Source organism: Tursiops truncatus, chromosome 2 (genome assembly GCF_011762595.2).
Source record: "Tursiops truncatus isolate mTurTru1 chromosome 2, mTurTru1.mat.Y, whole genome shotgun sequence".
In the NCBI taxonomy this organism is placed as follows: Eukaryota; Metazoa; Chordata; class Mammalia; order Artiodactyla; family Delphinidae; genus Tursiops; species Tursiops truncatus.
In genome coordinates this window covers 9,165,327-9,231,741 of record NC_047035.1, presented here as the reverse complement: position 1 = coordinate 9,231,741, position 66,415 = coordinate 9,165,327, and the positions used below count along the sequence as shown (strand labels likewise).

At 47.5% G+C, this 66,415-nt stretch overlaps 1 long non-coding RNA gene across 8 annotated transcripts; it reads left to right on the top strand.

Moving 5' to 3' along the window:
- The first annotated feature begins 6,434 nt into the window (after positions 1 to 6,434).
- Positions 6,435 to 49,618, top strand: LOC109547140 (uncharacterized). 8 transcript variants are annotated; one of them, XR_012329846.1, is made up of 8 exons: positions 6,435 to 6,536; positions 6,783 to 6,848; positions 22,372 to 22,491; positions 22,630 to 22,733; positions 24,511 to 24,778; positions 42,439 to 43,919; positions 48,366 to 48,529; positions 48,771 to 49,618. It is a non-coding gene; the product is annotated as an uncharacterized lncRNA (long non-coding RNA). The 8 variants fall into 8 exon arrangements; XR_012329847.1 differs by having other exon boundaries at positions 22,353 to 22,491; XR_012329848.1 differs by having other exon boundaries at positions 6,463 to 6,536; positions 6,758 to 6,848; positions 22,353 to 22,491.
- Positions 49,619 to 66,415: the final 16,797 nt, after the last annotated feature.

The window sequence follows — 66,415 nt, the reverse complement described above, 5'->3', positions numbered from 1 at the left end:
TTTCTTCAAATATTCAATACAGGGCTTCCCTGGTGGCGCAGTGGTTGAGAGTCCGCCTGCCGATACAGGGGACACGGGTTCGTGCCCCGGTCCGGGAAGATCCCATGTGCCGCGGAGCGGCTGGGCCCGTGAGCCATGGCCGCTGAGCCTGCGCTTCCGGAGCCTGTGCTCCACAGCGGGAGAGGCCACAGCAGTGAGAGGCCCACGTACCGCAAAAAAAAAAAAAAAAAAAATATATATATATATATACAATACAGTATTATTAACTATAGTCACCATGCTATATATTACATCCCCATGACTTATTTACTTTATAACTGGAAGTTTTTACTTTTTGAATTCCTTTACCCATTCTCCCACCCACCCCTGGCAACCACGGATATATTGTCGGTATCTATAAACTTGGTTTTGTCATCGTTGTTGTTTTTGAATTCCACTTATAAGTGAGATCATATGGTACTTGTCTTTTTCTGTCTGACTTACTTTACTTAGCATAATGCCCCCAAGGTCCATCTATCTTGTCCCCAGACGGCAAGATTTCATTTTGTTTTACGGCTGAACCATATTCCATTTTATATAAAATTTGCCATTTTGACCATTTTTAGGTGTATATTCCAGTGGCGTTAAGTACATTCACATTTTTGTGCACCCATGACCATCATTTATCTCCAAAAAGTTTTCATCTTCTCAAACTGAAATTCTGTACCCATTAAACATTAACTCCCCATTTCCACCCCCTCCAGCCCCTGGCAACCACCATTCTATTTTCTGTGTCCATAAATTTGACTATTCTAGGTTCCTCCTATAATATTTGTCCTTTTGTGTCCAACTCATTTCACTTAGCACAATGTCTTCAAGGTTTATCCATGTTGTAGCATGTGTCAGAATCTCCTACCTTTTTAAAAAATTAATTAATTAATTAATTTATGACTGTGCTGGGTCTTCGTTGCAGTGCGTGGGCTTCTCATTGTCATGGCTTCTCTTGTTGCTGAGCACGGGCTTTAGGCGCGCAGCCTTCAGTGGTTGTGGCTCGTGGGCTCAGTAGCTGTGGCTTGCAGGCTCTAGAGCTCAGGCTCAGTAGTTGTGGTGCACGGGCTTAGTTGCTCCGTGGCATGTGGGATCTTCCCAGGCAAGGGCTCGAACCCGTGTCCCCTGCATTGGCAGGCGGATTCTTAACCACTGCATCACCAGGGAAGCCCCGAATGTCCTACCTTTTTTTTTTTTTTTTTTTTTGCGGTACACGGGCCTCTAACTGTTGTGGCCTCTCCAGTTGCGGAGCACAGGCTCCGGACGCGCAGGCTCAGTGGCCATGGCTCACGGGCCCAGCCGCTCCGTGGCACGTGGGATCTTCCCGGACCGGGGCACGAACCCGTGTCCCCTGCATCAGCAGGCGGACTCTCAACCACTGCGCCACCAGGGAAGCCCTGTCCTACCTTTTTAAAGTAGGATCATCTTCCATTGTATAGATATACCACACTTTATCCATTCATCTGTCGATGGACCTTGGATTGCTTACACATTTTTGGCTATTGTGAATAAGGCTGCCCCGAACACAGGGGTACTAATGTCTGTTGGAGTCCCTGCTTTCAGTTCTTTGGGGTATATACCCAGAAGTGGAATTGCTGGGTCCTATGGTAATTCTATGTTTAACTTTTTGAAGCACCGCCATACTGTTTTCCACAGCAGTTGCCTCATGGTACATTCCCACTGGCAATGCACAGGGTTCCAATTTCCTGGGAGGTCTTTTTCGTTACCCCAGCCACACCCAGGGTCTGATGCCACCCCTCTGGGCCCCAGAGCACCCCTCTTACCTCCCATATTATTCACCACATGGCATAGCTGTTGAGCTGGTTCTGCATCATCACCGGGTGTTCTCATCAAGGGAGAGAACTTAGCTTCTTTATTAGCTGTTGCTTCTCCAGCCCCTGGCACAGCCCCCGCTCATAGAAAGCCCTCAGGCAATCCATGTTTAATGAGTGTTCAAACTCATGAATAAGTGGCACTTGTAAAAGTGCCTTTGGGTGCCTGCCACGTGTGCCCAGTGTCTTCGTGACACTACCTCGTGAATACCCACAACAAACAATGGCGGCAATGATGACCACTTCATTCACCCACAAGGACACTGAGGCTCAGAGATCTCGGGGACTTGACTACAGCTTCTTGGACCTTCAGTTTATGATGATGCTACACGTCCTTACCTTGTTTTGAGCCTTCTTTTTCCGATGAGGGCACTGAGGCCCAGGGAGAGCCCCAAGGTCATGCCGTCAACCTGCTCTCAGGCAGACTCATGTTGCGCATGGAACCAGGATGCTTTAGGGACGCCAAGACCTTTCTCTCTCTCCAGCTGGGCTTCTAGTGGGCGGGTCTTGCTAGTGATTGGCTCTCAGAAAACAAACGTTGGTCTGAGCCAATTTGCACTTGTTATACAGTTTGGTACAACACCACTAGACATGCCTATGGCAACTGTCCACTTTTACAAAGCACCCTTACTTTACTGTCTTGGCCCCGTGAGTTCGTCACCCTTGAATGTAATAAAGTCTAAGGCAATTGATGACAAAGCACCTGTGGGACTGTTTAAATGACCAGGATGCTCATCTATGTGTACAAAAGGAGAAGAAATTACTGACCTTGGGAATTCTATGTCCCCTTTTGTGATGGTTAATTTTACATGTCAACTTGACTAGGCTACAGAATGCCCAGATATTTGGTCACACACGATTCTGGGTGTGTCTGTGAGGGTATTTCTGGATGAGGTTCGCATTTGTATCTGTGGACTGAGTCAAGCAGATTTCCCTCTCCGATGTGGGTGGGCGTCAGTTAATCCACTGAGGACCTGAGAAGAATAAAAAGGCTGAGTAAGAGGAAACTCCTGCTTCCTGACTGCTTGAGCTGGGACTCTGTCTTCTCCTGCCTTCAGACTAGAACTAAATAACTGGTTCTTCTTGAGCCATGAGCCTGCCGGCTTTCAGACTGAACCACACATCGAATTGGTTCTACTCTGCAAAACCCTGACTAACACATCAGTATAAGGAGATGGTGACTCTCCAGCATCCACTAGGGGGACATATGCTTCCCAAGTGACAACTACCGCCCTATGCCCAGTGCTTGCTGCTTATAAAGTGCTTCCACAGACCTCCAGTTTAATTTCCACAAAAACCTTGGGAAGGAGGAACTGGTATTTTCCCATTTACAAATGGGAAAATTGAGGCCCCCAAAGGCTGTGATTTGCTCCTGACCCCACCAGTTTCCTGACTCCAGTTCCAGGGCTCTTCTAGTTTGGGGTTTGGCCAGGTTTGTTGGCCTTACTCAGGTGTGGAGAACAGAGCCAGATTGAGGCTCTTGGTTAGGAAGCCATCCCAAGACCTGGAACTTAGAAGCAGAGTTCTGGGCTTTATCCAATGGACCCAGATCAGCAGGATAGAAAGTTAGGAGGCTGGGACCAGACGGATATGGAATTGCTGGGTCCTATATGGGATTCAGGGGTTCAAGGGTTCTGGGTGACAACATAGTTCAGGATGTAGCTGAACTGGGATGCTGAGATGGACAGGAGTGAAGACCATGCAGATCGGCATGCATGATGCATAGACAGATGATTGCAGCAGGAAGGGAGAAGACATAGGGAGAGGTGGAGACTGTAGCAAATGACAGTGCTTAAAGCCCTTCACCTTCTGTTAGGAGCTGAATGTCTGTGTTCCCCCAAATTCCTACGTCCAAGCCCTAACCTCCAGTGTGGTTGTATCTGAGATGGGGCACTGAGGAAGGAATTAAAATCACATGAGTGGGGCTCTAATCTGATGGGAGTAGTGTCCTGGTAAGAAGAGACACCAGAAAGTTCTTTCTCTCCCCATTTGCCCCCTTCCCTCACTTTCCTCCGTGTGCACACAGAGGAAAGGCCATGTGAGCACACAGCAAGAAGGCAGCCATCTGCAAACCAGGAAGAGAGCCCTCACCAGGAGCTGACCGGGTTGGTACCTTGGTCTGGGACTTCAAGCCTCCAGAACTGTGAGGAGATAAATACCTGTTCTTTAAACCACCCAGTTTATGGTATTTGTTATGGATGAAAAATTGAGTATCACACATTCCTTCTTTAAAACAAACATATAAATGCGTACAGGCTGATTCAGCCTGTGGCCCCTCTCGTCTGCAATCTGTTAGTCAAAGTCATTCGTGGTGGAATTCAGGTGCCCAAATTCTCCATTAATAAAAGAATATCCAGGAGCTCGGGAGGTGGTTAGCAGGAGGGAAAGGCCATGGAACCAGGGAGCCTGAGGATGTGATTCTTAAAAAGGTTTGTATCTGAAGCTGGTCTAGAGGGGGCTGCGGGGACTAAGAAGGATGCTCAGCCTGTCTCTGATCGTGACGTGAGAGCAAGCAGCGTTCATTGGAGGGGCCTGTCAGGGAAATGGTACCTGGGGGAGAGCCTGGCCTCAGGGTGGGATGCAGAGCGTGGGCTGAGAGGTTCAGGGTAGATGGAAATTCTGTTCCACAGGAGGGGGTTCCAGAGAGCATGGGGAGAGGAATGGGGAGGAAAGGAGAGCAGAGGAAATTTGGGTCAGGGAGCAATATAGGGAGGTGGAGGGGTTTACAGGTGGGATGGTGGCCAAGAAGAGAGGGAAGGGAGAGGTTTGAAGGGCTCACCTACACCCAAGGGGGTTGATCCTGTACCCATGCATCAGAAACACCCCATGAGGGGCAACTTCTAGCCCATCTACTCCCAGAACAGTATCCAAAGCAGAAGGTCACTTTTAGGGCCTGGGGCAGGATGGAGGACGAGGTGGCAGAGGGATTGAACCCAGTGACAATGCAGGCATCAGACCCCATCTTTGCATCACCGATCAGACTCAGAAAGGCCCATGGTGGGGATAGGTCAGGGGTCTGGAGAAAGTGGCTCGATTCTAAGATGCCACCTACTCTGGGAGAAAGAGAGTGGGAGGAAGAGAGTGGGAGAAAAGCTGTCTCCACTGGGACCCCTGGGAGTAGGGGTGGGGCTGGATGCCCCAGCTAGGGGGTGGGGCAGGGGGCGGAGCCCTGCTGGACCAGAGGCTGAATGAACTCCAGCAGAGAGCTCTCATTTCATTCCTGCTGACAATGATTTCTGTTTTCATATTTTAATACTAAATTATGAAATATTTAAAACACCTATAAAAAAGTAAAGACAATGTCACAGCGTATTTTCTTTGAAGAAAAGTACTGCAGGTAGTACCAAACTTTCACCTCCCTCCTCCCAGAAGTTATCTCTGTATTGAAGTTCGCGTAAAGCCCTCCTGCCCATATTTTTACACTTTCACAATTTCAAGATAAATATCAAAACAATTTTTTTAACATCTTTATTGGGGTATAATTGCTTCAAAACAATTTCTAGTAGTATCTTGTATGTTTTTCAAATGTACACACATAGAATCATACTGCATATACTCTGTGGCAAGTTTTAAAAATACACACACACACACACACACACACACACACACACACACACACACACACACACACACCTGCCAGACCCAGGTGGTTTTTTGCTTTTTTTTTTCATTGAAAACATAGACTTTATTTTTTAGAACAGTTTTAGGTTCACAGGAAAATTGAGCAGAAAGTACAGAGTTTCCCTATGCTTCCTGCTGTGCTCTGCAACCCACTACCTCTCCCACTATGGACAGCAGCATCAGTCCTAGGACTAGCCCAGACTCCAAGAGCTGGACATGCGCTTGGACTCATCCGTCCTCAGCTATGTGGCCGGTCCAGTGGCCACCGCAGAAGGCATTCAATTGTTAGTTAACACCAGAGGCACGTACATCTGTTACAATTGCCGAACCAGGTGGTTTTAGAGGTGAATGTTTCCAATATTTAATGTATGCAAGGACTAGGGGTCCCTGGTATATAGGGTCCTACCAGCCTCGTCACTGTGGCATCAAGACCCCTTGCACACTCTGTCTCCTCTGACATTAGAGGAGCCCCAGTGACTGAAAAAGCAACACTCGAACCCTGTTCCAGAACGAATGCATTAGGTCACTATGGTTCCCAGCTTGGGGGTACTACAGATGCTATTTCCTCTCCCTGGAACAGCCTTCCTGCTGTCTGCATCTGGTGACCTTGCAAATTAAGGACCACGCCCCCTTCTCACAGATGTCCCCTTCACTGCCACCCTGTCTCATGAGCAGAACTGAGCCCTCCTGAGTATGGGGCACCTGGGATGAATGATAGAGAATGTTGCTTCCTGAGCCCTTGGCATTCTAAGGGCAGGCAGGGGGAGTTCCCTGGTGGTCCAGTGGTTAAGATTCCAGGCTTTCACTGACGGGGGGCGGGGGGGGCCCTGGTCTGATCCCTGGTAGGGGAACTAAGATCCTGCAAGCTCCGCGGCGTGGCCAAAAAAAAAAAAAAAAAAAAAAAAGGCAGGCGGGACTGTTTTCTGGAGACGGTCAAAGCCACTCCCTCTCAGGAAAATCTGGGCTGACTCCAGTCAGGCAACTGACTCTAATTCCTCCTGCCTTTGGACACTTTGCTGGGATAGCGTGGCCCCAGCAGGATGCCCGTGAAGCAAGGTGAGTGACATCTTCCTTTCTTGCTTACCTCCTCGAGCCTCTTCTTAACGGGAGCTGCAGACAGGAACTGACACCAGCTCCTTGACACCCTGTCAGACTCGCTGAATAAGTGTGGGACCGGCAGGCCCGGTGAAATAATGGTATTTTTAGACGCTGGCTTGTGGAAACTTTTCTTTCCCCTGGTTGTGATATGTTTCCGATAACCTCTGTTCACTCTAAAGGACTCAACTATGTCTATCTCTGTAGAAAAAGAGGATTTCAGAGTCCAAAGTTACCTTCAAGACCATCTTCTTCCAGACTCTGACATTTCAGGTGAGAGAGGTCCCCTGATGCCACCCTTGCCCTCCCCGCCCTCCCCCCCAACTCCCAGTCTCCTTTCCACGTAGTCAAGAATGATCTTTCGGGCTTACCCTGGTGGCGCAGTGGTTGAGAGTCCGCCTGCTGATGCAGGGGACATGGGTTCGTGCCCTGGTCCGGGAGCTGCTAGGCCCGTGAGCCATGGCCGCTGAGCCTGCGCGTCCGGAGCCTGTGCTCCACAATGGGAGAGGCTACAACAGTGAGAGACCCGCGTACCACACACACACACAAAAGAATGATCTTCCAAATTCTAAGCTGAATTCATTACACACCTGCTTAAAGTCCTTCAGAAGTTCCTCCTTGCCATTGGGATACAGTGACACCTCCTCTGTTGGTACCAAAGACCCTGCGTTACCTGGGCCCTGCAGGAGGCTTCTTCACTATAAGTGTGCTTACTGAAATTTTCCAAGCAGGATGTGTACCTCCAAGCCTCCTTGTGTTTGCTCTTTGCTGGTCCTCCTGCCAGCAACTCCATCACTGCACCTGTCCACTCGCCTTCTAGGCTAAGCTTGAAGGACGCCTCTTCCTGGAAGGGTTTTCTGACCCCTGCCCACCACCCCGGATGAAGCACATGCTCTCTCTCCACGTTCCTGTAGCATCCCACAGGGTCCCTGTGTGGTGCTGGGATTTGAAATGTGTGTTTCATACCTATCTTCCCCTTTCAACTCTGAGCTCCCTCAGGTCAAGGGTTTGGTTTTTCAACTCTAATATCCTTGTGCTTGGGGCATAATTAACACTCAGAAAAACCTTGTTCTTGTATAGGGAGCACAATAGCAGGATTCCCATGCCAGTGTGCATCCCACCACCTTGAATGCCTGATTCAAAATTGTGAAGACTCCACTGATAAAGTTAGGCCACTGCATCTGCCAGACTGGGGTTGCTCCAATACCTTCAAAATGCATAAATGGCTTTTTAGTCCTAACAAGGCTGTCTTACTGCCCCAGCCATGCCGGGAGCTCAGAGGTGGGGCTTGGGCAGCTTCAAATGAGACAGTTAAATAGGGCATGACTTAAAGCCACATGCCTGATAACATAAGCCACTCAGTACGGGTAAATCTTTACAAGACAGAAATCTCATTATCTTTAAGAGCTATAGAGCAGAGCTCCCTCTGTCGGTCGTTTCTGGAATCGCATAGGGTCACATTCATTTTCTGGTTCCCCGCCCTCTGCCAAGAGTGGAGGTAAATGGTGAATAAGAAAGACGTAGACCTCCGCCAGTGTGACAGGGAAAGCACTTCAACAATCTATTACAAGGGTGGTGGGTGTTCTTCTAAGTGGAAACTCAGGATGCTAAGAGAACAAGAGTGCAAAGACCTCACCCGAGCTGCGTGGTCAGGTGGGCTTGGGGAGGAGGGAAATGAAGTCGATTCAGTTCACCTAATATTCACCAATTGACTGTTATATGCCAGGCATTATCATAGTTCTGGGGATACAGAGGGAAGAGACAGAGCATCTTCTCTCAAGCAGTTCAGAGCCTAAAAGGGGAAGGAGGGCAGGAGACTTCAAAACTCTGATAACAGCAATGACAACAAAATAACGGCTATTAGACATTTTGCATGATAGCTGTAATCATTATAATAGTCTAAGATTACAATCACAATAGTCGTTCTCAGATGTGGAGCTACGTGATGTCGATATCATTATTTCTTTTGAAGTGTGAGGATTCGGGAGCCTCTTGGTTGACCCTGCAGCCCTGCTGTTTCCACTGCATCGTTCGTCTCTCCAACCTGATTAACTATAAAATACAGGAGTTTCTGGTGCACGCTCTTCACCACAACCCGGTGTGACCAGTATTCCTGTGACTCTCTTTCTACGGATAAGGGACCCAAGACCCGAATGGTCCTGAGCTTTGCCTCGGGTCCCACAGCTGTAAAGAGGGAGCTGCCCTAGAGCAAGGTGGTTTGGAAGGAGAACTTGGCAGTCAGACAACCTGCCGTGGGTGACCAGGCATGTGACCTTTGGCCCCATACCATTTTCTCAATTTCTCCATCATCTATCTCATGAGATTGTCTTGAGAAGTTAAGGTAGTAACACGTTCAGAGCCCGGTACATTAAGCAGTCAACGTATGTTATTAATTGTTATCATCATTATTCTCACCAACTCCTGGGGGGAACATTTTTTCCCCACTCCTTGTGTTTCCCTTGTGTTTCCCACTAAGGTGAGACTCTTGGTCTCTCCCCGTCACTCATTCATACCTCCTTAGGGAAGGGGGGCAACCTTTGCCCGACTGGGCGCCTGGGAGAGGGAACCGCGCGTGCTGGGCCCAGCCCTTTCCGGGTCCTCTTTGAGAGCTAGTTGCTGGGACGGCACAGTAGTCTAACTCAGAGGTACAATTATCCGGACGTCTCACCACTGAGCCCCTTGCCTCAACCTGACTTTTCTTAGCTGAGGTTTGAGGCTCCCCTGTCTGGCTCCTGTGTCTTTTCTCTGTGATGTGTTCTGAACTTGGTGTGGAAAACCAAAAAGAGTCTTATTTACCAACGTCTCCAAACCTCAACCTTAGGCAAAAGTGAAATCCAGTCCTTGTCCTGCAATTTCTCACTCTGCTTTTGCTGCCTCTATAGGATTTCTTCTCTTTCTGCCTAAAGATCTACAGAAGCCTGGACTTGCAACTTAGAGTCACCCCAGAACTCAGGAGCCTGGACAGGTCCTGGGAGGTAATCAGCCCAAGGCCATGACTCCTCAGGAGATGGGAATTGGGACTAGGGCGGGGCTGGGATCCCAGGAAGATAGCTGGTCAAGGATGGAGATGGACCCAACTCACAGACCCTGCCTGGGTCCTTTCCCCGATAGGAGCTGCCTCCGAGCACCTGGGTGGGTGGCAGGCTTTCCTAGGCTTAAGCTGGGGAATGACCTGCCTAGGTGTCAGGTATTCAATCAAGAGAATTAAATCATTAGGGATGAGGGGTGCTGGCGGCGAGAATGAATAAGGTGGGAGAAGGAGGTGCCGAGGCCCCCAGGGGGCCAGCCCCTCCAGCCCAGGCCCCGGTGTGCAGGTCAGCCCTGCCTGCTGGGAACAAGAGGAAGCAAGGTCTTCATGGCTATACTGGCCGCATTCCTCCAATCTCTCACAGTGAAACCCCTTTATAGAAAGTGAAATGAATCTCTGACTGATTTGAAGCTCTCAGCCCAGGCCTGCCTTGTGCCTCAGGGAGTATGAGGGCCGCACGGCTATTGTCCTGACAGCAGTCCTCGGAGGCTGACTCCCACCTACCCCTCGAGCTACACGCCTGGCCCCCTAGGCTCCCGTCCACTGCACAGCCGTCGTGGGCACTATCAGGACGCTGTGCCTTTGCTTCTGCTGTCCTCTCTGTCCATAGTGCCTTTCCTTCTGCTTGGCCTGGACAACTTATACTTAACCATCAAGGCTCAATGCAAGTCTCTTTCCGGTGAAAGGTGAAAGCATTCTCCAACCTTCCTTTCTCTGAGGTTCCTTTTTTTTTTTTTTTTTTTTTTGCGGTACGCGGGCCTCTCACTGTTGTGGCCTCTCCCGTTGCAGAGCACAGGCTCCAGACGCGCAGGCTCAGTGGCCATGGCTCACGGGCTCAGCTGCTCCGCGGCATGTGGGATCTTCCCAGACCGGGGCACGAACCCGCATCCCCTGTATCGGCAGGCGGACTCTCAACCACTGCGCCACCAGGGAAGCCCCTCTCTGAGGTTCTTTTGCCACAGACCCCACCACTGCCCTATTGCGTTACTTCCTGTCCCATAAATCCTTGCCCTGACCCTGAAGGCATTTGAGTTGCAACCCCTGCTGGAGTTCTGCCACAGTGAGCTCTTTGAAGGGGTGTGTTCAAAGATGTTTCCCTGTATTAGTCGGGGTTCTCCAGAGAAACAGAATCAGCACAATGTATACATAGAGAACGAGATTTATTATAAGGAATTGGCTCACATGATTATGGGAAATGACAAGTCCCAAGACCAACAGTCTGCACACCAGAAATCCAGGAGAACCAATGGTGTATTCTGGTCAGAATGTCAACAGGCTTGAGATCCAGGAAGAGCCAATATTTCAATTCAAGTCTGAAAGCAGGAAAAAAAAAAAAGGTTCCATCTCAAAGGCAGTCAGGCAGGAGGACTCCCCTTATTCATGGCAGGGACAGCCATTTTCTTCTACTCAGGCCTTCAACTGATTAGACGAAGCCCACCCACATTGGGGAGAGCAATGTACTTGACTCAGTCTACTAATTCAAATGATAATCTCATCCAGAAACACTCTCACACACATACCCAGAATCATGTGTGACCAAATATCTGGACACCCTGTGGCCCAGTCAAATTAACACATAAAATTAACCATCGCATTCTCCAAGATCCCCTTCTCCTGATTGTTTAATCAAACACACATCTAGGTATTGTTGTGAAGGGATTCTGCAGATATAATTGAGGTTGGGGATTTTAAAATAGACTATCCTGAATTGTCTGTGTGGTCTCAATCTATGCATATGAACCCTTAAAAGCAGAGAATTTTCTTTGGCTGGAGTCAGAGAGATGCAGCAGAAGGGGAAGTCAGAGAGAGTCCAAGTATGAGAAGGATTTGATAGGCTGTTGCTGATTCTGAGATATAGGAGGCCACATGCAAAGCCCAGGGAAGCCTCTAGGAGCGAAGAAGGCCCCCTGTTTATGGTCAACAAGGAAATGGGGACCTCAGTCCTACAAACACAAGGAATGAAATTTTGCCAATGACCTGAATAAATGCAAAAACGAATGCTTCCCCAGAGCCTCCATAAGAATGTGGTCCTGCTGACATTTGATTTTAGCCCAGCGCTGGATTTCTGACCTAAAGAAATTGTGAGATAATAAATGTATGCTGTTTTAAGCTGCTACGTTTGTGGTAATTTGTTATGAGAACAATGGATAATGAATGCAGGGGAGGTCCATGCCTTCCTCATTGCCATACACCCTGCACCTTAACATGGTGCCTGACACACGGTAGGTACTTGCTACATGTTTGTCAACTGGCTGGATTACAAGGCAATGCCCAAGTGACAAAACCTAGCCCTGCTCACCCTTGGAGGGAAGACGTTTTGATTCTATTTCTGCATGTGGGGCTCAGAATAGGAGAAGCTGGTTGACATCAAGTTGATGGACAGCCCAATTTAAATCTCTAGTCAGGAAAACTTGGGCGAATCATTGTTTTCTGCAGAAGATGACACCTCGGTACATGTGTTCCATAATTTGTGGAGATGGGTTCCAGCTTATTGCATTTCTCACGAGAGGAAAGAAAATTCATTTATCTTCACAAGGTCTTCTTTTTCTTTTCCTGATGATGACGAATGTCTGCAGCTCCATCAGAAGATGGCAGATGAAACATAAACTGTGGGTTGTTGTGGCAGAAGAGTCCTGACCCTTCAGGATCTAACAGTTTAGGAAGAATGTTATGATGCCCACAAGTAATTATACTACAAAGCAGAGATGTCATAGGATGAAGGGCAGGGCAAGAAGCCTGGCGTAGCAGAAAGCATTGTGGACTGGGAGCCTGAAAACTTGACGCCTGTCCCACTCACTCCTGGTTGCATGACCTCTGAGCCTCAGTTTCCTTTTTAAATGAATCTCTCCTGATTTCTTCCGTCTCTAGGAATCTGATGATATTTATACCAGAAAATTCTGACATTGACTCTTAGGAGGCCCCAGTGAGGCTCAATCTGACAAGATGGTACCAATTCATACATTATTTCAGCTAGAAAAGAATATACATATTTCAGAATTTTGAAAAGTTTTAAATTTAAGGATTTTAAAAAATTGATAGATTTTTTTCCTAACACCTCCAAGACCTAAGTAACTGGAAAAGACTCTAGAGATCAACCAGCCCAGTGATTTTTTAACAAAAATATTTAAAGCTGAGAAATGCTTTCATCAAGTTATCACCCAAGAGCATTCCCACAGGCACTGAGTAAGAAATGCCTAGAGCTCTGTGAAATATTTTGAAAATCGCTGCTCTGGCCTATTTTGAAAACAAAGAAATGGAGTGCTAGAGGGGTTGGGTGATTTGTACGAGGTGAGTGGCAGTCAGGACTTAGATTCATGTACTTGACCCCAAGACAGTGTTCAATCCATTACACTCCCCCCGACGCCCACCCCACCACCACAACTAAGAAGACAAGACTGCTGGGGTAGGAAGTTACTTCACTCTCACCTTCCTTTTCTCTTTATTTACAGGCAGAAAGAGACAGATGAGAATAGGGATTAGGGTCATTATCCCTCAGCATATGTCATTGTTAATAAGTGTGTTCTTTGTGGATTCATTAATCCACTGTTAGGAACTTAAAATGAGGATTTCAGATGCTTAATGTGATATCCGAGATGCTCTGAGAACCAAGTCCCCCTGGACAGAATGTTCTTTAATCTTTCTAAATGGTCTGTAATGGAAGCTCTGGGTCTGGCATGGGGAACACAGTCTATTATAACTTATTGATAAGATTTTTCAGAACAGGTTTCATTAAAAAGTGTCCCAAATGACACAGCTGAAGCTTATTCTCTATTCCATGGTGACGTTTTGAAATGTAACTTTAAATGGTTCTCCCTTTGTAAAACATTTCTTAAAAAGAGGATTGTTGACAAAGTAGCGATGGTCTAATTTTAATACCTATTTTAGCAATACAATTTAAAATATCAATGATGGTTTATGTGAAATCTTATATACTTTAGAGTTGTATTGTACCTTAGGTATTACCTAGGTTGCCTCTGTTTTCAGAAGAGAAAATTGGGACCCTGAGAAGGTAAGTGGCTTTTCCAAGATTGTGCTGCAAGTTTGGGGCATAACTGAAACAAAAGTCCAGCTCTCTTGGCGTGTGGACCAATGAGCTGTCCCTGAAGCTGTGCTTTAGAACACACCCAAGGCAACTCTCAAGTGGTATCGGAAAAAAGAAATTCTTTATTTATAGGAGGCACATAGGAGAGTGGTTAAGAGCATAGCCTTTGCAATCAGACTCTGTAATCTTGGGCAGGTTACTCACCTCTTTAATTCTCACCTTTATCACCTATAGAATGAGGATAATAAATGCACCAACAAGGTAGGACTATTGTGGTGTTTAAGTAGCACAAGGCAGGTAGACATAGAATTCTTGACATGGTAAATGTTATTTATGACTGTTATTATTATCAACTTGTTGAGTTTTATGTGTTGTCAACATGAATGTTTGCAGAGAAACTTGCTTCTCTCTGCTCCAGTTCATGATAAATTCCTATTTCTTAGCATGTCAAATGCTGGATTTTGTAAAATCTGAGAAAAGCATATATTCCCTTGCCACACAAGATCAACATCCTCTTGGTGGATTACTTTCTCTGTTGGCTATAGAAGGCTAAAAGCTAATTCTAAAGGAGCAGAAGAGCTGGCCAATTACCTTCAACAAACATTTCCTGAGCATCCCCTCTGTTCTGTTAAGCTGTCTAAAATGCAAAGACAGAGAAAAGACATGGTTCCTGGGCTCCAGGGGCCCTAAGATTGTGGAAAAGACAGACATCTCTAAGTGTCTCTGATGCACGTGTTAAGGCAAGTGTTCCTCTAGAAGGAAAAATAAAGCAAAGTGGGAGTTGATCTTACAGAGTGAGAGAGAATTATTCTAATAAGACATATGGAAAGATCTCTGAGAGGTAGGATTTGGCTCGAGTTTTAAAGCGTTGGTAGAACTTCAACAGGTAGACAGCTTCTTAAGATAACTCCCAATGACCCCACCTTCCGGCAACCACAGCCTTGTGTAATCCCCTTCCCTTAAGTGATTTGCTTCTAATGAATAGAAAACCACAGTGTGGAGGGGAAGTCACTTCCATGATCAGATTACAAAAGATTCTGACTTCTGTTTTGCTGACTCCCTTTACTGATGATTTTGATGAAACATGTTGCCATTTGGGGGAGACCCATGTGGCAAAGAACTGGAGGCATCCTCTGGCCAATAGGCACCTAGTAACTGAGGCCCTGAGCTCAACAGCCCTAAAGGAACTGAATCCTGTCAGCAAGCATACAGATGAGCTTGGAAGTGGACCCTTCCGCAGTTGAGCCTTCAGATTAGACCCCAGTCAGGTCTCAATTATAGTCTTGTGAGAGATTCTGAACAAAGGTCCCAGCTAGGCTGTGCTGATTCCTGATCCACAGACACTGAGATAGTAAATGTGTGATGTATTAAGCTGCTAACTTCGTGTTAATTTGTTATGCAATAGATAACTATTACAAGTGCCTATATGGGCAAAGGACATTACAGCAATGAAATACCCTGAGCCATGGTCCAGGAAGCTATTGCCTTGTCCATCACTTACCTTATGGGATCGTCTTGATGAGAAGGTGAGGCTAAGGCAATTTGTACTTCCTGGGCAATAGATTTGTGGAATAGCAATCAGACTCATGTGGCTGGACCATAATGCTTGTGGAGAGACACAGCAGCATATGAGGTTAGAAAGACAGGCTATAGCTAAATTGTGAAGGGCCCTCAATACTCAGCAAAGGACTGTAGACTCTATGGGGAGCCTTTGAGGGTCTTGAAGCAGGGAAGTGACTCTAATAGAGTTTCTCTACTGAATATTAATCTGATGCTGTGTGCAGGACGGAATGAAGGGAGACAACTTGGAAATGGCGGCAAAATCCCAGGGAGAAGTGGTAAAGGCCTGAACTCTGACCAAAGAAACAAATGATGCCCCCAAAACATACCATCATAGAATTCTCATTTGTGTTGGAAGTTCTCTGAGCATTCCCCTGGTTTATGAGGCAGGAACTTTATCAGGCATTTATCTGACATCCAACCCATTTTCATTCCACACGCAGGGGCAAGCTCATATTGGAATTGAAAACAATCACAGGCTTGACTTTGGGGACATGGAAGGAAATGTACCCAAGAAGGGAAAAGGGGGTGACAGGGCCATTTTTCAGCTTTCCAGAGAAGACCAATTTATAAACCTTAATAAGAGCACCAGAGTTCCATGCTATGCCTTCTTTGCCTTCCAATGTCCTGGTTCTCAATCTAAGGACCCCAGATGGCTAGGGGCCCTTGAAGGAGGATTTAATGGTGTTCAAATCTATCCCAATATTTCAAAAAACATAGATATCCCGGTAGTTACTCACAATAAAGCAACCCTGCTCAGAAGGAAGGCCAACTCACTTTGGTTGAGGCTATAAATGTGAACAGTGCAGCGTGGCAGTTCTGGGTGGCCAATTAGAATTCCTATATACTTTTTTTTGGTAATAACTTAATTTTTTCCCTCAGAAATAATCCATTTATTAACAAACAATCTTAAATTCCATTGTAGATATAATATGCCATATTCTTTGTCCAGCTTTATTGAGATAGAATTGGCATATAACATTGTAGAAAACATGTTGGTTTGATACGTTTATCTGATTACCAACGTATCATCAGTTAACATCATATAATTACCATCATGTCACATAACTATCATTTCTTTTTGTGGTGATAACATTTAAAATCTACTCTCTTAGCAACTTTCACGTATACAATACAGTACTCTTAACTATAATCACCATGCTGTATATTAGATCCCCAGAACTTATTCACCTTGTAACTGGAAGTTTATATCCTTGAACAAAATCTCCCCATTTACCCCACCCCCAGCCCGTGGGAAGCAACACTCTACCTTCCTATATACTTTTAATTAACGAAGCTAATGAACACATCAGAATTGGAGGATGTTTGGTGGTAGTAGCCTAATGTGATGGTCAATAGCACGATAAATTCTGGCTGTGTTGCTTGTCAGTTGTGTGATACTGTGTGATTCCTGAGTGAGATGCTTTTTTTTTCACCAGCAAGCTAGGGCCAATAACTGCTGTGCCTCTTAGAATTGTTATTTGGGATGAAAAGGAATAATATATGCAAGTTTCCTGGCACTCCATAAATGGTAGCTATTTTTAAAACAATTGAGTAAAATATAAAATATTCTGGCAAAAGGAGATTGGAATAAAAGAAGCTGTCTCTGGTTCTGAAAGGTCAATCATCCCATTTTTGCCTCTTCATGCCAGGGGCACTGGTTCAGCCGTCTTAATTTCTCTCACAGACTCTTTCTTCAGCCTCTCAGCCAGGTTTTCTTATAATAAGTTTTCTCACCTTGGTATAATTCTCTCTCTATCCTTTTGCTGGAGTGACCTCTTAAGGTCATGGATCTAGTCATCTCATGCCCTCGGCAAACCCCTTCCAGAGCATACAAGACTCTTCAAAATACAGTAGCTTCGGACTTCCCTGGTGGCGCAGTAGTTGAGAGTCCGCCTGCCGATGCAGGGGACGCGGGTTCGTGCCCCGGTCCGGGAAGATCCCACATGCCGCGGAGCGGCTGGGCCCGTGAGCCATGGCCACTGAGCCTGCGCGTCCGGAGCCTGTGCTCCGCAACGGGAAAGGCCACAACAGTGAGAGGCCCACGTAACCCCCCCCCCAAAAAAAAATAGAGTAGCTTCTTTCCTGTCTAGCAGCCTCTCTCCTTAATTCCCATCCTGTCCTCTGTGTCCTAATCTCATTGAGCCTCTCATCATTTGTTTCCCAGATCTGGCCCTTTAATACCTCTATGCCTTTGTTCATGTTGTTCCCTCTCCTTATAATACTTTCCCTCCTTCTTCATTTGGCAATCTCCAGCTAATTCTCCAATGTCAGTTCTAATTTGACCTTTTCTGTGTTCATTTTCTCCACGCCTCAAAGAGATGTGGCTCTTCTTTCATCTGCCACCTTCATCAGACTTGATCATATTTCCATGATAGCACTTGTCTTCTAACAGTTCTGTCTCTTGCATCAGAATAGGAACTCTTTGAAGGCCAAAGTTGATGTTTTATTTACCTTTGTGTTCCCAGCACAGGATGGTATTCAGTACTGATCAATGAATGAGTAAGTGAAGTTACCTCTTACCCTGGCCCAGCCCTACTTTTGCCCGTTGGAACCCAATGCATTCTTCACGGCTTCTTCAGTATCTCCAAATAAATTGGCCTCTTCGTGAGCACTTAGTATTGTATTTTGGCTCATGGCATACCCACTTACTTTAGGTACAGGTTTTATCTCCAATACCTGATTTTTTTTTTTTTTGTGGTACGCGGGCCTCTCACTGTTGTGGCCTCTCCCGTTGCAGAGCACAGGCTCTGGATGCACAGGCTCAGTGGCCATGGCTCATGGGCCCAGCTGCTCCGCGGCACGTGGGATCTTCCCGGACTGGGGCACGAACCTGTATCCTCTGCATCGGCAGGCGGACTCTCAACCACTGCGCCACCAGGGAAGCCCATACATGATTTTTTATACTATGTTTTGTTTAATAAATGTGTGTAAAAAATAAGAAAGTCATTTACAATCAACTTCTAATAGAAACACACATGGATTTAGAGCTGGGGTAGTATCACTTCACAGGTGAGAAAACAGAAATCAGAAGAGAAATGGTTCTCCCAAGTAGCACAGTGGTGGGTGGCAGAGATAGGATTAGGACCCAGGTGTCCTTTCTCCAGGATCTTACTGTCCACTTTCACCAGGCTTGCAGAACACAGAATTGATGCCTTCGCTTAACTGTTTGTACTATTTTAATTATAATTTTATTATTATTAACAGCATTTAAAAATTATGTAACATAGATAGCTAGTGGGAAGCAGCCTCATAGCACAGGGAGATCAGCTCGGTGCTTTGTGATCGGCTAGAGGGGTGGGATAGGGAGGGTGGGAGGGAGACGCAAGAGGGAGGGGATATGGGGATATATGTATACATATAGCTTATTCACTTTGTTATACAGCAGAAACTAACACAAGAACGTAAAGCAATTATACTCCAATAAAGATGTTAAAATATATAAATAAATAAAGTAAAAAAAAAAAATTATGTATCTTTTCGGAACCAATGACAGTGCTCCTGGATAGCAATGTTTCTTTCAGCTGAAATTCAACACCAGGAGTCAATATGCGTTGTTGTCTTTGAAAGGACACATGATTAATGAGAGACCCAATTATGCTGACGTAGGTGGACACGTATGCAATATACGAACAATCACAACAAAGACCAATGGGCACAACAGAAAAAAACAAACAACATGCTTGGAACAGGCTTGGAAAAGAACACAGGATTTGAAGTCAGAAGATCCATGCTCAGGCTTCATTCTGCCAATTCCAAGATGTGTGACCAGAGGCCAGCACTTAACTCCCCCAAGCCTGTTTCCAAATGTGAAAACTTGTCATGGAAAAGTCATTGTCTGACTATACCAGAGTGAGGACATTTTGTAGATGCTACTTACTACGTAATGCGTGAAAGATACAAGACAATTATTGGTGTAAGGTGCTGTGCAAAAATAGTTGAATTAAAGCACACAGCTCATCAGCCTTTCCCCACAGACCTGCAGACAGAGATCCCATCCTCTCCGCTAGGGTCCAAACAAGAAATGTATGCTTGTTTTCAACTCGTCTCTCTAAATCCCCACAGGAAGCCCCACCATTATACCCTCTCAATTCCACTCCTATGTGGTTCCTCCTATTATGACACCCACTTTCCTGCCCGGGGTGTGATCATCAACGTCTACAGCCTGGACCCTCGCAGCGCATATCCTTCTATCCAGCCCTCCCCAAGATGGAATGCGTGCAGACATCGCTTGGGGTCTGGTTAAAATGCAGGTTCTCATTCACCGGCAGTGCAGGGTATATCCCGAGAGGGGCCAGCGCTGTTGGTCCATGGACCATATGTACAGAAGGAGGGCTCCAGTCAGTCTCCTTGAATCCAGCCTTGTACATGCCTACCACCCAGTCTCCACACTGACCCCAGAGAAATCTTTTCAAGGCATAAATACGATTATGTCACTGTCATGCTTAAAAAGTCTGAGTAGGCAGATTCAATGTCAGGATTCTCAACACTGGCTGCGGATTTCAATCACCTGGAAAGTTTTAAAAAAGCTCAGAGCTCAGGCCCCAGTACAGACCAACTAAATAAAGCTATTCAGAGGTACCAGGCAAAGGTATTTTTAAAATAGCTCCCCAGGTGGGTCTAACCATGGCTCCAAGGATTCTTCCAACACAAAAACTTACAACTTACCCCATCATTTAACCATCATAATAAGCCCAGATAGATTCCTTATTCCCAGGTAAAGAAGCCGTGGCCCCAGTGGGTTAAGTGCCTTGAAGTTGGGCCCTAAGTGCTCCATCATATGACGAGGTGGAAGGAAAGGAGAAAGCGTGACCTGCAGGAGTCCCAGTTCCATCATCGCATGAATATATTTGCAATTGCTTTCAGCATCTCTTCTAATTATTCCCCAAGCCACCGTGGCCTTTGATGAATTGGGGAAGAGATTGCTTGGCATTTTCAACCCAATGCTCTGATGCTTGAACACGGCAGTGGATGGAAAGTGACAGCATGTTAGCAGTCACTGCATTCCCTCTGCTGTCACAGCTCTCTCCCCTCTGCCCACAGCGTGGGCTGGGCTTCCCATCTCACAGAGCGGGGAAAAATGCTTCCAAAAGGTGATGCGACATCTCAAAATGTCAGACTGCCAGTTGCCACTGTCAGCTTCTATGGCCCATGGTATCTATCAGATGGAAACAATTAAGTCCCCAGAGCATGGGATCTCCCTCGGAGCTCAGGTGGACAGCAAAAAAATGTATAAGAGTGAGGAGTGTTGTAGCATGTACGGGGCTGGCACCTGGCATCAGGACCTCACTTCCCATGCATGTGATCTGTTTAATACTGAATGCAGTTCCAAGAATTCTGCAGTGGGTCCTCACTTTACAGATGAGAAAACCGAAGGCTCAGAGCAATGATGTGGTTTGCCCAAGGACACACAGGTGGGAGAGGCAGGGCCAGAATCAGCCTGCAGTCTGATGCCAAACCTGCAGTTTCTGGTACCCAGAACAGTGTGCGGCACAGAGAAGATGCATAATCAACACGTGATGAATGAATGAGTGAATGAGTGACTCAATGAGTGAATGAATGTCTCATGACATGCTGCCTTGAAGACAGCCTCCACCAGTCATTAGTTATAGCACCTTGGGTAGGTAACTTCACCTTGCCTAGCAAGGATGAAGTACCCGTTTTTATCATCGGTGTTGGAATGGCTGATAAAATGGGTTTAAATTGCTGATCCTGAGATCAGGGTAAAGGGACATATCCAGGTTCCAGGGGACAGTGGTCCAAGAGCTCTTCTCTTCTCTGGGCCTCCTGTTCCTTATCTATAGAATAGGAGCGTTGGATGAGACGGACATTGAAATCCTCTGTTCTACAGATATCCTAGGATCCGGTAAATCTAGTAATGCTTGTTGATGTGCAAACGGTAGCGGCCTTGAAGGCTTTCTCCCCGCGGCCCTAGTGCACCTTCATCAGAGAGCCTTTGCTTGCACAAGGCCTGGATAAAGCAGAAGGAGTTGAGTTGGTGTCTGGCTCCCTCCGTAGCCCTCTGGGCATCATCTGCTTCCTGCTCTGGGCATTATTTCCCTTCTCTCACGGCTAAGTTCTCCTTTGCCAGGTCCCCAGCCTGGCAGTTAAGGCCCCAAACTTTCCTTTCAGCATCAAGTCCCACTGTTCCCCTTCCTGGCCCAGCCCAGGCCACCTGCTCCCCATGTGGTCCTGCATGTTCCCATCTCACTGCCTCTGTTTGGACTGCGCCCTCAACCTGGAGTGCTCTGCCCGCTGGTCAAACACCTCCCCTCCACTGAGCTCCCCAAATCCTCCTTGTTCCTGTAGCACTCTGTCCCACGTTAGACATCATTCATTCATTCACTTATACATTGACTCTCAGTGAGTCTCCTGAGCGCTTGGTCTGTGCCAGCCACTATGCTATACACTTTTCCTCTGTCATCTCATTTAATCCTTTCAACACTATGAACCTGGTATCGTAAATATCTGCATTTCACAGATGAGCAAACAGAGGTGCCGGGAAGCCAGTCACCCAGCTCATGTGTAGCAGAATCTGTGGATCATGTGGTCTCACCACGGATCCCAAGTTAGCCCCCTTGTCTAGCACCTCTTCTGCCAGATCCTGGGCTGCCTCAGGACAGGCACTGTCATTCAGGCACCCAACATTCATTCGACAAGTATCCACTGAGCACCTCCTGTGTGCCAGACCCCATGATGGTCACGGCAGTTCTGATGGGCTCCATATGGCCTCCCGCTCCTGTGGGGTGCCTGGCCCCGGGCTTGGCTTCGTAAAGGATGTCTGAGGTTTCTTGCTGAATGGCATGGCTGGTAACACTATGTGAGAAGCAGAGTTCAAAGCTGATGATGGCTGCAGATATGAGGGTGATGCACAAGGGCCGTGCTGCCCATCTGTGGGCTCTGCAGACACTGGAAAGAGGAAGCTGATGGGGGCAGATGGGTGTTCAGAGACAGGGAGGCATGGTCTCATTGACAGGGCCGGGAAAACCAAGGTGAGGATGCAGGAAGACGAGCCTCACTGCTCCAGATTGGCCCAGCGTGGCTCCCTGAGGCCTGAATCCAGACTGCAAATCCCGCCTGCCACAAAAGTGGGTTTGAGACTGTGCACATGGCTGGCCCGAGTCAGCCGCCTGTCACCTCCTTTTAGAGCCCAGTCCTGTTCACAGAGTGAAGACCTGGGAGGCAGACGGTGGAGAGGCGGACATGGAACCAGGCTCCCTTCACCAAGCCCGGTTTTGTTTGTGCATCAGAGAAAGGAGTTACTGCCTGGCTGTTGTATCTTGCAGGTTGGTTCCTTCTAGAAGCTTCAGCTGAGGGCTCTAGAAATTGCTGCATGAGGCATTGGGCGCTGGGAGAAGCATGAGGGGGAGAAAAACAGGCCCCAGGGAAAAGACAGACCTGTACGCGGCTTGCCCTGTCCCCAGGCAGGAAGGCCACATGCTGTTACTGATGGGTAAGCAGAGCACCAAGAGGACCCCAGGCAAGGAAGGACGGGCCCGCTGTGCTTAAGGAAAGCTTCCCAGAGAAGGTGAGATTTGAGCCGGACTCAGAAAGGGGGGGGAGGTTTGACAGACTGAGAAGGGAGTAGGTCATTTCAAATAGTGGTGCAGACGTTATTCTAATAAATTGATCTGATAGTGGCATAAAGCCCTCTGCTGCCCCCAGTCTTCCCCCGCTGGGTTTCCTCTCCCAGGGAATGGACCTGCCCCCGCCGACCAGCCACCCTTTTACCTCCAGAGTTAGCAAATCTTCAAGGCCTATCCAGTCCACCTTCTTCATGGCTTTCAAATTTTCTCCTTCTCTCCATTTACAGCACCACGGACAGCTCAGGCCGCCAGCGTTTCACCACCAGACCCCTGTCACAGCCTCTCAGCCCCACGCAGTCATCTTTGCTTTCCTCTGGGTTCTCTTAACGCTTGGAGCTTATGTCTATTGTTGACTTTATCACATTGCATTTAGTAGTTTTCCACGTCTGGGAGCTCCTCGTCCCTTTATCTCAAGGGTAATATCTGGCACATAATAGATGCTCAGTAAGTATCTGTTGAAAGCACTCGGTGTTGGCTTTCAATACTGGACATACGGTGACCCAGCTGAAAGTTAAGGCCACTAGCCAGGGGGTTTCTCCAATTCATCTGACTCCCAAAGGGTACAGACCTACCGCTTCCACTGGCCATTAAACTAGGCATTTCCATGACCAAAATGATGGGGCAGCAGCATTTTGAAAGGGGCTAGAGGAAGGCAACATCATCATGAACCCCAATTGCGGGTGAGAGAGAGTAAGTGATGATGATGATAGGTAGGGGCCTGGCTGGTACAGTGTCCTGGTGTAGGAATGCACAAGCCATAAGCATGCGGATTTCATTTACCTCCTAGAGACTCTGCTATTTTGCAAAACTGAAGAAGAACTAGCGGGGCTTGGGAGACTTAGCCGGCTTCCAAGACCTAAGAATAGCAGATGGCATGGTACCCTGAAAAGAGCATGTAATTGGGAGTCAGGAGACCCAGGTAGGGATTCTGGCTCTACTGTGAGCTGCCTATGTGGTCCCAGTTGCATCTATAGCCAGGTACTCACTCCAGCACACGCTCCTGCTCTCGCTAAGGGATCCCCAAACATGCGGCTCAGACTTGCTTGGGAAAACTGCTTTCCTGTGGTTTCCTACACTCAGGCAGCAGTGGATGGGAGCAGCAGTGATGGTCAAGCTAGCCTGGGTCTGATATTTAAAAAGTAGTAAGCAGGTGATACAGCCTGCGGTTAGCACATTCCATCCACTCTCCACTCCGGCAGTTTCAGGCTCTCCACCTCCCACGCCCTGCACCAGACACACAGCATCCCTCAGCCTTCCCTACTCCCACACTGGCTCTCCATTTCTTCTGCTGTGACCTCCAAGGTTCCCCTGCTCCATCCTCATCCTGTTCTTGGTAAACTCAGAGCATTCTTCAAACAGATTCCATCAATGTTTTGGGGGAATGGCCTTGCGTTCTTGGTGGAGTCCAATGTGCACACCTCAAGCAGTGGAAAGTTTCACCTATATTGGGAGTTTGGTTCTCTGCCCCTCCTTTCTCCTGGGTGTGCTGTGCAAGCCCGTAGTAGGCCCAGGGAGCATTTGCCGCCTGGCTGAAAAGCAGCAATCCCTGCTGAGGCCAGACCCTGGGACAGAGCCAGGCCTGCCCAGTAATCACTCTGCATACATCCACATGGGGGGCAGCAGGTCCACCCCATCCCAGGGAGTTATTAAAATCTTGGGAAGAGGAGCAATTTTTGAATGTTTTGCAACACTCAGCGTTTACTTAATTTCACTTGGCAGGAGTCTCTGGCCTTTGGCTTAAGAGAGTCAAGCATTCTGAAAGCTTCCCCAAGACAGACTCTGAGAGGAGTGTGGGTCTCCTCGAATCCCTGCGGCTCCGTCAGGATGCAAAGGGAGACCCAGGAGACTGCGCAGCTCTTTGGGATGAAAAAGAGAAACGGAGAGAGACAGACAGACAAAGAGACAGAGGAAGGCAGAGAGACTGATCGACTTAATTGCACCTTGGAATTGTTGTAAGAGAGCACAGCACCTGGAACTAAAGTGGGGTGTAAGTACTGGTCCCCTTACTCACTGGCCGTGAGACCTTGAGGTATGTTACTGACCCTTCTAATCCGTAAAATGGAAAAAGGATGATCTCCTTCAAGTGTTGCTGGCAGGATTCATTAAGAGAGGGTGGTACTTGGTAGACTAGAAACGGAACACTCAGAAGCTAGTCCAGCAGGCAGGTGGATGTCAGCGTCGCTGATGGGGACTCAGGGCATCAGGCTGGATCCTGAGCCCAGAGACCGTCTTGGTCAGGACCGCAGGCAGACAGAGCGTTAAGGCAAGGAGATGAGATGAGGGATCAGAGGCCAATGACACAGGACAGTGGTCCCGGGTTGCTCGTGTCAGGGCAGAACCAGAGGTCAGGATTCATGGTTCTCATCATCCCCGCAGAGAACAGACCCTCAGGGCAGGCTCGATGCTGCTCCGTGGCAGCGCAGGGGCAAGCGGGGCTGAGACACAAAAGGGCGGTCGGAACAAGCCCCTCCCGGAGAACTGAAGACCCCACGGGCAGTGAGGGGCAAAGCACCGGGCTCCCAGGCTGTGATCCTTCTACCTCTCTGTGTCTCTGCGTCTGCCTCTTCCTCCCGGCTTCCTCTGCCACCCCGTCCTGGCTCAGGTCCCAGTGTCCGTCACATGGACCATTACAACTCCATGACTGGTCTCCCAGCCTGCAGCCTCAGCTGCCCCAGCTTCTTTGCAACAGCTCTCAGTGGATCATTTTAAAACACACATCTCAGTATATGCCCTACCAGGCTGAAAACCTTCGAACGTGTCTCCCCCCAGAGCAGTTTCCAAAGCGGTGTTCCAGGGCACCATAGCTCCTGAAGAATGGTGTTTCTTGGAACAAAGGTTCTGTGCCCAAATTATATTGGGAATTCTGGGCAGAGCAACACAAAGCGAGTGTCCACGCAGCTGGACCTCTCAGAGCCCTTCCAGTACAAATGTTCCTGTGAAACTCCCAGAAAGCGGGAGTGACTCCCTGTTTCCAAGCTTGTTCGGAAACCTTCTTCCTCTTTCTTTGGTGGAAAAGGTGTTTCAGGGAGTACAGTGTGGGGAAAGGTGACCTAAAGAATGAAGTCCAAATTCGTCAGCCTCGCGTTGAGGATCTTCTGTGATTGGGCCTTAAGGTCACGGAGAATCAAGTGAATTGTCTCAAAATGGGTTTTTCTATAGCCATAAAAGCCTCCCTTGGGAACAGACGAACTGAAATTAAGCAAAAGTGATCTTACATCACAGCTTTTCAGAGTATTTGCAGGCGTGTGATCCTGGTAGCACACTCCCATAAATACTGATTTGACACACGCCCTTTGTTTTATAAAAAGGATGAAACCGAGGTTGAAACAGGAGCAGGACACACAGACGTGGCCTGGCCGTGTGCTAACAGGGGCAGCACTCTCTCCACTTCACCAGGGATGAGTGCATCCCTAGAGAAACAGGTTTTGGAGAGTCAGGGAGCAAGTTGTACCTGCTGGAGCGCTGACCGGGAAGATTAATGGGATAAACACAGGAAGCAAATACAGAGGAGCCTGAGGGGGTAGAGGCCATAGTGATTTTCACCGGCTGGTTAGACTGAACTGCAGGATTTCAAGAGGAGAGAATTATGGTCAAGGAATAACATCTCCTGTTGAGAAAGGATGGTGATAAAATGCTTCTGGGGAAGTCCAGCCAGCTCCAGAAAGCCCTCATCTAGAATAGTTGAAGAATCAGCCACGTGTAAGGATTTTTTTTAAGCATTAGTGCCTTACTTCTGGTTTCCTGGAAGCAGAGCCCGAGGCAGGGCTTCCGGGACACACAGTATAATGAAGTAGATGTCTCAGGAGAAAGGGAATGAGGGAAAAGGAACAGCTCAGGGGAGGCAGCAAGGCTGTGTCCTCCACTGACGTCTAACTTCCGTCTGGTCCACGGGGAGCCCAGGGATGTGAATTGCACCACAGAGCTGGTCCCAGCTTGAAGCAAAGGCTGACTTTTATGCCGGAGTATCAGGGTGTTATCGGCCGCCCCACTCCAGGGAGTGAGGGGCTTGTGATACATCCTTCCAAAAGAAGCGGCTTCTTTCAGCTGAAGGCAGTTCTCCAGGGAGGGGGCAACTATGAGCTGTGAGCAGCCAGCACTCAGGGGGGAGACGGAGGCTCTGCAGAAGCAGAGGGGATCTGGTGGGATACACACAGCGGCATCCACTGTAATACACCTCCTACATGCTGCAGACGGGGAAACTGAGGTCCAGGGAACGTCAATGACTTGCCAAAGAGCACATTACTCAGTCTCTGAGGTTAGGGCCCTATTGTCAACGTGTTCCACAGTTTCATCCATACATCCTTGAAGGCAGAGTGTGGCCTCTGGTAGAATCTGTCTTCTGTGTTTGCTCAGCGCAATGACTGTCGAACTTGTGGGCATGATATGAGACATATCTCTTTAAGCTGGTGGCATACTTCAGGGCCTCGACATTGCTGCGTCTGTAGTACAGACTGTAATGAACTGTCTTCTCTTTATGCTTGTGCCTAGGGGTAACTTTCTTGTAAAAGGGGCTAGTTTAAAAAACAAACAGACAGCAATATCCTCTCCAATATGTTTCCCTAAGGGATAAAAATGCATCCTCAAATGAATACGAATGTTGGAATCATAGAATTTAGAGCTAGGAAGGGAATCTCAGAGATCACCTAGGGAGTGGAGATGGGGGAGGAGCTCATTTTCAGCACCAACAATGAAACACCACACTCTTTCTTCACCCACCTTTTCCTTTGGCAGGTGTTTACTGTAAGCCTGCAGGTCAGAAGCAGTTAATTCTTTCTCTCCATTCTAATAGTCAGACACATGTAGGCAATAAAATAATATCCAGGATATTCTGTAATATCACTTGCAGCCAATAAGAGCTTCTAAACCATGTGTGAGAATCTAAACTACCACCTGAGTTGATATTGTTCCATCCCAAAGCAAAGAAACTTGACATTTTAATTAACTTGTGTGGCCTGATCATGGGCAAATGTAGGTGGTATCTTGAAATATGGAAACAGCACTTGAATCTCAATTTCAACCTTCGAATATCTCTTGGAGTCTGAGGATGCCTAATTGGAGCTCAGTGAATATTTTCATATTATAGATGGGGAAACTGAGGCCCAGGGTAGGGAAGTGATTTTCCCAAGGCTGCACAGTAAAGAAGACACAAAACTGAAACTCAAAGTCAGACATTTCCTCAGGACTCAGGGATACCCCACATCAAATGTGAGGGCCAATGGGGCTTCCCTGGTGGAGCAGCGGTTGAGAGTCCGCCTGCCGATGCAGGGGACATAGGTTCGTGCCCCGGTCCGGGAAGATCCCACATGCCGTGGAGCGGCTGGGCCCGTGAGCCATGGCCGCTGAGCCTGCGTGTCCGGAGCCTGTGCTCCGCAACGGGAGAGGCCACAACAGTGAGAGACCCAAGTTAGGGCCAAGAAGATAACGAGTGAACTTGCGCATTGCAAACAGAAGAGTTCTCTACATATGTAAGCGCTGGCCCTTCTGGAGTCCATCCTTTTGAAAGACTCCCTTGACAAGCAGAAGGACTTGAAAAGTCAGCAGGAACAGGGAGAAGCTCAGGACTTACAGTTTTTAATGAGGAGAATCAGGACGTTTTTCTGTGGCTTTTCTTGAAGGTGATCCCTATAACGCTGACGGACGATCCTTTCCCATTTTAATAGCAGTCTGGTGGTGATATCATAGCAAATAAATTTAAGTGACATGTGGAGTGCAATTGCAGAATTTAAACTCTAACCAAGCACTGTACTTTTTTTTTCTGAAGATGTGACACAGAGCTGATTGACCTGCATTCTTGAGCCATATTTATAGGGCAAAAGCTTTCTTGGCAGCGACGTGAATCAGTTCGTGATCTTCAAGACTAATAGGATAAGCCAGCAAGAAACGCTGGGTGTGTGTGACTCTCTACCTCTAGAAGGGCTGGAGTCATTATAGTTCTCCCCGGGTACCACTGAGTTCAATGCCACCCTGACTCAGGATGCCCACCCAAGGTGCTGTTCCCATTAATGAGAGCTGCCGCCACAGGTGCCAAGACAGCTAGGACGATGTGGGGTCATTTGAAGGGCATTGCTGAACCCCTTTCTTTGAACCTCTCCTGCTGATTCTGAAATACCTTTAGAGTGGCTCAGTTCAATTTTGTTCATTGACATCCAAGCTGGAAGGGAGCAGAGAGTATCTAAATTGACATTGTCATTCGACAAATGGAAAAACAGAGGCTCGTCCCAGGAGTGTGTCTCACCCGTGATCACAGCTAGTGACAGAGCCAGAGCTAGAACCTAGTTCTAGACCCTAGAACTGTTGGGTTTTCCTGGAGTTCTGATTTCACCATGTCCTGTAGTCGTCCCAGCTGAACAAAACTATAGTGGGTAGCATCAGGCTCTGCTGTGAATAACACAGCCACATATTCGTTCTTCAACAAATAACTTTACTGAGTATCTATTATATGTGAAGTACTCTTCTAAGCACTGGGAACATCGTGATGAACTAGATAAAGGCTTTGCTTTCATGAACTTCTAGGGAAAGAGATGCGCTGATAAACTAATAAACAAGTAAACAGATAATGTCAAGGAATTAGATAACCCTATAAGAAAAACAATAAAGCCATGTAAGCACTTAGAGGGAGAGAGATGATTCTAGGGACTATTCTGGAGAGACTGACCAGGAAAGCTCTCACTGTGGAGGTGACCTTTGAGCGGAGACAAAGTAATGAAACAAGTCATATGAAGAGCCCTCCAGGCCGAGTGGAGAGTAGGTGCAAAGGCCTTGGGGTGAGAATTAGCTTGATGCATTCAAGGAACAGAAAACAGATCAATGTAACTAGAGTGAAAGGAATAAGATGAGAGTCTTAGGGCAAGATAGCTCAACTCAAATAATGTTAGTGGGAAAAAGTAAGGAAGCAGAGGTGGTAGCAGATCACTCCTGAGTGATTTTCATATAAACGGGAGCATAGAAGCAGGGGTGTGTCTAGAAGTGAATGTGGGGTCTAGAGAACTGTTCTTAATTTGTGAGATATTCCAGCATGGTTGTGTGCTGATGGGGACGGTCCAGTAGAGAAGGAAAGAGTGGTGACATAGGAGAGACAATGACGCTGGAAGAAACAAAGTCCTTGAGTAGGAAAGTGCTTGGAACCCTGGTGTGTGCTGGAAAGGACCACTGTTGATGAGTCCGGGACCAATTCTTCCACGATAACAGGATGAATGCAAACAGCTTGGTTGATTTTTGAGGTGGGAAGATTCAGTAGTTTTTTTCTTATTGCTCTTATGTTAGTTTCTCAGGGTAATAGTAGGTGAAACCCACTTCTACATATATACCCAAGAGAAATGAAAACATATGTCTACTCAAAAACTTGTACATGAATGTTCAAGCATTATTTATAAGAGCCAAAAAGTGAACCCAAACGTCCATTAACTGATGAATGGCAAAATGAAAAAATACCATGTGGTATATCCATATAAGGGACAATTTTTCAACAATAAAAAGAAATGAAGTATTGATCCATGCCACAACATAGACGACCCTTGAAAATATTATGCTAAGTGAAAGAAGCCAGCCACCACCAGAGACCACAAGTTATATAATTTCACTTATATGAAATGTCCAGAATAAGCAAATCTATGGAGACAGAAAGTGGATTAGTGGTTGCCTAGGGCTGAGATGGGGGTTGGAGGGGAAAGGGGAAGTGACTATAATAGGTATAAAGTTTCTTTTTGGGGTGATGAAAATGTTCTAAAATTGACTGTGGTGATGGTTGCACAACTCTGTGATTATACTAAAAACCATTGCATTTTAGACTTTAAATGGCTGGATTGTATGGTATGTGAATTATATCTCAATAAAGCTGTTAACAAAATAGGAGAAGAAAGCATCTGTTGTCTTAGTCTGCTCCAACTGCCATAACAAAATACCATAGACTGGGTGACCTAAACAAAAGCAATTTAGTTGTCACAGCTCTGGAGGCTGGGAAGTCCATGATCAAGGTGGCAGCTGATTTGATTCATGGTGAGACTCACTTCCTGGTGTGCAGACAGCCACCTTCTTGCTGTGTCCTCACATGGTCTTTCCTCGGTGCTGAGAGAGAGATTGAGCTCTTGTATCTCTTATTATAAGGGCACTAATCCAGTTATAAAGACCCCACCATCATCACCTCATCTAGCCCCAATGACCTCCCAAAGGTCCCATCTCCAAATCCCAAATGCCATCACACTGGGGGTTAGGGTATATGTGGATTTTGGTAGAGGACACATATTTTCAGTCTATAATGGCTGTGGATGGGGTAGGGTGTTGGAGACGAAGAAAAAGACGAGGAATGGGATCTCGGAAGGGGACCATGAGTTGGCTGTGGACATATAATAGGATCGCTGGACAGTTCCAAAGGCAGCCTTGAGGTTTGTGATCAAAATTTAAAGTGATAGGACTCAGCACAGTTAGTGTTTTGTTGTTAGTTTTCTTTTTTTTCCCCAGCTACGTTTTCTAATAATGTACAGGGATAGGCAGAGAGTTGAATTTAAGCAGGGTTGGAGTTTTAGCAGGAGAGGGTGAGCAGAGGGAACTGAGAATCCAAGGGAGTCATTATAGTGAGGAACCTTGAATTCTAAGGTGGGGAAGTAAGAGTAGGAGGACAGGAAGGGAACGGACAGTGAAAGATGGGAGGGGCAATGGGGTGGGGTCCTAGTGGGTCAGGGAGGTGCTGGAGTGATGGTCTCAGAACAAGTGAGCGGGAAGAAGGGAGGTGGTGGGTGGTCCAAGCTTGGTGTGTTAGTGTGGGTTCTCCAGAGAAACAGAACCAATAGGAGATATACACATATATATCATAAAAAATTATCATGAATAATAATAGAATATATATCTCAACATATCATATTACAATGAACTGGCTCATCGAGAAGTCTCAAGATCCACAGTCAGCAAGCTAGAGTCCCAGGACTGCTGATGGTGTAGTTCCAGTCCAAGTTCAAGTCTGAAGGCCCAGATGGAAGGCAGTCAGGCAGGCAAACTTCCCTCTTCCTCTCAGCAGGATCAGCTTTTTTTGTTCTTTACCAGCCATTCAATGAGTTGAATGAGGCCCACCCACACTGGGGAGGGCAATCTGCTTTACTCAATCTACCCATTCAATGCTAATCTCATCTAAAAAAGCCCTCATAGACACACCCAGAATCATGTTTGACCAAGTGTCTGGGATCCGCATGGCCCAGTCAAACTGATACACAAAGTTAACCATCATACATGGTATGCCTGAAATTGAGATTTGGGAAGTGGAGCATTTGTTGGTACTGAAAAAACAGAGACATAAGACATGAGTTGGATTTTTGTTCTGTCTTCTGGGACAGTGCAGTCTGGTCGAGGAGATGGAATAAGCATACAGATGATGCTAATTCAAGACCAAGGGTTCTAAGACTCACAAATCCACATAGTGTTATATTATGGACTGAATTGTATCCGCCCTCCAAAATTCATATGTTGAAGCCTTAATCCCCAGGGCCTCAGAATGTGATCATATTTGGAGGTGGGCGTTCAAAGATGTGATTAAGTCAAAATGAGGCCTTTAGAGTGGACCCTACTCCAATATGATTGGTGTCCTTATAAGAAGAGGAAATTTGGACACACAGAGAGACACCAGGGATGCGTGTGCACAGAGGAAAGGCCAAGTAAGGACAAAGAAGAAGAAAGCCATCTTCAAGCCAAGGGAAGAGACCTCAGAGGAAACCAACCCTGCCGACACCTTGATCTTGGACTTCCAGCCAAACTTCATAGCCAGAACTATGAGAAAATAAATTTCTGTTGTTTAATTTACCAGCCTGTGGTATTTTATTCTGGCAGTCCTAGCAGACTAATAAGGGCACAAGGAGAAAGACATTTCATGTGGCTGGAGAATAAAGAAATTCTTCCTGAAGTCTTTCCAAAACCTATGAACAGAGTTGACTAAAGGAGATGTGGCTTCAGTGCTCGAAAGATTTGCAACCACGGTGCTGGCTGAGGGTCACGGGGCAGAAGAGCCTTTGAGACAGAGATGAGAAATTTCACAGGTGTGTGTGTGTGCATGTGTGTGTGCGCGTGCATTTGTGGGGCTGTGCATTACAAGAACAAAGGCAGGAGACAGGAGAGCATGGGGTGGGTCAGGGGGCAATGAGAGGCTGGGTTTGGTAGGGATGAATAAGAGGATTAGGCTGGGGTCACATTGTGGATACTGCTCTGGTGTGTGCCCCTACTTCTCCAGGGCTTGATGAAGATAAGGGATGTGGGAGCCACTGTTTTCCCAGAAGTTACCTGGAGGAGAGGATGCACTGATGGGCGGTCATCTTAGTAGTGACAGTGAGTCTAGACCCCACCTGTGAGATACAGACAGGACAAGTCACTGGAGGCCGTTAGGAGCATCAACAAGGAAGGAGTCCGGCACCCCCAAAGGGCATGGGAAACTTAGCAGAGTTTGGCTCCCTGCAAAGAGGACTTGAGCTTGGGGGTGGTTCCTTAGGAAGGAGCAAAGTCGGGAAGATAAACTAATGGAACCAATATCTCCTGAGCAGATTCCGGGTCCCAAATACTCTATAGGTCCTCTGTGCCCACGATCTCAGCTCCTTCTCACAACAACCCAGTGAGAAGAGCGCCCTTACCCCTACCTTGCAGATGAGGAAACAAGCTCAGAGAGGGCAGTCACATGCCCAAGTTAGAGACTGAGCTATACAACCTAAATGTCCCTGCTTTGCTCCCCTACCCCACCCTGCCTCTGCAGTCATGTTTGCAAGGACAGATTGCCTGGCCAGTGGAGCCGCCTGCCCAGTTCGGGTTGACAAGTTTCTGCCCACCCCTGTGGTATGAACAGGCATTGTTCTCCCAGTCAGAGGACTTTCTCTACCATCTAGGTCTCCCTGGGTTCTCAAGGCCACAAGACCAGCAATCACAGATTCAAAGGAAGCATTTTGGTCCAGGGAAAGCCTCAGGGCTCAGAGACCTATAAGGTTAGGGTTAAGGTTAGGGTTAGGGTTAAGGTTAGGGGGATGTGACAAGTGTGCTCATAACGTTCTCTGAACGCTGGCAGAGGCTGACCTTTCAGAGCACGACTGATGAACTGGAGGATAATTCGTTGCAGGCAGGACCCGTCCAAGCAGAGACAAAGAACAAATTTCACGTGCCCTGCAGCCTGGCACATCGCACTTTAACCTTCAGCGGCAGGAGGCCTGGGGGAAATTTCATTTATTGGTGCTTACGATGCACCCCGTGCTCTGCACATATCATCTTGTAGCTTAGAAGCACTAAGGTCAACTCAGCAGGAGGGCGAAAGCCTTGTCACATGGGCCAGCATGCGACACCCCCAGAGACCTGTTGGGTGGACAGAACGTGTGGCGGTTCTTCTGGCTTGTCCCCCATGACTGTGCTGAGAGCATCGCTGGGACAGTTTGCAGTCTGAGCGCCTGGCGAGGGACAGAACATCTGAGTTCCCCACGTCATCACTGCCACTGCCAAGCCTCTTGGATGGTTTCTGCTCTTCTGGCAATTTCAAGCCTTCTCCCCAAGGGCTCAGCGGCTGCCTCTCCTTGCTGCGAGCATTTCGACTGTGAATTCAGCACAAAATCAAAGGCTGTTCTGGATTTTTCTCCTTTCTTTACTAGGAAATGTTCTGTTTCATTAGAGCAGATTTGAGCCATTGGTCCTCCTCCACCAGGAGGATTTTGTGCGCACAGTGATCCCGCTGGGCCAACTCTCGAGATAGCCCTTATTTTCTGAGCTAGTGGTTCAGCGGGGGTGGATTCAAGGAAATGTATTAGTGTGGAACCGCGTCTATTAGTCTCCGTCTCTCAAATCAGTTGGCTTCTCTCCCGCTGGTCTAGATCACAGCCCTATTAACCTTCCAGATACGGCATCTAAGCCTCCTCTTCTCCATCCTTCCCTGTCACTCACCTGGAAAGGCTCAGTGAGCCTGGAGCAGGAAGGAGGGGAAAGGCTACTGCAGAAGTTGGGAGGAAATGTGCGAAGGGGTCCAGGGTACCAGGGGAAAGGGGAGGATATAACTAGGACCAAGAAGGCTGAGGGGAGGGGCTGGAAGGTATCAGATGAACCAATTTTCTGAGAACCCGTTACAAGTCAGACACTGCCCTGAGCCTTTCAAGCTCAACATCCCAGGCAGGGAGATCCTTCTAAAACATAACTCTGACCTCACTACTTCGCTGCTTAAAACTCTTCGAGGGCACTTTGGAACCCATAGAATAAAGGTCCAAACTGCTTCTTATGCCACTGAAGATGCCCCAGCTCTGGACCCTGCCTAGTTTTTGACCATCCGCCCTTCCCTTCTTACTGCATGCCGTCATCCCTGATTGCACACGCAGACTGACACCGGCAGTTCCCCAGAGATCCTCTCGTGGCTCTGAGCATCCAGGAGATGCGGAGCCCTTTAGCCAGGATGCCCTTCCGTGTCTTCATCTGTCAGATAATGCCTACGTGCTCTTTAAGTGTCTCCTCCTGTGGGTGCATCCTCTCTTCTCCCCCAGGCTGGGACAATCGCTCTTTGGATTCTCACATGCCCCATCACAAGCCCCATCCTACACACATTCCCCACGTGATAATAATTTGTCTTCTCCACTTGGAGGTGAGCTCCTTGAGGGCTGGACCTGGGCCTTTCATCCCTGATCCCCAGAACCCTGCATGGTGCCGAGCCTGTGGCTGGCCCTCTGAAAATGCCTGTGTGTGGATGAATGGCTGGGCCCATTTGCAAATAGGTTGGCAGCATACCAAACTCCCTTCAAAAGCAGTGTCAGAAAGCTCCTGGTAACCAGTTGCTTTTTGGTTCCTATGGAGGTGGCTGGAGCAATGTGGACCATTTGAAGCCAAGGGGGTCATCAGAGGGCTTCAACGGGTACAGGCGTGAAGGGACCCACATTTCCAGCAAGTCCAGGAGAGGAAACAAGAAAACCACTGGAAGATCTGGCTTCTAAGCCATTCATGCCCAGGCAACTCAAAGGCAGCAGAACACTCCAGGCTAAGCCACTCTCAAGCCAGCATCAATAACCTAATGGCAACAGAACAGCTAGCTTGCCCTTCCTCACTTGTACAAGCCCAGGGCACCCCGTGCCCCAGCATTTAGACTTTCATTCGTTCACTTACCAACTCCTTCATTCCCTCAACACATAACCTACGAAGCACCAGCTCTGTGCCAGGCTCTTTGCTAGTGTCTGGCAATTCAGAGATGGGCAGAGACAGTGGACTCTCTGAAGGATGTGGTAAGCAGGTGGTCCATCCGGCATGATGAATGCCACGGTGGATTAAAATACAGAGAAGGGCTCCTCTCTTGGTCAGGGGTTTATCCATCTCGGTTTCTCCATCTTGCAGTGGGGGCTTGGGGTGGGACATCTCTGGTATTCTATGCAATTCAAAGAAAACAGGGGCCTGAAATAGTCCTGGGGAGCCCAAGTTAAGGCCTTCTCAGGACTCAGAGAGAGGAGCTTGATCCGATCTGGCTGGAGCAGGCCGTGTTCCCTCCACGGAGCCCCAGGCCTTCTCAACAGCACCAGCCCGGTCCTTTCTCCCTTGGCCGGCTGAGGCAGCTGCTGGCCTCTGCCTAGTTTCCCGACAGGAGAGGGATGTAGAAGGGGCCAGGGCTGAGAGGATCTCTGGCCTTCCTCGGCGGGGGCCTTCCCTATACTTACAATCTGGGCTTTGCAAGGTGGCCTTGTCTGCGTCTCGTTCCAAACATGGCCAAGGACTGGTTAATCTTCGGAGAGCACTGAGTGCTCAGCTGCAACGAGGGCCATTTTTCACTCTGACACTATCACCCCCCAGCCTTTTGCTGTGTGAGCTCGTGCTTGCTGTCACTGCGTCTGCTCTTCAGACCAGGGACCGCCGTTTGCAGTGGAAAGTCAGTCCTTCCGGGTTGCTGTACCTCCTGCCTCTGACCCAGGTAAAATCCCTCCCCCTGGCCTTTCCCCATCATAACTAGTACCAGCCAGTTGGACTCTTGAGATGGGTAAACTCCACCCTAATCCTCACTCAACACTCCCCTGCCTTCACTTGGGGTGTTCTGTCTCCTCTTTTCACCAGCCAGTCCTCGAGAGCAGGGAGCTGCATCTTCTCCTTCTCTTGCCTTCCTGCTAAATTGAGTTCAGAAACAGCAGACATCCAAGGAAGACAGTAAATGTCACTTGATTGGCTGAGGTCAGAAGAGCTGGGAGACCTGAAATCAGAGATTGTGGAAAGGTCCTCAGTTTTTCCCACCAGTGAAGACTGGAACTTGCCCTTATGGGGGTGAGCTGGGGATGAGTCAGGGACAGGCAATGCGGCCTGGAGGCTGCTGCCTGTGGCATCAGAGAGAAACACAGGGAAACAGAGCCAACAGGAGATAGATAGATAGGTGGATTTATTATAAGAATTGGCTTATTTGATTATGGACCCAGACAAATCCCAAGATCGGCAGTGGCCAGCTGGAGACCCAGGAGGGCCAGTGGTGTAGTCCCAGTCTGAAGGCCAGCAGGCTGAAGACCCAGGAAGAGCTGATGTTTCAGTTCCCATTCGAAAGCAGGAAAAAGCTCATGTCCCAGCTCAAAGGCAGGAGGAGTTCCCTCTTACTCAGTCTTTTTCTGCTATTCATGCCTTCAAATGATTAGGTGAGGCCCACCCACACTGGGGAGGGCAATCTGCTTTGCTCAGACCGCTGATTCAAATGTTAATCTCATCCAGAAACACCCTCACCTGCACTCCTAGGATGATGTTTGGCCAAATATACAGGCACTTATGGCCCAGTCAAGGTGACACACGGAAGGAAGCATTACAGGGAGAATCTTGCACTGAACTTCGTTGTACTGCGTCTCACCACTTTACAGAGTGATTAGCCATTTGATGAGGAAAGCGTAGCCCCGGACTGTCAGCATTTGTATCCTGGATTTGTCACTTTCCCTCTGTGGGAACTGGGAAACTTTGTTTAACCTTCTGTGTCTAAGTTATCTCCTGAGTAAAGTGGAGCTATAAATAGAAACCACGTGGTGGTATTGTGAATATCGGAAGAGCTGTGACCATGTGAAGTTTGCTTAGCGCACTTAGCACAGTGTCTGGTACATAACACATGCACAACAATTGTGAGCTATTACTATTGATGTTATTACAAACCTCTCTCCCCTCCCCTCCCCTCCTGACTGTGAGCTAACTCAGTACAGAGAAAAGTGCATGGGGTTTGGATCCAGGGAGACCAAAGCTGGCTCCCTTTCTTAGCAGCTGCACATCTTGAGAAAATCACTTATATTCTCTGTGCCTCGTGTCCCTTGTCTGTAAATGGGGATTATGTGACCTCACTAGATTGTTTCAGGGATTAGAAAAGTGTGCATACAGTGTTCAGCCCATGTAAGACACTCAGCAGTCGCTGGTTCCTTCACCCCTGAATGGCAGAGACTACCCCATCTTTCCTCAGTGTCCCCAGAGAGCACCTACCATGTAGGAAACATTCACAAAATAGGTTGAAGGCAGTGGCTTTGCCACCTGAGAAGCATAACCCCACTCATCCCCAGAGATGCCCTCTAGAGATTGGGCACAACAGGCACCAAGCGTGGCATCGTATCCGCACAGTCTCTGGGAGGGCAGTCAGTGCCACAAGCATTTGGCAAGCTCTTGCTGGTGCCAGGTGGAAGTGAGCTGATGGAAGGCAGGACAGACAGCTGGTGGGAGAAGAGAGAGGCCATCTCTCAAATCTGGGGCAGATGGAAGTGGACAGACAGAATTAACTGTATTTGAGAATGATTCAGAACAAAGTGGAAGATTATTCCAGGTCCTCTAGCCCAGCTGCCTCCTGCCCTGGAGGAGAATGTGTCCCAGGCGCTGGTGCCATGACTCCGGACACTACGTCTATTGAGGCCCATGAACCATCACCCCACTGACTAATGGCCTTCTTTATGTCAACCTGGCGTCTTCAGTCTGTAAAGTACCTGCACCTCATCACAGTCCCAAGAGGTAGGCCAGACAGGGGTAATGGGTCCCATTTTTCAGAAGAGTAAACTGAGACTGAGAGAAGTGCAGGGATTTGCCCAGGGTCATACAGCTAGTAAGCAGCAGCTCTTCTCATTGTCAGGTTAGTGTTCTTTTCTCCATGAAGACAAAACTAGTGTCCTTTCCAAGTGTCCCTGGTGGCTGGCCAGGCAGAATGCGCAGCCTCACAGCTGTGTTTTGGGCTGGCAGACATCCCCAAGTGACTGGAGATGGAGGATTTCTTCAACAGCAAATTGAATCTAAGTCACTGTGACAGGAGCTGGGCATCTGACTCCAAGTCAGTCCAAGTTGTCAGGACGTATGTCTCACCCTCCAGGTCATTTCTTCCCAGCACTTGTCAGTCACTCTGTGCCAGGTCTCCTCCCTTCCCCCCGCTTCCCCCCGCTCCCCCCACTTCCTCCTCTTTATTATCTGCCCCTTTTCTTCCATCTTATTCCATAATCTCTTTTCTTGATCAGATTGCAACACAAAGTTCATATTTTAATGGACTGGCCTTGGGATAAGGTCACCGATATTTTTAAAAACCATTCAAGGGACTTTTGTTTTTTTTTTTTTTTGGTCCCCTTTAGAGTCAGGGATTTTTAACCTGGTGCCACGAATAGTGGTTGGCTGTAAAAGAGACAGAGAATACGTGAAGTTATATTAAACATTTTTGTAGTTATGATTTTATGTGAATTGAGGACGGGGGTGCATAACACTCATCAAATTCTCAAAATGGTATAAACCCAGAAAGGCGAAGTCCTTTATTATGGCCTTATTGACTCTTACTTAACACACAACGATAGCAAAATGGTTTGATGTGGCTTTCTGGTCCATAGCAAAATAGCGGCAACTAAGCCAGGAGGCAACTGCATACAGAGCCATGCTGGCGTCTAAGGAAGAGGATTTTTTGTTGTTGTTGTTCAAGATGAATGCCTCTTTCCCATTACGGAGAAGCAAAAGCTCTTGGGCTGATGGCCTTTTCCCACTGTCACATCCCAGTTCTGTCCACACAAAGAACCATGATAAGTATGACCATTAGAAGATACCAACATGTGAGGCCAGCGGATTTAATTACTAGAAGTCACCTAGTGACTTGAATCAAGATTCAAAGTCATAAAGACTTGGGTTCAAATCTTGGCTCTACTACTTATTAGTTGTACAATTTGGGGCAAGTTTCTTCACTCTATGCCATTGTCCTTCCTTGAGTATAAAGTCGAGATGAGAAACTTAACTTATCCCTTGGTTATAATGATTTAATGAGATTTAATGAGATAACCTAAGCCCTGACATGTTAATTCCCTTCCTCACCCATGAAAACTTGTTTATCTAAAGGCCAGGCTTCAGGGTCCCTTGGCTTTCTGGTACAGAAATCTGAAAGCCTCAGGGAAAAGTCTGGGCATAAACAAAATAGTTGTTACAAAACTCAAGCATTAAACCCTACTCAGAATCTTATTGGGTCCCATTTTACCCACATGTCTAACTAGCTTGATTAGTTTTTCATTTATTTCATTAGAAGTTGAATTACAATTGGATTAATAAAGGAAAAATCTATTATATTCAGGTGTAAGATTGCTAAGAAAAGGCATAGAACAAAGATTAAAAACTAAATCTATACATAACAGTAGAGAGGAGCAGTGTATTCGTTTGCTAGGGCTGTCAAGGCTAAGTACTATAAACCGAGCATCTTAAACAACAGAAATGTACTGTCTCAGTTCTGGAGGCCGGAAGTCCAAGATCAAAGTGTTGGCAGGGTTGGTTCCTTCTGAGGGCTGAGGGAAGGATCTGTTCCATGCTTCTTGTCTAGCTTCTGGTGGTTTATTAGCAATCTTTGGCTGCAGAAGCACCATCCTGATCTCTACATTATCTCCACGTGGTGTTCTCCCTATGTATGTGTCTGTCTCTGAATTTCCCCCTTTTTATAAGGACACCAGTCATATTGGATTACAGGCTCTCCCTACTCCAGCCTGACCTCATCTTAACTAATTTCATCTGCAAAGACCCCTTTTCCAAATAAGGTCACATTCTGAAGTACTGGGGGGTTGGGACTTCAACATATGAATCGGGAGGGGGAGCACATATTCAACCATAACAGGCAGAATACGGGAGTTATTTAGTTTAAGGGCAAGCAGCCTCTATTCCTGAAAGAAATACTAGATTCAGCCCCCAAACGATAAATGGCACTCAGAATAACAATTCCTAAATCATTACAAAGAGATAGTTTTGTTCAGTAGCTTTTAGGAAAATTTCTATTAAAAATGTCTAATGTGGGGCTTCCCTTGGTGGCGCAGTGGTTGAGAGTCCGCCTGCTGATGCAGGGGACACGGGTTCGTGCCCCGGTCCGGGAAGATCCCACATGCTGTGGAGTGGCTGGGTCCGTGAGCCATAGCCACTGAGTCTGTGCGTCTGGAGCCTGTGCACCGCAACGGGAGATGCCACAACAGTGAGAGGCTCGCGTACCACAAAAAAAAAAAAAAAATGTCTAATGTAAAAGAAGCTGGGGGCTCAAATCTCACTCCTGAGGACCCACTGCTCACCAGGCATGTGAGGGCTGCACAAATGTGGGCTATAGTTTGCATCTCAGGGGGGTTCCCAGCATAAGCAGACGAGGGCCCAGAAGGGCACAGCATCAGCCTTGTGGTTTTAACCTCAAGCTTTAGGAGCACTTAGTCCGTGCACCTAAAGCCCCGAGTCCCACCAGGTCTCTGCTGAGCTGACTTGCAGCCATTCAGATAGGAAATGTGGTGAGCTCTTCTGGTAAGTACAGGTCTTCTGAACTAACCAGGGATGCAGGCCAGGCTCCAATCAGATGCTCGAAGGAGGTTGCCACAAGGTCGCTGGCTATCAGGAATCACTCCTCTCTAGGGAGTGTGTTAACATCGATGTTATGAATTGTTTATACTGTGCAGCAAGACACGAAACAAATAGCACCTGTTACCTGCCTCACCTGGCTTGGCATTTACCTAGGGATCGGAAGCAGTCTGGAGGAGTGGGCAGAGCCCTTGGATAATCAGAAAACCCAGGTCCTAGGCCCAGCCTTCTGACTTCCTAGCAGAGCGAGCTTGGCAAGTGCTTTAACTTCTCTAAGCGGCAGTTTTGTGATCTGCAAAACAGCGGTGATTTATACACAGGTGACTGTAAATATCAAATGGGACGATCGGTGTCCAAGTACCTTGAACACTTTAAGGTGTGAAATCCATGCACTGTGTAGAGCTGGTGAACCCCTCTCCCAGATTTCGCAGAGGGGCAGCTGCACCCATTCCCAGCTGTTGTAGGTGTCGACTGCTAACAGCGCAGACTTGGATCCTTTCTGGGGGATCCAAGGTCTGGCCCTGGTTGCTGAGAGCTGCTTTGCCTAGAAATGCCTAATATCTATAGCCAAATTCTGCAGGAGTGACCCAAGGCCAGTGACTGATTGATGTGGGGTATAAGCGCCCAGCCCCTGCCCCTGCAGGACAGTCTCTGGGGTGCAGCTTAAGTACCAGAGTTCCCTGCGGGATCCAGTTGAGGCTAGACTCTCCCTAAACCACTTCTCCTCCTTCCACGTTCCACACTCCTCACCTCCTCTCAGGTTTCTCCTGAGAATATTCCCTCTTTAAATTACTCACACAAGGATCTGCATCTCCAGCTCCATCTCTAGGGAAGCTGAGCTAAGGCAGGGTGCTGTGTAAGTGTCTCTGTGGTATTTCCATCTTGCCTTCTTTTCTCTTTCAGGGATGACACCATCCCGGTTTGACTCCAAGATCTTCGCACTTACTGCCTACTCTGCCCTGAATGCTCTTCCCACAGCTCACCAGCTGGCAGGCTCCTTGTCATTCAGCTGAAATGTCACCTGCGTGGAGATGCCTCCCTAGCTACCGATGTAAAGTGGCCATTTAAATTCCCCGCATTGCTTTCTGCGCACTCTGCCTCTTGTGCATCTCTTTGTTTATTATCTCATCCCTCTCCCTTCTCCTCTGGTGAGCTTTGGTTTTCATCTCTGCGACAGCACATTTGGGCTGAGCAGTCTCTGAGGGCCCCTCTTGTCCCGGCGTTCCACTTTCTATGTGCTGGGATCAAATACGAAGCAGTTAACATTCCAATAAAAACAGCAGATAGCATGACAGTTCCGTGGCCACCTGACCGTGATTCCCACCACAGACTCCTTCCCTCCCTGGGTCTGTTTCCTCACCCGAGGTAGGGCGAGGTGACCCTCTGCTCTCCGTCCTACATTCCCAATGACATTTAATATCTATTGTTTCTGGTACCCGGGGACACACTGCTCCTGCAGAATTGCTTCTGTCAAAGCTGCTTTGTTTTCTGTGCTCTCTTTAAAGCAGTAGCAGTTGGCTGACATGAAGGGGTGAAAATGCCTTTTTATTATTTTGGTGCATATGCGGGGCTTCACTTTACCACCATTAGCCCTGTGTCCCTCGAACCTCGTCTGTTCCGGTCACAGATGCTGAAAAGAAACCCGTTTCTCCCTGTTATCTACAGACTCATGGAACAAATAAGATATATTCCCCATACCAGGAAGCTCAGTCCACAGGGAGACTCTCTAGTGAGTGTAATTAAAGCACATTGCATTCGCCCATTCATTGCTGCGTTAATTCATACACTTATTCAGCAAATATTTAGTGAGAGCCTGTTATCTAGGCTCTGAGGACACAACAATGAATGAAACAAAAATGCCCACCCTCGTGGAGCTTATGTTCTCATGGTACCTGCTGTCACAGAGGTATTTCAGGGTGCTCTCCAAAACTGAAGAGTGAGCAACTAGTTCTCTCCATCCAGATAGATCTTGGAAGTCTTTCCTGAGGAGACAACATTTGGGCTGGGTTTTGAAGAATGAATAGGAGTTCCCTGGGGAAGGCAGGGGTGGCAGGGCATTGTTGTGGCTGGGCTGGAAGGCTGGTGGCAGGGAGGGCTGGGGAGGAGGCCAGAGAGATAGGCAGGCAGGACCGGATCGTGAAGGCTTTGTGAATCACACCAAGTAGCTGCCATTGACCTTGAAGGTGATGGGGAACCACTGAAGGGTTCTGAGCAAGAGAGATACACGATTCAAGCTCTGTGTTAGCCGTCTGCAGTGTGGGCAAGTGTATTCATCTCCTACGGCAGCCGTAACACATCGCCACCAACTGGGTGACTGCAAACAACAGAAGTGTGTTCTGTCCCAGCTCTGGAGGCCAGAGATCCAAGACCACGGTGTTGGCAAGGTGGGCTCCTCCCGAAGGCTTGGAGAGTCTGTTCCATGCGTCTCTCTAAGCTTTTGTAGGTCACTGGCAAACCTTAGCATGTCGTGGCTTGCAGCTGCATCACTCCCATCTCCACCTCCATCTATCTTCACTGTGTACGTCTCTCCCTGTGCCTCTCTGTCTTCACGTGGAATTCTCCTCTCTGTGACCCTTCTTTTCTTATAAGGACACCAGTCATACTGGATTAGGGCTCACCCAGTATGACCTCATCTTAACTAATTTCAATAAGGTCACATTCTGAGGTACTGGGGGTTAGGACTTCAGCATATCTTTTTTGGGGGCGGGGGGGACACAATTCAACCCACAATGTTAAGCAACTTGCGTAAGAGCTGAGAGCCAGCATGAGTATAAGCTGCAGGGGTGAGGGCCGGGGATACCTGTGGTAGACACCCCACTTATAACTGCACCTGAGCAGGAGTGGATGAGGGGCTTGTGGGCAGGGATGTGGGTTTGAGGTGTTTCCGTAGCACTTTATATGGGACTGAAAACCATCAATCGTCCATAACAATGAATGGGGGAAATAGAGGGTGGAGTTATGGGAGATTAAATCCCACCCTCTGGTCACCCCTGGGGGCCATAGCTGCCTCTCCCATGGATGGCTCCTCCCCTCTGAGAATGCAGGTGGCCACTGGGGGCAACTTGAAGAGCATCTCTGCACTTTTAGGTTCTAAACTATGTGTGATACGGGCCCAGGACAGGCACGCCCACTCCAATGATGCACGCTGAGGAAAGCCACACCCACTCGCATGGACCACACATAATGGGGCCACCTGCTCCTCCTGAGCTGTGCCCCAGCAAAACCCAAGCAAACTGCAGCCCTGTGCACGGCTTAAAGATTCTCTGCTGACTACAGAGTGGGGCAGCACAGAGGCTTGGGGTCCCCACCTCCCCAGGGTCCCAGAGATCCGGGTTCACAGCCAGCTCAGCTGCCCCAAGTCCATCACTTACTCTCCTGTCCTGCTTCTTCCTCTTTGAAAGGAGATGATGCTACTGTGGTTGGTCTCTGGAGAGCAGGTGTGCAGACGCCCTCAGGAAGTCACAGCTCCTTCTCATTAGGAAGGTCAGCCTTGCCTGGCGCCTTCTGGAGGGATTCCCACAGCACCCGCCAGCCGCATTCAACAGGTCCAGATGGCCCTCGCAACCAAACGCCTCTGTAGGGCTGCTTGTAGGGAGTGAATGAAACATCAGATACACGAAAGTGTTCTGTAAACCCCAAAGCACCTGCAGAATGTTTGCACTCACTGTGATCGTGAAAAGCGCTGGAAGCTGCAGCCTTCCCACTTTGTTGCATCCACATGCCATCCTGGCACTGGAAAAGAATATTAAATTGGCTTCAGAGTGGCAGACTTTTAAGAGTTTGTTTCTTCTCCCTTCGATCTCCTTTTTCATTACCAGGTGTTGCTCTGGCAATGAAATTGCAGCTTGCAAGCTACTGTATCGGGAGATGCCTCTGGAGAGACAATGGTGCTGGTTTAGGCTGAGAGCTCCTTTCACTTGGGAGGGAAGTGCTGGTTTAGAGCATGAATATTCTGGTGCCCCAGTGGCTCCCCGTTATGTGAAGCAACCTCTCTCCAGCGCCTTCCATGGCCAGGGGTCTACACTGACATTTCTGCTCGTTTTCCTGTCACTCTGCCCTTCTGAATGGGAGTTTTGTAGGACAGGCTTCCCTTTGAGGACCTACTTTGGGGTCCCTAGTTATCCCCTGATGCCCCACACAGCCCACACTCAACCATTTAGTTGGGACAATCCTGCCCCAGATCCAACAACCCTGGGAGACAAACAGGGTAAACTTAGGGCCCACCCTTCACAGGAGGAAGAACCTAAGGGTCCATCAGGTGAAAACTTCAGTTCCAAGGCAGGTTTCCACTGATAGAAATTGATGGATAGTTTTGCCACTACCAAAAGAAAGAGTACTGCAATAGTTTTTCTTGTATAAACTTCTACATTTTGTGTCATACTTAAATGGGTTTTTCTCCTCTCTGACATTATAAAAAAATCCCAATATATTCTTCTAGTACATTTATGGTATTCTTTTTTTTAATGTAAATCTTAGAGAATTTTACTTCGTTAGGAATGTAATTTTTCCTCCAGATGACCTTTCGGCAACTTCACACTGTTTATTGAAAAATTCATTTTGCACCACTGATTTAAAATGCAACTTTTATCGTATCCTAAATTCTTGTATGTCTTTTGACCTCTTTCTTTATATTCATCTGCTTTTCTAGTCATGTACCTGTACCACACTCTTTTAATGACCAATACAACTTTGAACTGGCACAATGAATACAGAGAGTGAATAAATACATTTTTAATAAATCATGTACTTATTTGATGACTAGGACAACTAGGTAGCGTTGTATTTTTGACTTTCAAGGCATTGGTTTGCTACATGTATATATTTCAGATACAGCATAAGTTTGTGACTATGGCATAAAAGTTAGTTTTTTTAAGTATCTCAAAAAATATATAAATGTTTCTCAGTCTCCATGATCCTCTGAGATGCCCTGCTGGAAGATGGCATGATGAGAGAACACAAGGGGCTGATGCCTGAGAAACAGCCCCTAAACACAAGCCCCGTGCAACTGAAAAATGTAGCCCAACAAATGCCAGGCTCCAACCAACATCCCTAGAGAAGGGATGGTTCCTACAGCTAGGACTTCATCTTCTTCATTGGTCTACCCTCGGCACTTAGTACTGGGTGTGGCACATAAGAGCTGCTCAATACATTTGTGTTGCTGAATATAATTCCTCCAGGGAAGAAGTAAATCAAGGATGAGAGATTAGGCAGGGCACCCCCTTAGCACTTTCACTAGGGAGGGAATTACTGGTAGAACTTCCTCCTTTTCTGAGGAAATGGGAGACGTGGTCCTGCCCGTTACTTCCTTACTTCCAGGTGGTCTTTCTCATCTGACCTGAGGATTAAAGACAAGAGCCTAGTGATAAGTCCCAGTGTATTATGGGCAATTTTCTAGAGTGTATACGGGGAAAGTTAAAAGTAGGATGGGTTATCTGTTTTATATGTAGTAGTGTGTATCTGTTAATCCCAAGCTCCTAATTTATCACTACCCACCCGCTTCCACTTTGGCAACCATAAGTTTGTTTTCTCTGTCCATGAGTCTATTTCTATAAGGGAAAAGAATCTGAAAAAGAATAGATAAATATATATGTATAACTGAATCACTTTGCTATACACCTGAAACTAACACAACATTGTAAACCAGCTATACTTCAATTTAAAAAAATAGGAAAAAAAACTAGGATGGGAACTGGTCTGAGTATGTTGCTCGCTGATGATCTCACCTGAGACAGGTAAAGCTTGGAGGTCACAAGATTTTGGGCAGTGGTACCCAATGCTGAGAGGAAAAATGGGCTCTGGACTCAGAGATGTCTGAGTTTGAAGTCACTTTTGGCCACTTACTAGCTACGTGACCTCGACCTCTGTCTCTTAACCTCTCTTAATCTTTGCTCCTTTGCGGGGAAAAATGTTATCAGTTCAATCTGCCTTCTCAGGTTATGGTCGAATGAAATAATCTCCTGTTTGTAAAAAGTTTACCTACTTAGCAGTCACTCAATAAATGCTGTTCCATAGTTTAATGAAACAGACAAGAAATCTTTATCATTCAGGGACTGATTACAAAAAGCATGGGTTTGGAGTTGGATTGACCCCAATTTACACCATATCTGCCATTTATTCACAGTATCCAACAGGATGATTTGAATGATGTCCAACTACACTGAAAAAATAAAGGAAATCGATTATCTGACAAAACAGGAAGTCTAGAGGGAGGGCAGGCCTTGGGAGTGGTTGGTTTAACAGCCCAACAATGTCATCAGAAATCCAGCCTCTTTCATCTCTCTGAGGAGCGCTGGCTCCACCCTAACGGGGACTCCCTCATGCTGGCCAGACGGTTGCCAGCAGAAATTGGGGCCACATCTGGGCAACGGCATCACCTCAGGAGAACCCCACATGAGCAGCAAGCCCAATGGCATTGCCCTTGAATGTCACATGCTGCTTGGCTCAGAGATAATGGGACCTGGATCCTGGGATGTGGCCACCTTACCCCAAAGCATGTGGGGCCAGAGGGTTACTTGGGTAAGACTGTGGTTCTATTAGGAAGGACGAAGGTGGAAATGGATGCCCAAAAGTTTAATCAATTGTCACTGAAAGCAACTTTAACCTCCCTGAGATTGTTTCCTCGTTTCTTTAAAAAAAAAAAAAAAAAAGTGAATCAATCCTACAATTCCTCATGGAGTCTTTGTAACGTCTACAAGAGATCGTATATATAAAGCACTTTGCCCTAGACCTAGGATGTAGAAGGTGTTGAATAAAAAAATCGGTATTTTTATTATTATTTAGGACACTGAATTATAACTCCCAGAGCACTTACAGCTCTTAATTTTCCACAGGGGGAAACTAAGGCTCACAGAGATCAAGTGTCCGTAGGCTGCACAGCTGGTAGGTTGCAGCTGACACCAGATTCCTAGACCCCTGGCTCTTGGTGCCATGATGCACGTCCTCCAGCTCCCTCTCCTTTCAAGGACCCCAGGACAGAGTGTGATGCCACCAAAGGGTAAGAGAGGGCTGCTGAAGAGGGCAGGGAAGACACAGGGTGCCATTTCCTATTTTGCTCCCACAGAGGGCAAGGCAGAGGCAGGGACAGCCTGACTTAGCAGCCCTGAGCATCCCTGCCCCTGAAGTCCCAGGCCACCCAGAGCTGCTTACTCAGAAGCGCTGCCCACCCCTTCCAACGCCTGCCCAAGGAAGAAAACCTCCACATAAGCATCTCACTGCTGCCTCCTTGTTTTGCTCAGGAAGTGGCCCTCAGGGAGCAAACTCCAATAAACTACCTTCGGAAAGTGCATGCTGGTGACTGGGAGAGAGGCCACCACACCTCAGGAGGACATGCTGACACTGGGCTTCCTCTGGCAGTGACAGAACCAGCCAGACACTCCTGAGAGAGGAAGTTGATCTCATCTAATTAAAGATTCCCTTCTGAGGACTGGCTTCCTGTTTCGGGCCAAGCCTGCAATTTCAGAAACTTGACCCTTTCTTGATACATGCAACTCTTTCCATTATCCTTCATAATCCTAGCTGAGGTGTGCCACGTACAAACACTCAGGTGTGCAGGGTGGAAGAAGAACATGGGAACTCGAGTCTCAGACTTGAGATCAAATCTGCTACTTCCTAGCTGTGTGATTGCAGGCAAGTTATTTAACCTTCCTGAGCCTCAGTTTCCTTACCTCTACCATGAAGATAGTAAGTCTACCTATTTCAGATGTTGCTACAGATTGAATTGTGTCATCCACCCTGCACCCTGTACCCTGCCACAAATTCATATGTTGAAGCCCTAACCTCTAATGTGGTGGTATTTGGAGTTGAGGCCTTTGGGAGGTAATTACGATTAAATGAAGTCATGTGGGTGGGGCCCTCGTGATGGGATTCGTGCCCTTATAAGAAGAAACATCAGAGATATCTCTCTTTTATTCTCTCTCTTTATCTCTCTCTCTCTCTCTCTCTCCCTCCCTACCCCATGTGAGCACACAGTGAGAAGGAGGCTGTCTGCAAGCCAAGAAAAGAGCCTGTAACAGAACTTGATTTTGCTGCCACCTGATCTCAGAATTCCAGCCTCCAGAACTATGAGAAAATAAATATCAGCTGTTCAAACACTTGGTCTGTGCTATTTTGTTATGGCAGCCCTAGCAGACTGACAGGTATATGTTGTTTCATGTGGTGCCTATCATTTAGTAAGTGCTCATTAAATGGTAGATTTTTTTTTTTTAAAAAAGGAAGTTCAGTATTTAATCTCACAATTCCTATGTGTGTTAGGGATGGGAAAAATCTATTATCAATTCAACAGGTATTTACTAAATGCCTCCTATGGGCCAAGCATTATACTAGTGATTGGGACATTATGAGCAAACAAGTGTGGACCCTAATCTCATGGAGCTTACAGTCACATGGAGGAGACAGGCATTATTCAAATAAACACCAAGATGTGTATTTTATTAGACAAATACTTACACAGCTTTTGCTATGAGCCAGGTGTCTTTCTAAGTGTTTTCCAGATGTTAACTCATCTGATCCTCAGAAAAATTCCACGGAGCAGTTTTACTAATTCCCCCATTTTACAAATGGGAAAGTGAGGCACAGGTAGATTAAGTAATTTGCCCAAGGTCACCTGAATCATATAATAAACCATTCCCAAATTCAATGGCTTAAAGCAACCTAAAAATTTCGAGTTTCTCATGAGTTGTTGGCTGAATGTTGGCTCTGACCAAGCTGGGCTCAGCTAGGTGGTTCTGCCATTGTCATTCATTCATGTGCCTATGACCAGCTATGGCTAGCTGGGCCTTGGCTCTGTTCTATGTCTCTCTCCTCTTCTGGGACCAGCAGGCCAGCCCAGGCAATATACTTACCACCATGGCAGAAGTGAAAGGAAGCAAGTCACAGGCAGGTGACAATCTGATGGGCCCATGTTACCAGGGATAGATGCCTCCAAAGCAATACCAAGAGAGCTGCTGCCTCCTTTACCAGCTCCATGGTTCCTGCCCACCTTCGGGGAGCTGTGGCTATTCACCCCTTCCTGTCCCACTTGAGGAGGGGACCCTGCGAGCCAAGCCCTCCTGCACCCAGTTCCAGCCACTTGACCTGGGGATCCACCAGCTCTCTAATCAGGGACACCTGGGCCTCACAGTGGTCTGGTCTTCGCAAGTTCATGGAGGAAAATGGCCAGGCTAGACCACCTTGTCGCTAGTGAAGGGAAACAACAGGAAAACCAAAGCATGGGCTTGGGCAGAGATCCCAGAAAAGTCATCCGTCTACCCATGCAGCCCTGTAAGTCATCCCACTATTATTATTGAACACCTCCTGCGTGAGGCCAGCTGTAGAGACACGTGTGCAAAGGGCTCTGTTCCCTGTCCCAGGAGCTCTTGATCAACAGGGTGTCATCCAAGCATTCATCCAGTCATTCATCAAACAAACACACCTGGCCCGTCTCTGCCGTGCTGAGGACTGAGCCGTCTGAGGCCACACGACGCAGGAGTTAGAGCAGACTCTGGTATCACACAGGCTGGGTCATGGTTTCAGTTGTGCCACACAGTGCTCGACCTCACAGCGGTAAAATGAGGGCAATAACAGTGCCTGCAGCTGGAGGCCCAGAGGTAGTGGTTGGTTGCATGAACCCTTCATTCAGCTCCTTCCCCTCCATGAAGTGGAGTTTGCACACAGAGTACTGAGTCAGATGCCTTTATAAGGCACAGGGCTTCTTGACAAGTTTTGAAAGAAAGTGGTCAGTCCCCAGGTCAGAGTGTAAATCTTCCCTGTGCATTGAAGACAGCAGAGGCTGCAGAGTGGCCTCCCTAGCTTACCTGCCTGGTGGCTGGTAGAAATTTGGGGACCAAGATGGCAGAGGCCCGGCTTTCAGCCCCTGGAGCAGGAAAGCAGATATTCTTATTCCAAGCAGACTGTGTGGCCTTGTACAAGTTACTTAACCTCTCTGAGCCTCCGCTTTTCATCACCTAAAGGAAGACAGCTATATGGGCCTCCCTGTGTAGCTGCGAAGACAAAAATAGAAGAGATGCTATATGGGGTGGGCCCTTGCCCCGTGCCTCCCACAAACAGGTGCTCAGCAATTCCTCCCTCCCTCTCTCTCCAGACATGAAGTCAGACCCACAGACTCTGCCCTGACACTCTGTTCCCCTCCTGGGTCCCTCCACTCTTCCTACCATGCCCCAGTTCTGAGCCTGCTTTCCCTGCTCCAGGCTCATTCCCTCCCACTCAGATGCAGGCTCCCGGCAGGGGCCCTTCATCTTGTAGATGTTGTAATGAGAACCCTAATGGCCCCGCTGGCTCCCTGGAGACGGAACATTCACCAAATAAGAAAACGTGTATTAAGGCTGGGCTGGCGCTCTCATCACTCACTGGCGTCATCTGCATGTCGCAAAGGGGCTTGGGCTCAGCTCACAGTCTTAATCAGAGACTGGGGAGGGAACAAAGCAGGCAGGGGCTTTGGGCAGCCATCTCAGAGAAGTTTAGCGTGCGGGGTGTTGATTAAAGAGCATCCCTGGGATCAACTCCCCTGGGAGGGAGGGAAAGGAAGCAGGAGTGGGCAGAGGAAGAAGGAGAGATGCGACGCAGGCCCACTGAGCACCTGTGCCCCTGAGCTAGGTGCTCGCTGCAGCTGAGGCAACACTGGGCGGGGGGGTGCTGGGGGCAGGCTGTCTGCAGGCAGCGCACCAGCATTTGGGCAACAAGTCCTTCCGTGAATGGGGTTCTGGGCATGGCACCTCCCAGCCCATGATCCCCCTGAGCACAGTAATAACAGTCTTCAACTTCTGTACACAGAACACGCAACATCTTAGAGTGAAGTGCTGCTACGGGTTGTTCAGGGCTACTCCAAGAACACCGGGTAAAATCTGTCCTTATCTCTGCGTGGCCAAAGGCACTGTTCAATATGGTAGCTTCTGCAACAAAGCTGGAGTTCTCCCCAAAGACAGATTCCAGTTCCACGCCCAGAGCCACCAAGAGCTGAGATATCAGGGGTGTTTCTCTCCGAAATTTTGGTTACCCAAGCCAAGTGGGGGGAGGGCTCTATCTACATGGACCCTCTCACTGCAGTCCAGTGTGGGTTCTCTTGTCAGGCCGGCTTCCCCCTGGTGGTGGCAACTCCAGGCTTACACCCCATGTTTTTTTTTTTTTTTTTTTTGCGGTAGGTGGGCCTCTCACCGCCATGGCCTCTCCCGTTGCAGAGCACAGGCTCCGGACGCGCAGGCTCAGCGGCCATGGCTCATGGGCCCAGCCGCTCCGCAGCATGTGGGATCTTCCCGGACCTGTGTCCCCTGCATTGGCAGGCGGACTCTCAACCATTGTGCCACCAGGGAAGCCCACACCCCATGTTTTAACTCAGGAAACGACAGAGGGTCTTTTTCCCAGGAGCGCACACACCTGTTAAGTTTCATTGGCTCTGATTGGTCTGGCCCCGGTCACGTGCTCATCCCTGAACCAGTCACGATGGGCAGGGCAGCATGCGCTGCTCTGATTGGCCGGCCAGGCATGGTGCTAGGCCCTCCTTTGCAGTGGAGGATGGTGGATGGATGCCGATCCGAAAAGGTAAACCGCGGATTAAAAATGAGGAGGGGTGGTTTCCAAAGGATATTTTGGGGGGCCGACACCAAGAAAGGAGGGAATGGATGCTGAGGAGGCAGCTACAAGAGGGTGCCACTCAGTGATTGAACGTTTTCCCCGTGAAGGCAGCCTCAGAACTAGGTGCTCTCCCGGCCCCCCGTTACCCAGGCGGGTCTTCTAGGGCCGCGTTCAGGCCCTGTATGAGCCACCGCGGCTCTGGCTTATCCTCACCAGCATCAGTGTTCACCGTGGGCTTCTGGAAGTTCATGCTCTTTCCTGGGAATCCCAAACTTCAAACTACAGCTTGGCATTTCTGCTGTGTCTACGAGCTTTCGGTGAGGGAGTAGGTCACTGATTCTGTGGACTTGAGCCACTTTGAAGTTCTAGTTTTCACCCGCAGGCGCACGCATCCCATGAGCCTGTCCTATAGGACTTGTGATTAAGGGAACCCAATCGTGCAGCCGGCAACAAAGCCATGTCCCACGCTCAAGCAAGTGCCTTCCCTTCTGAGCCTTAGTTTCTTTACCTGAACGATTAAATGGATGGGCACTCTGTTCCATCAGTTCTGAGATTCCCTGAATTAATGGGCCTCCCGGCTTGAGAGGAAGGAAGCTCACGTTTACTAACTAGGGGCTATGTATCAGGGACTGAGGGTGTCTACTATCTACAGGGTGTCTACAGGGACCTTTATGTCTACTATCATATGCTTTTTACAGTGGCCCTGGGGAAAAGGTATTTTATCTCCCATTTTGCAGCTAAGGAAGCTAAGACTTAGAACAGTCTAAGCAACCTGCCTTGGGTTATACAGCAGCCTTGAACTTGGTGTGTCTGGCTCCAGCCAAGAGAGCACAGGCCCATTTGGAGATGGGGCTCTGTCAACTCTTTTCCCAAAACCTCTCTCTCCAGCCCTTCAGTCTTTTCCCACTAGAGAGAACTCTGGGAGGAGCTTCTAAGTGGGAGAGATTTATGCCTCCACCCCTCACAGACTGGCTCCTGTCTCTCTCTAGTGACAACCACATTCTTGGCTTTTCCATTTTCCTCCTTGAAAGCAGCCTTGTCATGTACGTTCTCTTGAACACACGCTCTTGCTCTCTAGCTCTCTTTCTCACAGTAGCACTAATCCAGCTCTTGGGCGTTGATAACTGTAAAACAGTTAATGGAAGTCATGGGAGGAGCTTAAGAAATCAGGTAGTGCCAGCCCCTCCTTTTAGTCTCTAAAAGCCAAGCGCTGGGGGGAGAGAGCCTTCCTTATCACACAGCAGGCAGGGGGTAAATGCTCATTGACCATTGATTGACTGTGGACTGGACCAACTGGTGTCTCCAAAAGCTGTCCTAACTCAATTCAGCCTATTGGAATACAGTTCAGTCAGGTGAGTAAGTGACCGGGCCGGGGTCCACACAGCTGGGATGTCAGAGCAGGGACAGCAGGAGGTCTTCAAGCTCCTAGCACGTAGCGTTACATCAGAGGCTGCCCAAGAATCAGAATCAGAATCCTCACTCCTACCCTGACATCTTGGCATTTCAGCACAAGAAAGTAATAGAAGAAATGCAGCCATAGACTCCTGGCTCAGAGAAGCAACAGTCAACCCCAAGAACACTCCAGTCTTTCTTCCCAGCATTCACAGTCATGTTCCTGAAGGGAACACAGGTCAAGGGGCTGTCTATCAGAAGGCCAATCAGTTTACCTCCCATTCCCAACTTTCCCTTCTGACCTAACTGGCTTTGCTCATTTCGTTTGCAAAAAGAAGTCACGTGACCCTGACCCCACAACAGCTGATTGGACCGATCATGGAAATGACTCAAGGATGGCTCATCACCTAGACTCCAATAAAAATAAGTTTAAAAAAAACCAAAAAGGATGGCTCATTTGTGGCCTGGGCTGAGCCAATTAGACCCTCATAAGAGGAACCATGTCACAGAGATCGGATGTGGTGGCCATTCACCAAGAAGGTATGGGGGAGTCTAGTTGTGTTGACATCTTGCCCAGTTGGAGTTGGCCTCTTGCCCAGCTGGGCAGAGATCATGAGTGACAGAAGATGGTCTGTGGAGAGGAGAGGAGAGGAGAAACGGGCTGAGAGAGAAGCCAAGCTGGGGGACCATGAAGCCCCAGGGAGAAGGAGCTGGAGGAAGCCAGAGGCCCCGCTGTGCTTCCTGCCGCTCTGTCCGATAAACATGGAAGGCGCTGAGTACATTCAGTGGCCCGTTATTGGGGCTGGTTGACTGCTTCTTACTGTAACCAAGCAGACTCTACCTGGGACAGCCTACCTTGCATGAGGCCAAGCCAGGCAATGGCAGAGACCCTCCCCATAACCAAACATTAGCTGGGCTCCTCTTCTTGACAGAGCCTCGACCTAGGTCTCTTGGGTCTGTCCTTGCCAAGTCCAGTTTTAACAGGAATCCTGCTAAGTCAGTTTAGAGAGAATCCCCCATCCTGGATAATTAATCACTCTGGCCTGTTTTCAGCAAGAATCTCACTAAGTTGGCTTAGTAGTTTAGTAAGAATCCTCATACCCTTGATGTTTCCTTTTGGTATTTTTCCATCCACTGACCCCCCTCACTCCGCTCATTGGCTGTAAATCCCCCCTTGTCTTGCTGTGTCTGGAGTTGAGCCTGATCTCTCTCCCCCATAGCAATATTGTGAATAAAATCTTCCCTACCTTTTAACAAGTGTCAGAATAAGTTTTTCTTTAACAGCAATAGTTGAGGGATGAAGGCCCTTCCCTCCTCACAGTCAGTTACTAAATTGTCTTTTTTTTTTTTTTCCGGTACGCGGGCCTCTCACTGTTGTGACCTCTCCCGCTGCGGAGCACAGGCTCCGGACGCGCAGGCTCAGCGGTCATGGCTCACGGGCCCAGCCGCTCCGCGGCATGTGGGATCTTCCCGGACCGGGGCACGAACCCGTATCCCCTGCATCAGCAGGCGGACTCTCAACCACTGCGCCACCAGGGAAGCCCACTAAATTCTCTTAGATGAGCTGTTTATGTGTCCGTCTCAGCTGTCACCAACATTACCTATAAGCAACAATAATGCAGAGAAATTTTTTTCCAAGTAAAATGACATACTTATTGTAGTATTTATGTACTTCTTGAAAATTTAGCATGTGCAAAACTGTACTATTGTTTTTAATAAGTTCCTACCTTTTCAGAATAGCATTTTTATTTTAGAATAGTTTTAGACTTACCAAAAAGTTACAATAATACAGAGAGTTTCTATATACCCCTTGCCCAGTTTCCCTTTTTATTAGCATCTTACATAACTGTGATATGTTTGTCACAAATAACCAATCTTGATACTTTAATATAAACTCAAGCCTATACAGATCTTCCTCAACTTACAATAGCGTTAGTCCTGATAAAATGATTGTAAATGGAAAATATCATAAGTTGGAAATATCATAGGTCAAAGATGCATTTCATACACTAACCTACTGAACACCATAGTTTAGCCCAGCCTACCTTAACATGCTCAGAACACTCACATTAGCCTACAGTTGGGCAGAATCATCTAACGCAAAGCCTAGTTTATAATAAAGTGTTGAATAGCTCATGGAATTTATCGAATACTGCACTGGAAGTGAAAAACAGCATGTTTGGGTACAGAATGGTTGTTAGTGTATCAGTTGCTTACCCTCGCGATCACGTGGCTGACTGGGAGCTGTGTTCACTACCGCTACCCAGCATCTTGAGAGAGGATTGTACCGCATATCACAAGCCTGGGAAAAAAATCAAAGTTCAAAATTTGAAGTATGGCTTCTACTGAAGGCATATTGCTTTCACACCAGTGTAAAGTCAAAAAATCGTGGGTGGCGCTATCGTAAGTCAGGTACTGACTATCCTTCATCTCCTTAGTTTTTACCTAATGTCCTGATCCCATCCAGGACACTGCATTACATTTTGTCATCATGTCTCCTTAAGTTTCTCTGGTCTGTGACAGGTCCCCAGACTTTCCTTGTTTTTTTAAAATTAATTCATTTTTATTTTTGGCTGCGTTTGGTGTTTCTTGCTGTGTGCGGGCTTTCTCTTGTTGTGGTGAGTGGGAGCTACTCTTCATTACAGTGCGCGGGCTTCTCACTGTGGTGACTTTTCTTGTTGTGGAGCACGGGGTCTAGGGACACGGGCTTCAGTAGTTGTGGCTTGTGGGCTCTAGAGCTCAGGCTCAGTAGTTGTGGTGCGCGGGCTTAGTTGCTCTGTGGCGTGTGGGATCTTCCCGGACCAGGGCTCGAACACACGTCCCCTGCATTGACAGGTGGATTCTTAACCACTGCGCCTCCAGGGAAGTCCACTTCCCTTGTTTTTGATGACCTTGTTCGTTTGAGGAGTACTGGCTAGGTATTCCGTAGAATATCCCTCATTTTGTGTTTTTCTAATGTTTTTCTCATAGTTAACCGGGATTGTTAGTTTGGGGGAAGACTACCACAGTGCTGAACTGCCATTCTTCTCACATTTATAAGCGTTTCACGCTATCAGTATGATATCACTGTTGCTGTTGACCTTGATCCCCAGGCTGAGGTCATGCTTGCCAGGTTTCTCCACTGTAAAGTTACTCTCCTTCCCCCCAGCACTTTCCATACTGTCATCTTTGGAAGGAAGTTACTATGCACAGCCTGCCTTTAAACGGTAGAGGATCTACATAAATTACTTGCATTTTTCTGCATGGAAGACTTGACTCTTCTCTCCCATTTATTTATTCAGTCATGTATTTATATCAGTATGGACCCATGGATATTGATTTTATACTTCGGGTTATAATCCAACACTCAGTATTTATTTTGTCGTTCAGATTGTTCCAACTTTGCCCCTTTCGCTTGACTCCTGTGTCCCTTTGGCGTACCCCCCTCGTCGTGAGCTTTGTGAGCACGTCCTTACTTTGTGTCGCTGTAAGATGCTCCAGGCTCATCTTACATATGTCCAGCCCTAGTCCTAGCATCAGCCATTTCTCCAAGGAGCCCTGCTTACTTTTACTGGAGAATGGTATTAGAAACCACGATCTGGCTACTGTGTGCTGTTGGAAGATCTGCTGCTTCAAGGTCCTCTTAGCTGGCGGATAAAGGAAATATACGTGTGTATACTAACCTGTGTATATACACATATCTATAAATATGAGTTCATTCTGATGGCTCCAACCCTAATCCATTCCACATGGATCATTCTAAGCTTTCTCCCCTTGTTTACCTCTAACTTCTGTCTCCAGCAGTCAGAAATCTGCCTCTTACCCTCTGCCATTTGTTTCTTTAATTGTTCAGTTCCAGTGTACCTGCATGGGAGTTGCAGAAATTCTAAGCTGTACCCCTGTGGGAAACAACTTTATCAATTAGAGCACTGTGCTAAGGACTTTATTTGTTTATTCATTCATTTTACAAACATCAGTTGAGCACCTGCTTTGTTCCAGAGATGTTCTAAAAATGAAAGACCCATGGTGACTAAGATAGCCAAGTCCCTGCCCAATGGAAGTCACATTGTAATCAAGTGCTGATTTACCAAATCTACCCCTGGCCAGGCACACGGTGGTAGCTGCTGAAAGCTTTTATAGTGAGGGGTGGCAGTGACATTAAAAGAGAATTCAGGTAGGCGCGGGAGTGGAATTGAGGGGCCAGCTGGGTGCCTACTGCAGTCTTCCTGGGATCCAAGGACACAGGACGGACACAAGACACATGTCAGAGGGATGACAAAGGCAGAACTGATGGGCATTGTAACTGATTGCATATGGGGCATCTGGGGGCAGGGAGGAGGCCCAGGTGCTGCTGAGGTCGATGCAGGAGTGGAATTAGGGTGAGGTGAGCGTGGCTGGTCATGCGAGGCAGGGTGGGATCCTGTCTTCATTTAAAGTTTTTAATATTTTGTTCATCTTGGGGTTTTGCATTATTTTGGATTTTTTAAATATTGTATTAAAATGGTATTTATCTTGATTAAGACTTTTTTCTAGCACCCCTTCATATTTTGCACCTAGTGCAAGGGAGCCACTTGCCTGGCCCGGGCCCTTGGCTGGTAAGAGTAGTCATCAAAATGGCCCAAGAGTAAACAGCACGTTGGAATTTCCAGGACACCTCCCCATACCTCTTCTCATTGAAGCTTCATGATTGCATTTTGAAGTAGGTATTATCAGCCCCGTTTTAGGAAACTGAGGTTTTGAGAATTTACATGAATGTGTCAAATTCGCATGGTTTATTAAGTAAAGATCCTCCAGTTTCAAGTTTCAGGCTCTTTGCATAGGAGGAGAAAGAACAATTTGCAGAGGAATGATAGTAAGTCCTGTTACAAAGTGTTTGCGTTTCAGGTAAATGCTGGCTATGAAAGTAAAGAATTCCTAATGAAAGTTTAAAAAAGAAATAGTGATCCTGGGAGAGAGGTTGAAACTGAACAGAGCTTCGGGTTCATGCTCATGGAGACTACATGACATGAGTGACAGATTCCTAAGAAGGGGAGAGTAGACAGAAAAGAGAAGGGGTTGCAGGTCCACCCCTTTGGGGAATCCAGAGTTTTAGGGCATAGAAAGTGGTCAGAGAGGAGCCTGGGACCCACAGGAGTGTGGTTCTTGGAAATCAGGAAAGGAGAGAATTTTAAGGAATTAAAATGAACAACCAGGGCACCACTGCCAAGAGGCAAAGAAGAAGAAGACATCAAAAAGTCCTTTGCAGGCTTCCCTGGTGGCACAGTGGTTAAGAATCTGCCTGCCAATGCAGGAGACACAGGTTCGAGCCCTGGCCCGGGAAGATCCCACATGCTGTGGAGCAATTAAGCCTGTGTGTCACAACTACTGAGCCTGAGCTCTAGAGCCCACGAGCCACAACTACTGAGCCCGCATGCCACAACTACTGAAGCCCACGCACCTAGAGCCCGTGCTCCACAACAAGAGAAGCCACCGCAATGAGAAGCCCGTGCACCGCTACGAAGAGTAGCCCCCGCTCGCTGCAACTAGAGAAAGCCCGCACGCAGCAACGAAGACCCAACACAGCCAAACATAAATAAATAGATACATTTATTTAAAAAAAAAAAAAGTCTTTTGCATTTCACTGTCCCATGAACAGGGAGACTCACCAGTACTTGGTCGTTATAAGATGACGCATAGCCTACTGCACCTTAACTACACAGTTGCACTAAGGGCCTTTTTTTCCCTCTCTGGTTTGGTTTGGCAGTCTGGTACCGTCCGGGACGCTCGGTTGAAACAATGCAGTGTGCTATGGACGTGCACACCCTGCAGAGCAGTTCCCACTTCCTTCACCCCGGTGTAATCACAGCTTCAGAGACACACAAATGTTCTCAGCTCAGACACAGCTCAGGGCTTGGCTTAAGACTGTTTACTACCCTCAAATTCAGATAGATTACACTCCTCCCCAAGTTCCTCCTCCAGTACTTCTGCTATACCAAAAACAAAAGAACCATTTCAAACTGCAATAAACACAACATGAAAATGAGTGCCCAAGTAACTTGTGGGCAATCATTTCAGAGAACCAAAGCCGCTTAGCATACCAATGCCGTGCTGTGCAGGGAGGTTTCCATGAGCAGAGTCACCCCAGGGGGTCCCATACTAATTTGGCCAAGAGAAGATGGGCGGGTTAAAGGAAACCACTAATGCGGGGAGACCTGAGCATTTCTCCTAAAGATTCTTCAAGAAAATAGCCCCGGTCTACAGATTGAGTTTATGAATTGATGTGAGATTCCCATTCACCAAGGGCACCAATAAGGTCTCATCCCATCAACGGTTCTGGTGAATGTTCGCTGATCCCCCCACTACTTTCCAAGCACGATGCTGGGTATTTTCACAACGTGTATCTCATTTAGTCACGGGTAGAAAATATAATCTTGTCTAATTTACAGATGAGTAAACTGAGTCTCTGAGTTGTCAAGTGGAAGAGGGATACCATCCCAAATAGCCCTAAACAGAATTCCTTGTCCTCGTGTGGCCTCTCTCCGAATGGAGCTTCGTTTTATGTTATTTTTTAAAATTTCCTAGGTTTGGAGGGAGCAATAGAACAGGATGGAAAGGAGCTGAAGGGGGAGTTTGGAGAGCTGGATTCTGGCACATACATGAACTTGCTCCGTGCCCCTGGGTGGGGGGGGGGGGGGTCATTTCACATCCAGGTCCTCGTTTATCTTCCTCTGTAAAAATGAGAGGATGAACTAATTGCATCACGATCCGGCCCTGCTCATGACCCTCCAAGAGCTGGCAGGATAGAGTGTAAGTTCCTTCGTACGTCTCTCCTCCCCACCTCCTACCCCTCCCTGACACGCATTCACCGCTGTTATGGCTGTGACAGGAGTGCCAGGTTCCCTTGATGTTCCCATGCCTTTGCACATGCTTTCGCTTCTGTTAGGGACCTTCCAGCTTTTCTAACAGTAAGCTCTTCTTTATCTGTGGAACTACAGGTCAAGTGTCCCCTCCCCCTACAGTTTTCTCTGACCCCCTCAAGGAAAGTCTAAGAGACCCCCTCCACCTTCTTGCATTGGTAAGGGTCCAGTCCACAGCGCATGCTCTCTCTCCCGCAGCGCTCTGAAATGTTGGGTCACTTCTCTACTGGGTCGTGGAAAAGAGGGGCTGCATCTGGGAATGCCTGGCATTCCCAACCTCAGGCACAGTGCCTAGCATGTAGTAGGTGCTTGCTGGATGGTGACAGAATGGATGCCTTTCCAAGCCAAACCTCATCTTATCTCCTAAGAGGGTGTGGATTTAACTGTGCTCCTGGCAGGGCAGAATATGCTAAAGCAAGCGATAACTGTACCTTTCCCATCCATTTCTGTCTTTCTGTGTCATTAACTTTCACATCGGTACTCTATCTCTCCGTCAGCTGACAAGCTGCCTTAGGAGCTTAAATGCATATCGATCATAGCTGAGAGTCCCTTCTGCAACGCAGAGCCCCAATTAGCCTGCATTAGAACATGGGAGGGCCTGATGCCTTTGTAGCTAAGAAGATTATTTTAATATGGAGATCAAATCCCCTGGGAAGCCCAGCCACTCCGCCTCCCCTAAACGTCCACCCTGTTGGGAAACCACAGTGTCTAAAGTCACACCATTAACACCCTAAGATGAAGGAATTCTCTGTCAAATAGATATGTCATGTGGAGAAATATCAAAGCCATTAGCTATCCTTCTGAGGTATTTTGACTTATCCGATCATCCATCTGTGCGTTCATTTATTCATCTGTTCCTTCATTGAGGAGTTATTATAAACGGGTACAAATCCTTTTAACTTCACCCTGAAAAGATACAACTGTTTATTTCCTATACCTGGGGTTAGTAACTCATAGATACATAATAATGATAATAGTAATAGCAAATATTTACATCGTTCTTATTATGCACCAAGCACTCACTGTGTTAACAACTTTACTTGTATATGTTAATGTATTTGACCTTCACGATAACCCCCGTAGGTGTGTATCATGTTTTATCATCTTTATTTTGCAGATGAGAAAACTGAGGCAAGGGAACATTTTTTTTTACTATTTATTTTCTTTATTTTTTTGGCTGTATTGAGTCTTAGTTGTGGCATGCGGGACCTTTCATTGTGGCACGGGCTCTTCGTGTGGCACGTGGGCTTCTCTCTAGTTGTGGCCTGCAGATTTTCTCTCTCTAGTTGTGGCACACGGGCTCCAGGGCACATGGGCTCTGTAGTTTGCGGCATGCAGGCTTAGTTGCCCTGCAGCATGTGGGATCTTAGTTCCCTGACCAGGGATCAAACCCATGTCCTCTGCATTGGAAGGCAGATTCTTTACCACTGGACCACCAGGGAAGTCCTGGCAAGGGAAGATTTTTAACTTGCCCAAGACCATACCTGTGGCACGTGGCAGAGCTAGGGTTAGACCAGAACATAATCCTAACCACTACCCTGGACTCTTACGGTGGGAAGCTGCCCTAATGGGCAGTCATTTCCCCAGGGATCTGGGCAGAGTGGAAGGAGCATGAGATGGGGAGACTGGACTCCTGGCTTCCCACTCAAAGCTGTGTTTCAGGCCAGGTGTATCACCTGGGCAAAGCACTTAGCCCTTTGGATAACTTTTTAAAAAACTAATCTATCAATATTTAAAAAAGGGAATTGGGTTAGGATATGACTAACAAAGCCAGAAGGGCTCTCTAACCTCTACAATTCTGCAAATTAGACTTTTTTTTCTCCCAAAGATATTATCAGGACTATTAAAGTGACTGAAGTTTAATGGCTGAAATCAACATCAGCAGAGGACAAACCGTGCTCTGGGCAGCCTGTTCTCAGAGGACCTGGCCTCTTATTTGCGGGCCTGTAAAGAAGATGTCGTCTGTGGCTGGGCCCCAATTAAAGCATTTCCAGGTGGCTGTGGGGAACAGAGGCCCCAAGGCCATGTCCTTGGATGAGCCTGCTGGGGTCACACATGCTCACTGTCACATGATGTCCCCGCATCCTTGTTCCCCAGCTCCAGTGGGTGGTGCTCACACTGGTTAGAATTGCAAGGGTGGCTGGAGCATCTCGCACAGGGCAGACGTGATGTGGCCAATGGAATTCCCAGCAGACACTAGGCACATGGAAGAAGAATGCACATTTAGGTCCAGGGAGAAGCGGACTGGACACTGTCATTTTTCAGAACAAGTGGCCAGGTATCAGGGACTTTAGGTTTAAGTACAGGGTCTTCAGACATCCTAGCGCTGCCACAGAAAGGCTGTGTGTGAGAAGGAGGAAGGAATACAGACCTTCAAGACAGACATGTGGGTTTAAATCCAAATGCTGACTCTCACTGACTGCACATCCACGGGCAAGTTATTGGCCTCTGTGAGCCTCACTTTTCTCATCTGTAAAATGGGGAATTCTCTTCTCCCTTCTGGGTTGTGGTAATAATCACAAAGGATGTGAATCAAACTCCCAGCTCAGCTCACAGACGTTCCATCAAGTGCAACCATATGTCAGCAGCAGCGACCAAAAGTCACTCTGTTTGGCTGAAGTAGGTGATGTGGGAAGGAGAATAGGAAGATGTGGTTGAAAACAGAGCTGGGGGTACTTCGTCCATTCAGTATTTATTCATTCGTTCATTCTTTCTTTCTTTCATTCATCCATTCATTCATTCAGTATATATTTTTCAGATACTGACTATGTGCCAGGTAGCATATGGACTAGGGCCAGGTTCATGTAGATGACAGATACAATCCTTGTCCCCAGACATTTTTTAAAAAAGAAACTTCTTCTTCATGCTAAGAAAATCCTTTTCTTTTTTTCTTTTAATAATATATTTTTTAATTTTTGGCTGTATGGCATGTGGGATCTCAGTTCCCCGGCCAGGGATTGAACCCATGACCCTGGCATTGGAAACTTGGAGTCTTAACCACAGGACTGCCAGGGAAGTTCTAAGGAAATCCTTTTCTATTTTGCTAAGAGTTTTTAAAAAGTCATAAATAGCTATAGAACTTTATGGAATGCTTTTTCTCATCTTGTTGAGATGGAGATATATTTTCTCCTTTAACTTTTTTTTTTTTTTTTCGGTACGCGGGCCTCTCACCGCTGTGGCCTCTCCCGTTGCGGAGCACAGGCTCAGTGGCCATGGCTCACGGGCCCAGCCGCTCGGCGGCATGTGGGATCTTCCCGGACCGGGGCACGAACCCGTGTCCCCTGCATTGGCAGGTGGACCCTCAACAACTGCGCCACCAGGGAAGACCATCCTTTAACTTTTTAAACTAAATTCTTAGACACAGAATCATTGGGTTAAAGAGGTTAAACGTTTACAGTGTTGAGACATTTTGCTAATTGTCCTTCGTAAGAGTTTGTTCTGTTTATCTGCTCCACCCCCATGATAGTAGATGGGCGTGCCAACTTCAACACACCCTCAGTACAAATTCACTCTTATTTTCATGTTCCTACCTGATAGTTGAAACGTGGGGTGTGTGTCAGTTTGGGTCCTCCAAGAAGCAGATGTCAAGATGGGATTACACATTCAAGAGAGTTATTGTGGGGGGAATGGGGAGGGGCCGTCAGATGCCAACTCAGGGCTGACTCCATGAAGGACAGAGGAAGAAAGGAGGGCTGGGAGGCAGAGTCTAAGATTCAAGAAAGTTCTTAGAAAGTTTCAGCCAGGCCGGTGGGGTCGTCAAGCCAGAGTCGCCCTCAGAGGAGTTTCCTTCACACTGGAAGGGGCTGCACTAGCACCTCTGCCAGCTACATTCACGGGTAGGCAAGAAGCCCTGGGAGGTGCGGCCTGGGGGCAGATGAAGTGGTGAATTCAGAGCACAGCCAGAGCTGTCTATCAGTTACCACTCCTCCCACCAGCAGGAGAGCCGAGTACGCAGTTTTATGGCTGCCACAGGCTGCTTATTTTATTCTTGATAATTTGCTGGAGTTTCCCTATAGATTATGCATATGAACCAATGTGAACATTGCAGACATTTCCCCCCGTTTATTGAATGTCTTATGATCTCTTGGGAGAGAGAAGGGAAGACTGTCATAAAGGAAAGAAATTCTAAATATTTAGACAGAAAAATCTAACCATTTTCTAAACAGCTTTTGGGTTATGTTTTTCTTTCTTTTCTTTCTTCTTTGGGGGCATTCTTGGAAGGCTTTTCTCTCCACCACACACGTTTAAAAAATATTCACTCATCAGTACAGACTAAGCCATACAGACTCAACTGAACTGAACTGCCAGTTTGCAGGAAACACAGTGCATGGAGGAACATGTCAGTGACACCAGGGGATGTAGCTGGCAGAATCCAGACTGTGGGAAACTGCAGGACCAGCGACCCTGACTCTTCATCAGAGAAATCGCAAGGATGGAGAAAAAAGAGTTGAAGGTGGGGAACTAGTGGGTTAGAAGAGACTCGAGAACACTGTCAAACAACCTCAATAAACGGACCCCTCCCTAAAAGTGGGACAAACAGGGAAGTTTGAAAACTGATTGAATATTTGCTATTAAGAAATTATTTTTTTAGAGTGATAATGGAACTGTGGTTATGTTTGAAGAAGAATATTTCTGTCTTTTAGAACCAGAAGCAGAAATACTTTCACCTGAAGTGATGTGCAGTCTGGGATCTGTTTCAAAGTCACCCAAGGAGGACAGAAATGGCTGGGGCTACAAATGAAGTGGGATTGGTTATGACGACTCTTTCGAGTGGGTGGTACGTCCTTGGAGACTCACTGTACTATTCTTTCTATTTCTGTATGCATGTAAGCTTTTCCCATAATAAAAAGTTTAAAAATGTTATCTATCAGAAAAACACACATGTGCACCACATACATACACACACACACACACACACACACACACACACACACACACGGGGAAAAAGCAAGCAAGGACTCTGGAGTCAGAATTTCGGTGTTTAAACATCATTTTCACACTTATTAGCTGGGTGGCCCTTGGGGACTTATCTAACCTCTTTGTGCCTC